The sequence below is a fragment of the Mastacembelus armatus genome, chromosome 14 (genome assembly GCF_900324485.2).
Source record: "Mastacembelus armatus chromosome 14, fMasArm1.2, whole genome shotgun sequence".
Taxonomy (NCBI): Eukaryota; Metazoa; Chordata; class Actinopteri; order Synbranchiformes; family Mastacembelidae; genus Mastacembelus; species Mastacembelus armatus.
Window position 1 is genome coordinate 22,019,573 of NC_046646.1, and position 72,089 is coordinate 22,091,661.

Genomic DNA, 72,089 nt, shown 5'->3' on the forward strand with positions numbered 1-72,089 from the left:
CTATGCTTCTGTTCAAAGAGATTTCTTCAGATACAGACCCCCTGTTGTTCACAGACACAGTCTCTGTGCCTACATGTCATGAAAGCCACAGGGGTCATATTTCATGTGAATAAATGGAATGGTTAAATGGGGCGATATTTGATTTACTGTAGATGAAGGTTTCTGCAGCACAGATAGCATTGTCTGCAGGCTTTCTCTTGCTCTCATTCATCATTACATGGATGTTTACAACAAAACATCTTCCAGGGGATGAAACAAGATGTGCATTTATGGATTAAGACAGTTCGCTATTATCTTGAAGACCCTTAGAAAATAAAAATATTCTGAAGGAATATTAATCTAAAGGAAATAAGACATCTGCATCCAGCAAATTATTTTATAACCATCATACCTCTAACAGTACACAAACTGCATTATATGATTACCCTAAAATGTGACACAGAGAGGAAAGTACTCATGTAGCTCATTAATTATCAACTATTTTTGTAGTTGATCATTATTGCATCATCTCCCCCTTGAATGTTCTATTGTTATCCATGCAACATAAGCTTTTCAATGCATGCATGTCACATAGGGTGCCATACTAATAAGTACCAGAGCTTCCATAAGTCCTTTCCTGTCGTCCCAACTGTGCAGCCTTATGTGTACAGGTTGGGAACGTGTGCATTTTTTTACTTTCACATAACAGTTGGTGCAAACAGATGAAACCAGCCCATCCCATGCGCGCGCACACACACACACACACACACACACACACACACACACACACACACACACACACACACACACACAAAACATTCAGTCCTGCTGCATACCAAGCTCACATTGTCGGACACGTATGGTGTGGGTGCAGGATGTTCACTTAGAGCCGCACATTTAAACAGATTTACACACACACAATATTTATATATTACAATGATACATAGTCAATCAATTGACTTTCTGCACCATGGGGATGCATAATGGTTCATTCTGAAATCAGTTCTTCATCCTTAATGTCCCACTCAAGGCCAAAGACGCCCCTGAGAGGTCATGTCTTCTCTATTTGTTCTGGGGCTTGTGAATTTTAACAACACATTATACATTTTTAGACTTAGCATTTTCTATCCCAATTATATTCCTGATAATGTGGAGAAGGTTCTAAAACAGCAGTTAAACTCTCATAAGGCAAAACATTAACACAGTTTCTGCTGTTTGAGGCAGCATTATTTAGCAGGGAAGTTTCATATGAAAAAATAGTTTTTAGTTAGCAACAAACTCAAGCACTGATGTTTGACTATCATACGTCCAGTATAGAAGAAGCAGAGATACAAATTACCATTATGTCCATTATGTTCTGCTCTTTATTTTTCTAACCTTCTGTGTGTTCAAGCTATTGCTTTTTACAATTCTTTGGTTATTGAGTTATGTATTTACGGTACATGTAAAAGTGAATGCAACAAGCCTAATCATGTTCCCTTGGGGCTGTTGAACATTGCTCTGCAAAGAGCAGCAAATTACGATGCAAATCAAAACTAGATGAGGCGATACAAGGCAAAGTATGTACCAATATCTCGCAGAGTAACAAAATAAATCCTAAAACCCACTGAGCTTCACAGATTGATGATATTATACTGAACCACAGGGCAGATTCTTTCCTTACAAGCCCACTCTCATATTTCAGAAACTGTGCCCTAAAGTATCAGAATCTAAAAGTGTAGCACTGATGCATAATACATGACACACAACATATGCATTTTCATCTTTGCATGGTAGAAGACCAAATCACATAAAAGAAGATGCTGATAATATAGAACAAGTGAAAGCCTCAGAGCACGTAAAGGACGGGCTGTGCCTCACATATAGTAAGTGCATCAGAGTCTGCAATGACGTGAATCTCTAAATCTGTTCGCTTCCTCCCTCGGTGTGTTTGCTGCTAAGAGACTCAGATACTATATAATGAAACACACAGGCACTAATGCATGTGAAAGCAAAACAGCACAGTAACGGACACAGGCAGGTTGATATAAGTCAAACACATGGAAGCACATTAAAATGCAAGTGCACACACGCACACAAAGGGAGAAGACAGAGATAGTTCTTCCCACACATACATCCACATTGCTGAAGCACTAACCGACTCAGTCTGTGTAACAGCCTGCCTGCTCCCCGCCAGAGCTCATCTCGCCTGAGCCGCTCACTCACCTCTAAATGAGCGCTGTCAAGCGGAGCCATAGTGACGCCTGCCACCGCTAATTGGCAGTGCATTAACAATCAAATCAGGCTAATTAGCCAGAGCTCGGTGACGAGGAATAATATTCTCCCTGTGTGTGACTGGGGCACATGGCTACTCTGTCGCCGCCGAACTGTTTTGCATTTTCTAATTTCCCAGCAACAATAGCAGAAAATTAGAAAGAGAAGTGAGAGCCTGAGCTAAGACTATTACAACCAAGGTTAGAGATTTGTTCAGTGTCAATTTTATAAATGTAGAAAAGACTATATGTGATATAAACAGAACAAATACAGCAAATACATTAGGATGGTTCTTCAGCTATTTAACTTTAATACAGTATTTAACTCCACCATCGGCTCATTGTAATCGAATGCAAACAAAACAACAAGGCTAATATTTGTATATTGTCTGTGCATGTTCTCCACAGTCGGCACTTTAGATACAGAACTTTATGAGTGAAAACAAAGCAATAAAGAAAATGAGCACCATCAAATGATGCCATAATCAAATGTAGAGATAAGGCAGTGAGCCACACATGCCAGCTTTACACCTGCACGCTTTGGTTTTAAAGGTGAGTGTCTATGGGCATGAGGATTAAAACATCTCCACACTGACAATTACTGATGTGGGTCCATGGCACCTGAGGAAGGCCGACCGGATAAGGGAAACTTTCAGAACAATGTTCAAGGTGCCTGTCCAAGCTAGGCTGCACTGCCATCACCTCCACAAACAGTATATCACCAACATAACCTAATGAGAAACTTAAGACTCTGCACACCCACACTGGTGTTTTCATTTAGTTCGGTTAATTAGGCCTCTGCTCATGCCATGCTCACCTGGGTTTAATTACCTGAAAGTCAGACTTTAGCTGATATGAGGCGTCTGTATTGGTTTCACCTTTTCAGGCACTTGTTTATTATGGGCCTTTTTCAGCCGGCATGTTGGCTTGTGTTAGCAGGAAAAGCACAGGTGTTAATAAATGTTAACAATGGCTCAGATCTCTTCGAGTGTTTCATTAATCAATGACAGTATGACAGTAAGACAGCACACACGATTCCAGGACTCTGTAACCAAAACATCTGCTCTTTTCTTACTGTGAAAATAAACACATTAGGTCCAATATATCAGGCACTGATGCAAAAGTCTTACAGTGTGTATGTTGTAACTTATATCATGTTTATGTTTGCAGGGTTAGTGTCTCTACTCTGCAGGAGTGTTGTTGTTGAATGAGTTCAGTGAATGGTACTTAAGGCAATGCATGTGTAATGTAAACGACACAGATGGGCTTTATTGCACAGAAAAGTGGTTAATGGCAAGAAATGAAGACGGTCAAGGCTGAATACTTAACACATAGAAAGTATATGCACTTCCCTTCTATTAACTTTAGTCAGGAAAGGGTGTTTCCCATCTGCACCATCAGTAGAAAGACAGGGGGGTTTGAAAGACCAGCCATGAGTCCTTCTCTATATGCAGCATGAATTACAACAGACGATACGTTACATAAAAAAACTTAACAACTCTCCAACAAAAAAGAATAATAACCACAACACGTCAGCCTGTTAAGCACCAATTCAGATATATTGAGGCTTTCAGAATAAACTGAGGTTAAGTGTAATTACAACCTGGTTGTTAATGTGAAAAGTATTTAAATGTAGCTGCCTCTTTTTTTGTCTATTCCCATGTTTACTTTAATAAAATATAATTTTAATATATGCTTATACAGCTAAACTTTTTGTCCAGCACTATTAAGAAAATAAAAAATCTCAAATTTCACAATTTGCTGTTTTGCAAAACCTGACAGCTGCTGTGATCACATAAAAAACTGTCATTTCTCATTATCTTTCAAAAATTGCTACACAGGCCATTGAATAAAGAGCTGGAGGCTTCTTTCTCCCACATCTCTGTTAATTCCACCCACACCCTGAACATCAGCCAGTTTGGGCTCTTGTATAACCTATTCCAATCACATTAAAGTAGCATTGATCGGCCACACTAGATAAAAAGTCCATCCTTAAACAGGCTCAGGGGAGCCATGGCATCAGGTTTGGAAAGAGGCAGAAACATGAAGACAGTCGAGCAGAATGAGTAATGAACACAGAATTGACTACAGTGTGTGTGTGTGTGTGTGTTAAAGCCATGATAGTGAGTGTGTGCGTGCAGAAAATTTAAATTTTAACCTTCTGTATTTGTGTTTGTTTTAAAACATGTGTTTTTGTACTTCTATTTTACCGATTATTGGATCTTAGTAGTGAAGACATTTCTAGCTGATCATCAATTTCTTTAACAGTTGTTTCAAAGGTAAAGGGCCAGTTCACCCAAAACAGATTTTGTTTATCACTTAGCTCTGGTACTATTTAGATCTGATTGGTTCTTTCTATGACAGCTAAACTGGCAGGACAAAGTCTATGATACTTTTTCCACAAAACACCAAAACCATCCATCCATCATCTATACCCCCTTAGTCCTAACCAGGGTCCCAGGGATCAGCTGGAGCCTATCCCAGCTCTCTTTGGGTGGAAGGCAGGGGTCCACCCTGGACAGGTCCCCAGTCCATCACAGGGCACCAACACCAACAAATAAAAATGTATCAGTCCATTATGCATACTTATCTTATATGGCTTAAACTTTAAATTTTTTATTCAGAACACATGCTGTCTGCATCTTCATATTGATTTTTGGTTGCTGCATGTCCAGAGTCTTCATTTCCCTCCTTGATTACATCACTTTGTTTCTTTCCATAACGTTTTGGACGTTTATTTTATTAGAAATCAATACATTTTATGCACGTCAGACCAGATAGCATGAGACCCTGCAATAGCTACGCTAAGTCTACTACACAAGTGTGCAGGATTAAGTGACCAATGGTCAGAGTGTTAAAGCAGAAATATCATTGTGGTGCAACAGATGCCAAACTGGCAACACTGGTTTATCATACAATATGATATGGTCCTCACTGCTGTACCAGTCAAAGCAAAGGTTTTGAGCTACATCAGTCTGTCACAGAAATGCATAACCCAATATAACTTTAATTAATGGTTCACATAATGAACACTTCACTGATAAAGAGTAGTTTCACTTATAAGTGTTAAAAACTGCTCACCAGGTAACATGGACAAGCAAAACCAAAAACTACCTGCGTGTTTAGATACTTCTACAGACATTGAAAACTAAATGAGCTGACCTTTTAAGACTTGACTTTATGGTTACAACAGTACCACGGTTTAACGAGTGCCATCACTTTAAGCAGTTCAATCAGATTTACCTGAGGAACCACAAAATGCTTAATACAACCTTTTTCACAACTCCACCTACTCCTTTTTTTATGCAGCAGTACTCTCCTAGTCCAGTAAACAGTCTTTGATGTGTGAAATTTGTGCAGTTCCCCTTTCACGACAGAATTCAGTCGAGGGTAAGGTTCGGGTTAGAGACAAAGGGATGCACTTTATTAATCTGAATAGAAAATGTGTGTGTGTGTGTTTGAGAGAGAGATGTGTGTGTTTTTACAGGGATAGTTACAGTGATGTAAATGATGATGTGGCTTTACATCCCCCCACATATTTACCCTGTGCCAGCACACATTAGTTATACTGAGTGATTCCCAAACACACACACACACATACACACACACCCTCTCACGCATGCACACACACAATGAGCTTGCTAAGGAATTTACAATGACACAGACAAATGAACACATCCTGCGTGCACGCACCAAATCCAGTACTTACTTGACGCACTCGTACACAGACACAACACACTCCTGCGGAAAAGCAGATCCATATTTGTTAATGTACAATATACTGCACACGCACACAGACACACACGTGCGAAAACACATTAGTTATATTGGACGTCTCACAGTGTCCAAGATGGATGTGCTGTTTGCACTTGTGGCTGGTGTTATGCAGGACATTTTCTGCCCTCCATTTTATTCGTGTTTGGCCTGTAAACTGTGAGAGGCTGAGCTTTCAAATAAGTAATTAGAGAGCTGTAATGCAGTGCTTTGTTTTATTTGTTTTCTCCTAAAGAGTCTAATAAAGAACCAAAAGAGGGTAAAAGAATAGGAGAGAGGAAGAGAGGGAGGCATAAGGGGCTAAAATGAATGAGATAGATTGGACAGATTAGATGGATGGATAGATAGATAGATAGATAGATAGATAGATAGATAGATAGATAGATAGATAGATAGATGATAGATAGATAGATAGATAGATAGATAGATAGATAGATAGATGATAGATAGATAGATAGATAGATAGATAGATAGATAGATAGATAGATAGATAGATAGATAGATAGATAGATAGATAGATAGATAGATAAAGCACTTAAGTAGTCCAGCTGCCTCACACTGTGAACACTCCTGTTTTACTCAATAAAGCACTTATTGCTTTTCTTTGTTTTTTATGCTCTCTAAACATCTTCTGTCTGGAATGACAGATTAGATTCCTTATAGTGTCTTGATGAAAAACAACAGCCCTGACATGCTCTTGACTCAAGTCATTATTGCTGACGTGTAGCATATACAGTACCAAGCATATATATATATTTACATGTCACTCAGATATGGAACAGATACAGCATTAATTTGGATGTGAGTGTGATTTTCCGACCAATTTAACCCCAGTATTCTGTTCTGGTTTTCCAAAACACTTGTATGGGAAAGGTAACGCTTTAGCGTCTTTCAGCTAAATGTTTAGCTGTCCAGCCTGCAGCGTTACTGTTTTAGACTCACTCACTGCTCTCATCAGTGCTGTTTTCAGCTCCATCAGACAACTAAAAAGCCATAAACACTCAACATAAGCTTAATATAGATATTAATGCTGCTCAAAGAGGATGCAGCTTAAACTTGACAATGCATTCTCTAGCACCTTATCCTAACCTCAACTATTACACTAACCCTAACTTGAACGTCAAAAAGCAGTCTGAATAAGTGAGGCCTGGCAAAATGTCCCTACAAAGTGTTCTCACTCTGAAGGAATAATGTTCAAAATGGTCCTCACAAAGATAGAAGTACAAGTACACACACGCTACAGTCTGGCTACTCTCTCGACGTAAGACTACATTCAATGATCTGCCTTTATGTCTCATATAACGTGTTCAGAGTTGACAACACTGTGTATGAGCCAATAGACTATAATTTGGCCAACTGGTGCCATAAGCTGAACACGTCATTTTGCACACTGTTCTCCAGACCAAGGCCTTCCTGCTTCAGATGAAACCATAGAAGATCATAATTATTGTTGTCACATTATGAAATTAGCATGACATTCTCAGAAATGACACCATAAATTAGGCTGTCAAAACAGTTTCATGACTGTCAGTGCAGCCATGCCTGCTGCCATATGCAGGACTGAATCCTGGGTGATATTCTATGTGATCATATATAGATATGAAACCACTATACTAGTGGAGAATGGGAAAGCAATTTCATGTTTGTGCTGTGACATAAACATACATTAAAGGTGCTAATACAAACAAATAAAAAACATTTTAAATCATTAAGTAAAAAGAAAAGAGTTACTGAGACTTAAAGCTTGATTTAAATCAGAAGGATTGCTGCAGGAGAGCAAACAGGTCTTAACCAATATTAAAAGCAATACCAGTTAAAACTAATTCAGACTACGAAAACTACTTTTACAGCATAATAGGCTCACTAGGACACAACAGGGTGATACAGCAGGTTTTATGCTGTTCACCCTTTTGTCCTGTCTGTGCCTGCATTATGGCCTGGGCGATAAAGACAGAAAGTTTTCAAGTTTCACACTGATTTAAATTAAAAACACTCTTCCAGAAATTCACAGTGATTCAAAGAAATAATCCAAGGTCCACTTTTAGCTCTGCAATGTGTAAAACGTGGAAGATTTAGCGACACCTAGTGGTGAGATTGCAGACTGTGAGGGAGTGTACAGTGGCCATCACTTTTAAAACAAAACACAAGTCACTGTCTAGAGCCAGTGTTTGGTTTGTCCATTCTGGGCTACTGTAGAAACGTGGCAGTGCAACATGGCTGCTTCTGTAAAAGGTGACCCGCTCCCTATGTAGCTTTAAAAGGCTCATTTCAAGATTAATTAAATGAACAGATGGTATTTCATGGTGATTACACACTAATGACAAGATATTTATGAATACTATATTGGATTTCTGCTAATGAAATGCTCTAAATATTACATATTAAACCTTTAAACTATGAACCAACATTCAGGAATCGCAGCTTTAAGAGATACATGCATGTTTCAAACCAACCCCTTATGTGTCATTTTCTAAAAATACTGTCAATTGCTACATATAGAAATATCTTTAAAACTTCAATATTAAATCAGCAACACTGCACAGTCTTTTGTCTTTACAGTATTATAAATTAAAGTGTGACTAGTTTTTATTTCAATACTAATTATTGCAACAAATCTATTAATCTACTGCTTATGCATGCACACAACTTTTTTTTTTTTTTTTTTTTATGTGCACACACTTTACTACGACATACAAACCGACTAATGTGTTCAGCGTCATAACCAGGGCTCGCCTGTGCCATGGTATTCTCATCAGCAGAATTAGCAACACGAGACTAATCACAGCTCTTTGCCTCAGCCAGCACAGCTGTGAGCGGATACAACACTGAACGCAATTAACAACACCTAAATCCAATTAGCAGACAATAAGTAACACAAACTGATGGTGCTAGTTAACCACAGAGGAGGGCACTGTTGATAAAATGTTAGAAGACAGAGGAGAGGTGCGATTGGGTAACAAGGTGGGAGTGAAGGGGAGAGATGGAGGAGCACAGAGGGCACAGAGGTTGTTTCAGAACAGAGGATGTTGTTTTCAACATTTTACGTGGGAATGTGTAAAAAAAAAAATACACATCTTATCAGCCTCAACCAAAAGGTGAGGCTGCAACAAAACAGGAGGATTGTGCCTTCCAGCTTGACTCAACTCAGATCTAATGGCTCAAATAAAATTCTGGTGCTGGGCCTAATTATTAGCATGAAATCCTGTCTGCACACAGGAAGAGATGGACTGAAATTTATGTGTCAATTCTAAGTTGGAAGTTAAAATTCCCGGCTGAGTTTCATTAGAGCAACACTCCTCATACAGAAACGCCGATTCTGCTATAAAAGTTATGTAAATTATATTTGGCAGCATTTGCATATAAAATGCATTTTGGATTTAAGTGCAAATTAATGTTTCATTTTACTTTTAACATGTCTGCCATCATCACACATTAAGAAGAAGTAGTCAGAGGAGAGTGCCGCTCATTGGCAGCCCATTATAAGATTTCAGGATAATAAAGTGGTCACCATTCAAACAAACTGTAAATCTCGTAGTGGCTGGGAGCCCTAGATAAATATATACGAGCTGAATTCTCAAATTTCACTCATTACTGTTTCAAAAGTTACAGTAATACAGTCATGATCTGAAAGTCAGGTCTGTGATTTAATCATTTTTGTTTGAAATGTGGTTAAAAAAACATACTGAAGCTTTATCCAGGGTGTTGTCACATGTTAAATTACAGATGATGATTTTAATTTGCATAAATTATCCGAGATTATTAAGGACCTTCTTTTGTTAAACCTGCTTCAGTGGAATGTGGCAATGTAATTAGTCGTGACCGCAGAAAATGTGTCAGGTTTGCTAACAAAACACAAAAACAGTATATCAGAAAGGTAGAAGCCGAACTTGTAACCTGGTTTCAGCATTTCAGCGTTGAGACACACACACAAATGGATATCAGATGAATGACTGTGGAGATAAGACAATTCAATTCCCATCTGTAGATTTCTGTGTGATACTGTCCCAGGAAAGGTGCTGTGGTAGCTAGATGGTGCTGCAGTTGGTCATATGACAGTGTGGAAACAGAGACAAAGAGCGGGGAAAGGTGACAAAGATCAGACAGCAGGAAGGGGATAACGAAGGACCGAGGAAAAGAATAGGAAGCGCTTTTGCAAGATCGGCAAGAATAAAAGAGCAAATAGAGAAGAGAGACTACGGGAGGATAAGAGCAGTATGGACCAAGGAAAGGTGGACAGGTAATTAGCCAGGAAGAGCAAAAACTCAGTGGTTCAATGGAAGAGGAGGAAAAGGGTAAAAAGGATTGTAGGGGTTTGAGCTAATGAGCTGCAGTCTGGAGGGCAGGTCTTTTATAATCACCGTCTATTGGAGAAAGAAGATTCTTTTGAATAATCAAATTTTATCACTTCAGAGGCTGAATTGTAGAGTAAAACAGCCGCTGTATATGGTGGTTAAAAGTCTTATTGCCATGAAATACAACTTTTTAGACAGAAAGGATTTTTGACTGTGTGCACAAATGCATATGTTTTCATTCTTTGTAGGGACATTAGTCTTGCATTAATTTCCTGGGGCCTTATTCATAAAGAAATCCTCTCAGAGAACCTCTAACTTAGCTCAAAAGCTTTTAGTTAGGAGTCTTAACTTAAGAGGCATTTAGGGCCAATCTCAGAGCAAACTCCGAACATGAAAACTCAAAAACTTTTACCTCAGTGAGGAGGCGAGGCTGACCCCGTTGGTATGACGCATCCTTTTGAAGACTGTGATTAGTTGTTAAGAGACAAAACACACCTCTACACACACACCAACAAAGGTGCAATATATATCATAATGTTTTCTTGCAGTGCAATAATTCGGATGTGTGATCCATCAGTTACTCAAACGACACTAGGAAAGACCATGTGTAACTTTTTATGAGCCTGTAGTGTGAATGTCCAACTTAATTCAAGCTAAAAGCTAAATTCTGGACACCAGGTTCAAGCATTGACATATTGACATTTACTCTTCACCAAGCCCTTAAGGAAATATCTGACTCTTTAGTTGCTAAATGCTTCACAATGTTTGGTAGGTAGCTTCTAACTTCAGCACAGTTGGTGCTGGCAGGTTTTTCTTGGCTTTTTAGCTGAAAACAGCTACTTGCTGCTGCTGCTGCTGAAAATGAGCCTGAAGAAAGCAGTGGGCCTGACACAAACAGTCAGCGTGCCATAAAGACCAATGACCCAAAGACGATAAAAAGCTCAATACAGCTGCAGAGTTGGGTCATAATTTTGTTTGTCATTACCAGCAAGCTCTTTCACGTACAGCCACTAAGACATTGTTTATATAAAGTGTTAATTGATAAAGCAGGAGCATGGGAGATCTCACACACAGTGACATACCTGGTCGTTTGCTGGGTGTTTGACTTGGTAACAGCTCAGCCCACATCCAGTGTCTTTCTGTAAAACAGAGCCTACTAATTGTTCAGATACACACCAGACTATTCTCTGGGATCTTAACAAGGACGAGTTATTAACTGCACAATAAAAAAAAAAAAAAACCTCACTGTTATGCTGGAATACCCAATGAGCCATGGAAATAATACAAACAGCAGGATTCCTCCCAGAGGGGGGAACCTGCTTCCCTGCAGCTTGTGTATTCATGGTGGTCAAACAGACCTGCAGGCCTGCACTTCACTGTGAATCACTGATACACTGATGGAGGTGTGGTATGGTACCTTCATTATTTTTTTTCCAATAATTTAAAAAAAAGCAAAATGCAAACTGCTACAAAACATATTAGGATCTTACAACACACAGGAATGTCCCCCTTAATTTCCATGTGAATCTGTGCATTTCGCAAATCCATTAATTATCATTTTAAGGTGTTAATAAGGTTGGAAACAGCAACGTGTGCCTCCTCACAGATCCCCTCCCTCTCAAACACACAGACACACAAATCATCTCACCCAACATGCAATGCCATGCTGGTTCTTCATCTTTCCTTCCTTTGACAGCACTGTTACGCTCCCCGCTGCGCATACACAGAGGGCCTAATCTAATCCCTTTTATAGATTGGATATGGTATATTTAGTGAGGTGTATCTGTATAGAGACGCACGCTGTGACCAGCGGAACGTCAACATGTAAAAACAGACCTGTTTCTCCACGCTCAGCCTCGGGCTCTGCTCTCTAATCACATTTCCAGAGAAAAAGGGGGCTGTAAGGAGAGGAGCATTTATCTGCAGCAGGTGTCTGATTAATACTCCAGTCTGTTACTTGTTGTTTTGAAGGGAAAGGATGTGTGTTTGTCACACGTGATGAAGCATGCACATTGCACAACATGCCAGACTGAGAAGTAGGCAGGAGGGTTTTTTTTATGGTTCTTTCTGAAATTAATCAAGCTATCAAGTATTGTTCCGTATTGAGGAGACAAGCTGCTGCAAGTAACTTCACACAATGTCTGCATGCCCAAAGAACCCAGAGTTAGCTGTGTCAGATATTGCAGATTTAACCAGTTTTTATGAGTAGTAACGCAGATGGGTTGATCTGGGCAGGTGCATTATGGATTTTTTTGCTGCTGAACGTGACCTGAACGTGACCTTGAAGAAAATGATCATCCTGATATCCAATAGCTATTCAGGTAATATAGTATAATACCTGACTGTAGATAGTATTTATACCAGGTCATGAACACAGGCCTGTATCATGCAGGAATAACCAAGATAAATTTGAGTAAAACATCACATCAGCCACGTCAAATGAAAGTCCAGCTGTTGAGACCATAGGAAGAGATGGGGGAACAACTGCAAAAACACATGTCACATGTCAGACCCCCCCTACAATGATACTCCAGTCTTATAATTGATCGTATATATAAGGTACACATTAGATCCCAAGACTCAGGATTAGGCAGGGTACATAGATTATAGGTTCAGATAAAGGGAAACAGAGTTCACTTCCCCCAGAACCTACTGTAAAAACTGATACAGTATTGGCATCTATGGAAAATGAATCACATTACTAATCATTTAAAACATAATAAATAATTAAGATTGAGTACACATATCCAAAACTAATGCCGTCTAATCCAGCAGCCCTTTAATCCTCCTCCATGAAGGTGATGGTGTTTCTTTAAACAGAGGCTGTGCTGCTTTGTTGAACAGTACTGCTTCTCTCATGAAGTCCACCCTCGGTGATAGAAATGGGGTGGACAAAATAACAGAAACACCTGTTAATATAATGCAGTGCAAATCAACAGCTCCGTTTGATTTGGATTAGACTGCATTCATTTTAGTTTTGGTGTACTTTCACATGAGTGTGTACTACAGTTCATAAAATAAAATATATGAAATGCAGATTAAATTGAGATTAGTTTAAAGTTTACACACAATTTTGTATGTGGATAGAAGTCACCATCACGCTTACAGAGGATATGGCCATAAAGCTGCAATAGCTGCATTCACACAAGGGAATACTGTAAAGACATAATTAGCATGATGCTAACTCAGTAATTGTTTCTGTACCATCAAGGCCATGAGACTAATTAACATAAAAGTGTGTGTGTGTGTGTGTGTGTGACTGTGTGAGAGAGAGGGGTGATGCAGGCAATTACAGTTAAACAAAAAATGTGGCAGAAAGCTTTTGCGATAACAAGGAACTGTATTATAATATTGGAGGAAGAAAGTGTGTGAAGAAACAAGGAGTGTGCAGAATATAGAACAGGGAGAAGGAAAATAGAGTCAGATAATTAAGGACAAAACTAAAATCAAAGGACTGAGGATATTTGGGGGATGAACCTGTCAAAATAGTGCGGGCATCTATGGCAGTGCAGGTTTGTTATGATATGATGGTATGGCCAGATATAGTGACATCAGGAGAGCTAGCAGACGCTGCCCAACATGCTAACAAGAGAATTATGACAAGAATAAGCAGGAAAAAAGAAACCACAGGAATACGAGAACTGGAGCAGAGTGAAGCAGGATGAGAGGGAGTCAAGTGGAGCATGGCCCTCTCCCTCTGTAATGCCAAGTAAAGCTTCAGCAGCACCAGGCTCTCAGACCTCTCAGCAGTCGCTCTTCAATCTGTTTTGGGGTCAGTCCAATTTCAAATCATTTAATGGAGCAGCCCTGCTACAAGAACTCGAATTGTCTTCTATGAATAGAAATTGTGCATCTTGGTTTAAGTGTTGAAATATAGAAATAACATTTGTAGCTGAAGACTCATAAACAAACTTATTGTAAAACTGTTTTCGTGAAATCATGAAAAGTGAGTACGGGTCATAGTCAGTATGAGTGTAGCTATGTGAGGACAAAAGAAACTTCAGCGGATGAATTTGGCTGCTGATGGGGGAGTGAAGTTCACTGACTGACTGTATTCAGGTCTGTTAAACTGACTGTACATATGGTTAATGACTCAACATCCCATTATTTACGTCAGCACGATGACATTATGATTGTTTCTGTGGCTGTCGCCATCTTTTAATCAGCTTTTAACAAGGAAGTAACGTCCTGTGACTCATGGCTGAGCTGACAATGCTGCGCTCAGTCACCAGAGAGTTTCAGAGCAGTTTGTTCAGCTTCAAGATTCGTACATGAGCTGAACACATTCGCATTGCACCCCTCAAGTGGTCTTTATGTGACCGCTGTTTAAAAATCACCATTTAGGGCAATGACACCTGAACCTGCTCCTCCACTTTGAACAGCACATCGATAATCCTGGTCTATATAGTTCAAATTGTCAAATTTTATTCCAGAATTTAAATGTAATAATCTTGAGCAGGATTACCTTTATCCATAATGTATGTATAAATGAATATTATTTATTATGCATGGGGTATAAGGACAAGTTATTGTTTATGTATATATCTATGTCCATGTCTTTGAGAATAAAACAAGATAAAAATCTTTCAGAAATCACTGCTGCCTTCCTTAAAGGAAAATAAGACCCTGCACAGTAAATCTAAATTACAAAGATTTCTCTATTACCAAACTAACCAGCAGATGTTTTGACACAGGTCAACCCCTGGCCCTTTATTAAAGGTGTAATATGACTGGGGATTCTAGTAAATATACGTTTTTAAATCAAAAAATTAGTCAAGTAAATGTATTTTTCTTTAGTTTTAAAAAGCAAAACATAAATGTGCATTTGTAATGTAATGGAGTGGCATCCAACTCATCTATTTTTTACCAGTGCATCAAATTTCTGCACTAAATCTATAATTTATATTGCAAACATGCCTGTGATGCCTTTATCTTCTGTTCCTTCTGCCTATCGCTCACTGTCTTTGAATTCATTTACTCTCTGCTATTGTCCTACAGCGGGAAGCACAAAAGAAGCACAAGGAACATTTTGTCTCTCTTTCTTGGTGGAAAAGCAGAATAGCACAGCAGAGCACTTTACTGCACGTTGGCCTGTAATATCCTTGATTATAAGTGTTTCTGCCACAGCATAAGCCATTTGATCTCTCCAAACTTTACTTAACACAAGCCTCCAGCTAAGATGGAAGTTTGCACATTTTACCTGTGAAAAATTGATTTTATTTCCCTTTGAGCTCTGGACCTGAACTGCACCCCTCACACAATTTCATGGTCAATGAGTAACCCTCATAAACAGCCCCATACCTGATTAATATTTAATACTTTCAATTTTTCAACTATACCCTGACCTTTTTAATTTGAACTTTCCTTCAGCAGCCAGAGACCCACCACTTGTCCTCACTGCAACTAAAGTACAATCATTTCTGACACTTAGAGCCAAACTACAGAAGCACGCTGGATGTAAGGTCGAGTTCAGCTCTGCTCTGGAAGTAGGACTGAAGAATAATGGGTGAGCTGTCTCCTACATTATTAAAGTAAATTTAAAAAACACCCAAGCTGCTGACTGCTTTACCTTTTTACTAAACAAGTATCCTACTTTGATACTAGAAAAAAATACGGTGACACGTGTTCCCCTCAATTTTCAACAGTCCTGTAGATTAACTGAGACTCTTATTTAGCAGAGAACTAAACAGGGGACAAAAAACTGGGTCACACTTTAGTCCAAGTGGAATAAAATAATGAATGATGTAGATACTGTCAGGCCCAGCAGGACATACACTGTGTGTGCACGTGTGTGTGGAGAGTCCGTGTTCAAAACCAGAGAAACGAAAATGATTATATCTCAGAAGGGTTTTCATTTGGACATTTCTAATCTTTTATTTTATGAGCAACATGATCTACATATTATATTCACAAGTAAATTGTATCTATGCAATTTTACTTTAGACTCTGATGTTTGAGTGGGCTGATAAAATTGTTGTTTTCAGCTGGTTACAAACAGGAAAACAACAATTAGCTACATTTTAATTTGCAGGCAGTGTAATTTGTTTTTAAGTTTAATGATTCTTCCCAAAGGTGATTCTAAAGGAAAATTGCATATAATTTTTAAGGGTTTGTCCAAAATTCTGGTCTTTGATAAAGACAGTCCAAAGCTGTTATGGTAAAGACCATTTGTTTAAAAAAGCTGCAAAGCTGACACAAAGAGACTGTATTAGAAATGCACAACTGAATATTCGTGCAGGGGTACATGTGATCTCATCTTTGAGCACATGGTGATGAATGATGCACATTAATACTAATAAGAAATTCCTGGACTGCATCTGAAGAGCTTAAATCGCTTATGTCCACGCTTCCCATTATCTGTCAGACAGTCCTGGGGCTGGACTGACCCAGATGATATGAGGCCCGAGCAGGACTCTGTAGAGGTGTGACATATCAAAGCGTTTAAGATTACAATCTCCCATCATCCTCCTGACTTAGAGCGAGGCAAGAGAAGTCACTCCCCTCTTGCTTTCTATTGCATATACATGTACATGAAAGCATTTGGTGGTTTATGGAAAAAAGTTTTTGTAAATTTTATTCAATCTGACTCATTTACATCCATTATGTCCCACTGCATAACGTGCAAAAACGATGCATAATGGAAGCACTTAATTCCCATCTTGTGAAGAACAAACATATTAGTCAGATCAAAGTGCTAATCAGTGGCAGAAATTATACTGATTTGCAGTCATCACCAAAGAAAGTCACATTTCACACGTCAACACATGCATTAGCCTAATAAAGGAAATTAAATCTTTTATTTAAAAGACTTAAAATTACACGTTTGATACCTCAAAATCAATGCTGCTCATCTAAATCGAGCCACACGTCCCAAAACCTTGTAGAAACGTAATATCTCTCTGTATGTTTCTTTGCTGTGACTGACAGATTGTTGCCTGCAGACTTACAGGAAATGTGGTGGAAATAGCAATTTATAGCAGCAATTATCTCAGATCAGAGCAAACTGTCCATGGTCATCTACGTAATTTGGAACAGATCTTGGCAACCCTTGATGGCAACAAAGTTTGATTAATGGCGCACAAGGATTTTTAATATTTCTGGTGAATTCTGGTTAAACCAGGTTATTCTTAGCTTGGCAGGGACAGAGTTTTATAAACAGACGCATCATAAATCACTGTGAATGTCAGATTTTGCTGTCAGCCCTTGTTAAATAGTGCGATGAGAAATTAACAAACAAATGTTTTCTTCAAATACAGTTTGCAGGCCTGCTGACTCTGCCCTAGCACCTACAGCTTCCTGTGACTTGGGTTTCAGCAGTGCAGGTGGTGCCTGACATGTTTTTCCTTCTGTACGAGCTTTGATTTGCTCACTGCTGGACTGTGTTCTGATTTACTGGGGCATTTGAATACTTCAGTGCATAATTCCTGCAGCTCATTCAGAGAAAGGCATCAATTTCATGACAACAGGTCAGAATGCACACAGTGTGTGATCACTCCACTCCTCTTTTGTGTAAGACAGTGTGGCAAACGTGACCCGCTCCAGCTGCAGGACAGTCAATCAGCATTTCTGACATGCCACAAATTCATGCAGTGACCATCAGGTCAGTTATTGCTCAGGCAATTAATCAGGCGTCATGAGCCTTTTCATGCTGCACATCAATACTATTATTCTGTGGTGTTGTCTGACTGTTCTCATCCTGTAGCACCGTCGACTCACGCTGACAAACTTCCTGTTTCAACCCGGAGCCTTTCTGTGTGGAGTTTGCATGTTCTCCCTGTGTCTACGTGGGTTTTGTCCTCCCACAGTCCAAACACATGCAGGTTGGTTGCCGGGAGGAGTGAGTGTGCACCTTTATCTGTCAGCACTGTGATAGGCTGCTGACTAGCTGCACTTTAATCTAGCTCCGCCTTGACCTACTCCAACCACAGGAAGCAAAAGTTATTTATTTCATTATTATTTGTGATTAAAAAGAGGACTAACATGAAGGAAGAAACAGAAACCAGCTACAGATGGCCCAGTAAACAAGACAGTCATCATAAACCACCCCTGTATGACCTCTGTCTCACAGCATAACAGGGTTTCTCCTCAGTCATAACGTATATGAGGACACAAAGTCTCTCCAGCTCTCTGAAGACGCATGGGCCGACTAATAAAAACTGATATTTAAAAATGAAAGTTCATTTCTGTGATGAGGATTAATGGCCGTCTCCGTGGTGGTCACTTAAGACTACATGACAAGTCAACACTGTGGTTGTTCTTATAGTCCAACAAATTCTGCTCTTTTGCTTTTTCTTACGTGGCGTGAAACAGTCCTTTAAAATAGTCTTGTCTGTTATCTGACTTGGAATCTGATTTTCCCTAATGAGACGCATAGAAGTGAGGATGCATTTGCCTTTAGTACACGTCCTCTGATAAGTGTGTTTTCAGTTTGGAAAGCTAATCTGCAGACATCAGGAAGAGACGGATTACTTGTGGAAGTCAGTACACCTCACCTGGTTTTTATCTACACACATCCAGTTAATTCTACAGAAAGTGAGCTTGGCTGAAGCCCAGATCATTATCTAACTATCCATTCAGCTGTGTCACAGTCTTATTTAAATAAATGGCCCTAACTGAGCCTTTGGCTTTGCTCCAGTTAACTTGTCAAGAGTCAAACTGTGGGAGGAGAAAGCAGTTCAGCAGATTTGTTTAGGGCTGCAGTCACACTACAAATCTATTTGACAAATATGCTTTAACAAAGTCTGAGGCTGCAAGGAGCTCAGTAGAGCAGAATGTGTCGGTCTTCCAAATAACGCTGTGCAGTCATTATTTGGAAGCACCCTGTTTATATTTCTTAAAAACAGAAGTATAGTACAACGCATCTGTGACTGAAAAAAGCAAAGGCACATACAAACCTACTCTTTCTGTATCTGCCATTCACACACACACACACACACACACACACTGTGTGTGGCCAACTTCACTGTGTTGTGGCCCCGAGTGGTGGTGGGAGGTAAGTGGGTTTTTGAAAGATTTCATTACAGAATATTGTGAAATAAATTTTCTTTCTATCAGTGGGAATGTTGATTCTTATCGTCACATTCTGCAGCAGACTAACACTTAACACTGAACTCCAGCTCTAGGAGCATAAATCCCATATCCCAGATGTTCATTTCATACACTAGTTGAACATTTGATTGCACTAGTTGAAGACGAACCCTTGCTAGTCACACTTTCTCAGCACTAACTAGCGAGTATTTTGGCTTTCACTAGTTTAACCAGTGAACATTTTGAAACTTACTAGTTAACTAGTTACATCAAAATGTCTGTCACTAGTACAGCTAGTGTGGTTTTAACCTCACTAGTTAACTACTAAGGCCTCGAGGTCTTAACTAGTTAACTAGTGAGAGCATGTTGGCCCTCACTAATTAACTAGTGAGGATTTAGGCTCTCACTAATTTACTAGCACAGACAATTGCTGGTCACTAGTTCACTAGTGAGCCAAACTCATGCTTGACTAGTAAACATGTCACAGTTCTTTCAGCACACTAGTTAACTAGTAAGACTTTTAGCCTTACTAGTGTTGTCCAGAGGGCCACTAGTATGTCAAAAAGCTGACTAGTTGGCACTTTGGTCCTACTAGTGCAGTGACTGGCATTGCTAGTAACACTTTAGTTGGAACTAGCTGGACAGAAATGCCACTAGTTGCTGAGAAAGTGTGACTAGTAAGGGTTTGTGTTCAACTAGTGCAATCGCATGTCCAACTAGTTCTGACAAAGACTAAACTAGTGTATGAAATGAACATCTGATATCAAGGATATGGGATTTATGCTCAAACAGCTCGTCATGCAGCTCTGCTTTGACTGAAAGTAGACCTTTCCATTTATGGTGAGTTCAAAACCAGAGACAACCAGAGCTGGTATTTTTATACTTTATACGTTTTTTTGTTTTTTGTTTTTTGCTATTGTAGGGAACATTCATCCTGCTGGTGAGTGCAGGCGTTTTAATCTTTTTTGTGTTGTGTTAGTGTTAGTTTAGTTGTGTGTCCCAGGGTCATGAAGGTGTAAAGTGATGTGAACATAAGTGGCAGGAATAGAAAATCCAGACCATGGAATACATAACATTACAGAGTATCTCACTTATTTTACATTTTCTGGCCTCATTTGAATTTAGTCCTGTCTAAATAAATTCATTTTAAAAAAATCTATTATGAACGTAACAAGTTCTGTTACTCACTAATGCATGCCACTGTTCTTATGAGTGCTTCTTGCATAAGAGCCATTATCTTTAGTATGAAAACTGCTTTGGCAAAACAGCCCTACAAGTAAAACTCTCCTGACCTTGTAGCTACTTTAGCTACTCTGATAGTTTAGGGACAGTAAATAAAAACTACAACATCAGAGCACTCTCTTCAATTTCCTCCTAATATGTGCTAAATCATAAAATGTACATCTGTACATTGTGTTTAAGCAGCATAAATGTTCACAGCACACACACCAAACCCTGGCTCACCTAAAAAGTGACTCATTAGCTCGGTATTGATTGGGCCCTGCAGGGATGACTGTAGGCCATGTTCTGCTGTCAGAAATCAGCAAGATAAGACAGAGAAATGGAGAGACAGAAAGAGACACAACCACAGCAAAAGAGGGAGAGGAAATTGAAGTGATACAGTGAATGAGAGAGATTAAAAGTGGAAATGACAAGTATTTTAGAAAAGCAAGGAGCACTTGATGCATACCTCTGTACACATGTAGTCCTGGTAGTGCTGTGTGTGTGTGTGTGTGTGTGTGTGTGTGTGTGTGTGTGTGTGTGTGTGTGTGTGTGTGTGTGTGTGTATATACACTCCACAAAAACTGCTGCATATATGGGTTAATTAGAGTAACAAAGATGATTACAGCTGTGAATGTGATGGAAATTTAAATTACAGAAAAACATACACATACATTTTAAGTGTGGTTTTACTAAAAACTTTGCATCGCTCAGTAAACATCAGACAATGTGCAGAAGACTATCAGATGCTTCCTTCTTCATAAAGAAGCTCATTTTTACATTCAGAAAAATATCTTTTCTCTCATTTGATCACTTTGGCAGATGTACCTGATGGTGGAGCTACAAGAATTTAACATAGAGTTCAAATACACATTTTGGACATTGCAACTGATTGGAAGTGAAAAAGGCAGAAAATAAATCATGTTTTTATTTGTTCTCTAGTGCCGGCCTGTGTGTTTGATCATGCACTGTGTTTTTGACTCCAGCCTCAAGTTTGTTTGTGTTTCACAAACGCAAACAAGAGCCTGGTCAGATTCTCAGTAGCTCAGGACGTCACTGCTGTACACACACCAGCAAGAAACGGTAGCCACAGGAATTACGCTCGTATCGGATGATTCTGCACCTGCAGGTTTACGTTCACTGTTCATGCATGTAGTAGTTCTCATCCACCACAGATGTGCAATTAATGTAGCCATGTTGAATCTTTTCCCCACAGTTTACAGATGAACAATTGTTGTAGAATTACTGTAAAGCAGAAAGAAGGAAATTTACAAATCTATAATCAATCTCTGACTCAAAAATGCACTTACAAACTCCAAAGATGCATCCCATTCCTCAATAGTCTGTTTGTGCACAAATAGGCACTTGTCCATGCTCTCCATCACACATTCCTCATAAAAGGAAACACAAACTCATCTGTTTGTTTGTTCTCCACGCACTTCATTATTGCAGCCTTTTGCTAAAGTGGCTGTGAAGACACTCTGGATTGGCTCCAGTCCTAAACCTCACTGGCCCAATCTCCGCTGCATGATTGAATAGGCTAAGCCTTATCTCTCCCCGGTCAATATCATATACCTGCAGGTGCTAAGTGATTGCCTTTCTCCTCATGTAGATGTTTGTCAAATTGAACAAGGGCCCTTCTTTATTGATTGGGTGATAACAGAGGTGGCAATTGAGGGATTGTGCATGTGTGTGTGTGTGCGTGTGTTTTGTGTGCATGCAAGGACAAGTCCTCATCCTATAAGTCCATGTATACAATGCATCATGGGTGTTTTTCTCCAAGTTCATATTTCTTCCCATTTTCATAGTTTATTCAATGGCTGACGCCCTGTGAGAGTTGATTACCACTATTTATTCCCTTATCTAAACTACTACACTGCAGCAAAACATTAGGCAGTGATAGTTTTTCACTGCATAGGCCCTTCCAGCTCTGTGAAAGTTAGGGAGGCCAACGCCATCTTTGAATAACCTGAACCGCATCAGCCACACGAAGCCGTTTACACTAAGTCCTCAAAGGGTAAATCCACTTCATTACAACCTGGATTCTGATTTGTGGCGTCATTACTCTTGGATATAATGTTGTGTTATGACTTTTGATTAGGCAAAAAGAGCTGCCCACACAATCGGATAAAGGTTGTAAACAAACCAGATTAAATAAGATAAAACCCAGAAAGAAAAATAAATACTAAAAAATATCAGTTTTGCAGTTGTGATATCACTTTGAAGGGCAGATCAAAAAGACATGATAAAAATTTCACATCAAAAAGAAGTGAGCATACCATCTCTCTATGCTTCAACAGCTCTTAACATTACCATAAAAACAGATGAGATGATACTTGTATTCCATAATCCTGCTTTTTTTTTAACCCCTAACTGATCTGTCAGTGCCTCATTAGTTGGCTGACCTGTCACTCAAACACAGGCAGAAAGAGCCTTTTCAAAGCCAAAGCTCTATGATGAAGTGACATCAACAAAAACATGTTAAAAAAGTTTTAAAGGGGGCTGTTTGATCTGTTCACCTCCACAGAGAAAGTGTTGTCTAAACCAAATGAAGCACAGGTCCTGGAAGAGTTTGCTGGTATTTTATATGAGAGTCTTTCATTGTGTGATTGCAAAGAGCTTTTACGGCAATAAAATGCATTAAACACCTAAATCAAATAAAGGGAGAGGGTGGAGTGATTATGCTATTCCAGCAACAGACGAGAAGTGAGAATGAGGAGGTCAGAATGTGCTTGATGACTTTCCAGTTTCATTAAAAAATCCCCTCCCACACATCCATCATATTCAAAGAGCAATCTATCATATTTGAATTAACAGTCGCAAAATAATTAACTTGCTGTCAGCAGTTTCATTGAATGAGAAATGCCTTTGAATACAACATATTAGGGTATTCTGTGGTTTTCATATGGGACATGATACATATGGTAATTGCACGTTTCTGTACATTGTCAGAGTTATTCATTCTCTTATCTGAACTACTACGCTGCAGCAAAACATTAGGCACTCATAGTTTTCCAACACAAAACCCCTTCTAGCTCTGTGAAAGTTAAAGAGGCCAACACCCCCACTTCACCATCTGCAGCAGGACTGATTATACGCTTCAGGTCCTAAAAACAGGCAGGCGTAGAACCGGCCACTGTTACCCTGTTAACGTCTCTCCACTTGGCCAACATGACCTGCCACAGGTGGTCCCCAATTGTCGGTGCTGGACAGCACCCAAAGGAAAGAGTCAAACTAAAGGGTGAAACAGTCCTTAACTAAACAGCTTAGAAGGTGTTAGACGGTGGAGGTTGAATTTTTATGAGGCTTAGTAAATCTTGGAGTCCAAAACGTAAAATTAAGACCTAAAGGCTATGAAAAGTACGGCTCATATCAGAGCAAATGGCTGAAGGGAACAGAAACTTTGAGGTTGTGTGTTTTGAACTCTGAATCCCAAAGGATGGACACAAAGGGTGCAGGAAACAGCTCAAATGTTCCTGATCAAACGGCTCAGTCAGAGGAGTCGCCTTGAGAGCAAGGGCTCGCTCATTTTCACTTAATACCTTAAATAAAGACCTTAAATAACACTTAAAATTTCATAGTTCAGTTAGGAATATGGTGGGAGACTGAGTCCTTGTGGAGACATGTGAGACCGGCAGCAATAATTCAGCAGCATTCACTGGATATGAATGTGTGTAAGAAATGCTGCTGGTAAATGACTGTACTGATAATTACCATTTTTACATCCAGCCCTCCTGACACTCACTGTCAACTCTGAGTCTGTGTTTTCTCCTCCAAAACATCCTGCGGCTGGACCCACCAAAGACATCACCAAGCTAGAATAACGTAATGGCCTGCTATAAAACAGAGCACACCAACTGAAAAACAGATGTTGACGTTTTCATTAGATCCAATCATATTACAGACTCTGCAGGACACACGGGCAGAGAGTAAACTGTAAATTAAGGGATGTCTGAGACCCTTTCTAGTGTTCTCCCCCACCATAAACCCCTGTCATACAATTTCAGTCAATGAAGTATTGTACTGTGGGGACATTTTGTGTGTGCAGGACACAAATGGAAGATAAAAGCCTCCTTTTTCACTTACAGTATACCTACCACTGCGACTAAAAACCTTCAGTGGGTGGCCCTTTGAGCATCCTATTGTTCCAGAAATGCAGAAATGCGAACATTCTGGTTAAAAAATTAATAAAGGTTAAAGTGAGAAAGCAGGAAACACTGGTAGTTCACTCCTCATTACGGTAAATTCATACTTGTTTACCCGCTCAGTGTGCTCTTATTGTTGCAGGTCCTGGATCCTGTGATAAAAGTCCCCTCAAAGCCTGGAAGGCCTCAGCATGACACTTATCTGATGAAGAAGGTTTAATGACCAGGCAGGAAGCATTAAGGTGCTGCTGCAGAGAGATGCTAGAGACCAACTATCGAGCAGTGTGGGTATTGCACTAAAATAACAGGCTGTCTGAGTGAGAGTCTTTCAAATATTAAATTACACAGCAGCAACACCAGTTTCTCTTATGCAGACACTTTATGTGGAGCATAAACACAAATATGACCTTATATTTTGCATCTGTCTCATTTAGGCATCAGCTTCAGATTCCAGAGTTATTCAGATCATATCTCAATATTTAACCAAAGACCACACCAGAAAATCATCACGTGTCAACTGTCTCTCCTTCTAAGTCTCACCCCAACCTTTACTTGCCTCTGGGGCACCCTTGAGCAAGGCACTTGGTGCTGAATAATTCTGGTAGAGCTGCTCCTTTGCCAGCACTACAAGTCTGATGAATGTCCCAGGTGGGAAAAATTGAATGTAAAACAGGACCGTGCTGAAAAAGGATGCATGATCAGCAAAATCCTCTTCAGGATAAATTAAGGTTAAAGAAATAGTGCAGAGGGCAGCCAAACAGCTGAACTGGGCTAGTGCCCAACGTCTTCAGCATCTAATCCTGTTCCCTGCAGGAGGCGAGAAACATAAATGATTCAGGGTTTTCACTTCCTGAGACTAAACATATAGATTATTTGGCATCAATACAGTCAGTACTGGGAGCATGATCGACTGAAAATTAGGGCATTTGTGACCGATGAACTCACATGACACACAGGAGCAGATTGTGTGGTTATAATTACCAGTCTTTAATTCTGTCTTTGTGCAAACATGTCAAAATAATAAGAGCAGAGCAAACAATTTAGTTGCTGCTTATATCCATTACTGTACTTTGACAGACAGAGATTCAAACAATCTAATAATGTCTCTGCCATTACAGAGTCAAAATACTGGAGAAGATTAACAGCCTGTCAAGAAGTGATAATTTCAGCATCACAGGATCTGTGCACATTGTCCTTTTATCACTATTATAAAAAAGAAAATAATTCTCCTCCTCTGCTGCCCTATTATTCCTCCATGCAAGTCGCTCTAAATCAAAACCTACTACCTGTGTTCCTCGGCGGAGACAGAGGCAGATTTGTTTAAAATGTTCTGAAATACTGTCCAAAACAATCATTTTATTTTGTTCAGTAATAAGAATATCATGTTTTCATTTAATACTCGTACTCAAAGATGAAAATGATTAATATTTTGTCCTCTTTACCTTTCTCTCTCTACTCTCTTTATATTACATTCAAGACATGAAAGTATAATTCTGTCTTTTTCTTTTTCCCTCTGTCCTTCTTTGATTTTCTACCTATTTTTCTTCTGTGCCTCATAAATCTTTTGTCCTCTTTTTGTTTCCATAGAGCTCAAACATTATCTGAAAGCACAAGTGATGTAAAGAAGGGATGAAACTGAGAAGGAAATAGCCTAAAGAGATGTTTAGTAGGGGAGAGGGAGACATAAAGAGCAAAAAAGAAAATGCAAGAGAAAGAGAAATGGGTGGCATGAAAGAAAAGGAGGGAGGACGAGAAGACTCATCCCCAGGTTAATATGAAGGCTCCAGTGTAAATGAGTGCACAACGAGGGAGCAGCAAAAGAGGACAACAGGAAACAGGGAAGGAAAAGTAAAATAGAGGTGAATCAATGTAACAAACAGGGTGAAGCAAGGACCCATAAACTATTAATGAGAACCCATTTTGTCTGATGGGGGAAAGACAGGATGGAAAGGTCAGTGAATTTCCAGGCGTGGGGTGGTTTGAGGCAGAAATACCCCAGAACAGCGATGAGCATTGTATGAGAGGGAACATTGACCAGACTAGCCTGCAGCCATATCCCAGGCAGCACTGTGCAGAAATTATGGCTTAGAGAGGCGAGAGAGAGATAGGTGGGGAGGGACGGGCGCGAGCAAGGACGTACGGGTCAATGCAGCAGTGGACAGCAGACGTTTCCTGCCATATTCGCCCCTTTTATCGGGCGCAGTGATTGTCAGGTGAAGGTGCAGGGATGCTGAAAAACGCTGAGGGGGAAGGATTCTCCATCTTAAAGTTGTCAGCAGCTGCAATCGCCATTTTGATAAAAAAAAAAAAAAAAAAGAGTGTATGAAGTGACAATGTTTATGGAAGAATTATCTCCCTAATCTGCAGTTTGCCTTGGTTTTAGTGACTCGGGTGTTTTATGTTGTTTTGCCCTGTCATGGTTCTGATTGTGTAGTTTTCAAGCACGTTTTCAGTTAAATGTTCTTTAAAACCCTCTGTGCATTTATTGCCCAGCACCACACATTAGACTGACAGCAATAACAGTAACCGCTGAACATAGCAGAGCATTTAGCAGCTAAACAGCCAGAAATTCCCATCAGGAAGTGGCAAAGACCAAAAGCCTGTGGACTTGGACAGAATCATTCTTCTCAGTGTTACCTCAGAAAGAAAATTGTAGTTCATGGTGCCACGCAATTAAAATCAGAGATGGAGAAGCTGGAGGGGTTCTACTTTTAAAGTGAGGTATGTTTTGGATTGAGGTATCCTCTGGCCATTTCCTTATTCATTCAAAGCCTGATTTTAATCTTGTCAATTAAACCCGTTTAGAGAGCCCAAAAAGCTGAATGTTCCCCCCCTTGGTCTGGTTCTTCTGCTCAGAAGAGGCAGTTTAAAAGGGAGCAAATACCCTTGGTGTAAAGCCTCACATTTGAATAGATCCTCGAGATAAGATCAGACAAGGATTGACAGGATTATACGTTATCCAACCCTATTTTTATCGACGCTAACAGAATAGAGCAAAGTGGCTAAAAGAGGACACCTGTTCCTTGTCAGCGGAGGGAAGAAAGGAGTGGCAGAATAACACCTCGGGTCTTTCTGAAAAATGAAATAATGTCATTGTCTCGTTGGCGGGACTTAAAGGACTTAACACAGACTGGAGAATCCTGTTACTGGGCCAAGTGAAAAGGAAAGCTTTTAAAAACATATTATGCCTAACAATGGATGCACCCAGGGCGACGTGTGATACATGAGGAGGATTTCACTGACTTGAAAGATATCACAGCCTTTTCTCTATGCAGATGAAATGTAAAGGAACCACGCTGCACTTCTTTCCTCCTGCTCCTCTCATATTCAATAAACCCACTTTTGGCGAATGAGATGTGAAATTGCCTGCTATCAATGTAAGGCCCCTCGGTAAAAGGCATTTTCAGATCTCCCTGAATTGGATTGTTCCACCATTCATTTCTGGTGCCCGAGTTAATGACCATTATGAATGCAGAGCTAGTCAGGCAGTGACCATGACTCCAGAGGTGCTTAATAGGCCTGCAGGGAGAGCCAGGTTGGTAATCCAGAACTGGCCATGTGAAAGAAAGGACATCGTTTGATCATTTAGAAAGAGTTTCACAAAGAGGGAGGAGATCAGGGGAGGAGTGAGGGAAAGACGGAGCGTTTCCATAAAAGAAGTTCAACATTTGGAAAGAAACTTTTCAAGGAAACTTTCTAAAGATTTTCTCCTATATAACATCAAGGAAAATAACCGAAACAATCTCAGTGTTTATCTCATGGCAGATGCTTCCTACAATGACCTTATCATCGTTACATCCCAGCTACTGTGGGTGTAGAAGTAAAAGCAATAACACGATGTGGTTAAAAGGATCTAAAAGAAAAGGTTTCAGATTTTAATCGAAAATTTTTGACAGAAAAAATAAAAACAATTGGTACATCAACCCAGACTAGTAGCCGACACTTTTAACCATAACTAACCCATATTACACATACCTATATACACAGGCTTTTAGTCACACAGAACTATCTAATAATCACAGCCTGAGGAAATAACACAGAAGACAAACGCTAATTAGACTGATGCAAAAAAGCTACTATTACTTCACACACTGAATCACAGCACCAACAAGTCACCGGTACACAGAGTGAGCATCATACAGCAGTTTGGACCACATGCTTTGTTTATTTTAGGCTCAGTCTAACCTATACTGAAATAATTAGCTAATCAAGACAGTTTCAGGAGGGTCCTGATGACTGAGTGGTTAAGACACAGACAATATAACCACAATGTCCCCTGGTTCAGTTACGGCTCTTATGTTATAGCCCTCTCTCCCTGCATTTCCTGTTGGTTTCTCTCTTGGCTCAGAAACACACAACTAAAACACAAGCAAAACTCAGGGACACTGAGAAACAGTTCAAACAAGTCGCTGTTATTAAAAGGTAACGGCCAACAGAAGGAAAGGGCTCGGACAGGGGGTGAATGCAGCTGCAGGCAGAGGGTGGTGGGTAACAGGCAGGAACAGCAGCCGCACAGGGAGCAGGCAAAAGGCAAAGCCCAGAAACGTACAGGACGTCAAACACTGGCAGATAAACAGTAACTACAAAAATGTTGTAAAGCTGCAACACAATAGACAATAGTGGAGTGGAGGTGGATTCAGGTCTTTATACTGTGGAGCTAATGATGAACAGCAGGTGAACATGGAGGAATAAGGTGATAGGTGGCAAAGGCTGGGGTTGCTTCAGGGCAGAGACAAAACAGTTTATGATTTATGAATATTGTGCAACAGGTCTCTGTCCTATCACCTCCAGTATCTTGGAAAAATGATTGTTTTTCAATTGCACTGGTTTCAGATTCTCAAATGTTTCCCAGCTTTATGTTACTGTAAATGTAATATCTGTGTTTGGGACTGCTGGTGTGGCAAAACAAACAATCTGCCATTGTATTTAATGAATCAGTTAATAAAAACAAACATGTATTGACAAAAGAAATAAAGGCAGCTGAAACCAATGAAGATTTCCTGACTCACATTCAATATTTAACCCAAAAACTCTCTCTCTCTCTTTCTATTATCATCTCATTAAAATCCTGATACACAACATCAGAGTTGATCATTAAAATAAAATCACTTTTACTGTGTACACACATGCATTCAGGGCAGTGGATCTCCTTGTGACTACTAATAATCACATTTATTATAAATATTTCTATCTTCTTGCATTTGCTTAAAATGTAATTGAATAATTGAAATGATGGAAATAATCCGCTCACTTGGCTGCATAATGCTTTCTTCATCCTTGTTGGAAAACCATATCATCTGTTGATATATGACTACAAAGTAAATATCACAGTCCTTAATAATTTAAAGCACACAAACTTCCATCCTAAGAGAAGATGTGCCCATGAGTGTAGTCACTGCAAACGAATTGTGCAAAAGCCTGAAATCAGCAACCCCCGCGAGGATGGTGGAAACAGATAATGAATAAATTAAATTCTTAAACAACTGCAGAAAAGAAAAAAAAAAAAACATCAGGCATGATAAGAAAAAGTGCATTTATAAGATGAAATTAATTAAATGTTTATGTGTGCTGGGCTTAATATGGCCAGAGAGCGATAATAATTCATCCTGTCGCCTTGGGCTCGCTGCTGCATAAACAAGACAATAAAAAAAGGAGGATATGAAAATGAAATTAGCCTCTTTTTCTTTGTTGACCATGAGCTTGAGATGAAAGCAGGTGGTTAGCCCAGTTTATATGTGCTTAAGAAACACACTTGAATATGCACAACTTCCTTATTTAATTAAAATGACTGGGAAAAGTCAATATTACAATATTTATAAATATGATGCATATGAAATAGAAATGAACAGCTCTTTTAATTTCATTTAATTTTAGCAAACCAATAATATACTGTTGATCTCCTTCACAATTTAGTTACATCTTAATTATGCTGTGATGTGTTCATTATGTTGGTTTATGTAAGTGGATGCATCTGTTTATAGTGCCAAAGTGCTTTCTATGCATCGGTGTGTCATTCAAGATGTAAATCTGGATCTCTCCAAAGCAGCTGGCATGAGGAGGGAGGCTGGATCACTTTGGCCCCTCTTAGCCAAGACCACAACAACATTCAGCATCAACCTCTAAGAAATAAGCCCTATCCTTTGTGTCTGTGAGTGACTTAGGAAGGGATCTATCAATGGGTCAAACTCCCTCCTTCAGGAGTTTGGGGTGTGACAACCAAATATAAAAATCGATCATAATAAACAATATAAAATAATGAAAATATGGCCCAGCATGATTACAAAAGGCAACAACAACAAGACCACTGCTGACCCTGTTGATCCTGGAGCCCCATGATGATGCCTCAATCTCACTTCACTCCACTGCACCAATCTTTTTTTATTATTGTTATTATTGTTCTACTTAGTATTTCTGGTGGGAGTAGTACTGGCACACAAACGAACACACATACACCACAGCCTCAGACAACCTACAGTATATCCTTTTGTTTTTCGTATTGCTTTGTTTCCCTTGTCCTGCTAATGTTCTGTCATTTGTCTTGCAATTGAAAAAGTCAGAGCTGCAGAGGCACATGGGAAACTGCAGTTGTTCACGAGCCTTATTTGACTTTGAGTGAGTTAAATTCCTGCTGGAAGGTAATAGCATTTTTCTCTGCTAGCGTGACCACACATCTTACTCTAGTATTCCACGCAGTCCGACTGATTGATTCACCTCAGTCGTGCTCTGCTTTGGCAGATTGTGAAAAAGCATTGATTGGAACAAACAAATCTATTTTTATTCATTCCTCAAAAGTTGATTCAGGTGCATCATTTAAATTCAGCAGAGGGAAACTGGCATCTGGTCTTATCTGACAAGTTGTATCATCACTTTTTCCTCAGGTTTTCAGTCATTTTAAGTTCTAGCGCTGCTGACATTTAAGGAAAAAATAAATAAATAAAACCAAAGCATGCTGTGTTTTAGAGCTGCATGGTGAATGTCTTTATGACCTTAGTAAGGACATTAGGTTTGGTGCTAATGCAACTTACGTAACCTGCTGTTTTAATGCGCTTTACTTGAGATGCTGCCTAAAGTAGCATCATGAACTCAAGTTACACCAAGGAGGAAGAGGAGAGTGTCTACAAAATGATGCGCTGTCAGTAAAGCAGACATACAATCCCAAGGGTGGGTAAGAAAATACTGGAATCAATACAACAAAACTTCATGTTTTCACCAAAAAATACAGCCAAGTGATGCCACAGTCTTCAGCGCACATGGCAGTTTAGTAAAAACAGATACGTCTCACTAACGTGTCCCTGAGGGGACAACACACAGTTTGCTACTAAGGGTTGTCCTGTGAATGCATGAAACCTGCAAACATGAGCTTTTTTCTCATCTCTCCCCTCATCGCATGTCATGTGATCACAGCATAATTCTGCACTTTTGTAAAACCAGCAGAAAGGGAAGAACAAACCTCTTGTTCTGCCTGTGAAGAGTTCAAGCATTAGTTCAAGACCCTTGGTATCACATCACGATACTTCTGTAGGTCCTTTCACCAGGTGGGACTGATGCAGGATAAGGTGAGTGTGAAACCACCGCAGGTTAGTACTTTGTCCATTGCATTTAACCTTTGCCTTTTTGATTATTCACATTCTTAGTATGAAGCATCTGTGCTTGCCTTAGAAACACCTACAGTAAAACAAATCAAAAAACCAGAGTTGACACTGTGGCTGTGCTGACTCTAAATCTTCAGGTCCGGGGTTTGGTAATGAAGAAACATGTTTCCCAGTGCAGCCGTGTGTGTTGCTGATATGTTTAAAGGTCTACAAAACAGTTAATGTCTGTCTGTCTCCAGCCTGGATTAACTGTGATTAGAGACAATTCATTGCTGTTGTTAGTCTCTGAGTGTTGGAAATACTGTACATTAAAAAATTAACAGCCTTATCCTTTAAGACACGCAAAATGTACCAGATGCCAGTGGGACAGAGACTGGTTCATGACTCCAGCTTATGTAGTGTAGCAGCCCGACAGACCAGGTGTGCACACTTCTTCCTGATGAGCCTCAGCTCCACCTCCCGGGCTCGTACATGAGAGAGCGCTGAAGTAGATCACCTGCAAACTACAGCTCTATTTGGAATAAGGATCACTATTAAATCAAATCTCTTTTCTATTAAAATTACTGCTGCTTTATTGTTGAGTTGCATGTTTCTGTATTCCCAGTCTTTCATGTTGTGCCTTGCCCCTCTGTTTCCATTCACGAAAACAATTACAGGGAATTAAGCGGCTGAAAGAGATAAAGGAGGATCGAGTCAAGATTAATGGACACAAGGGGAAGGGAGGATGAAGAACAGAACAAGACGTTGTTGAGGGAAAACTGACTGAAAGAAACACTGATGGATGTGAAAAAAAAAGGCAAAACACAGCAAAGTTAAAAAAAGAGAGGAGACGATAAAAGGAAGAGCAGATGCAGAACAGCCAGAGAAGATTGAGGGAGGGAGGTGAAGGGGAGGGAAGAGGAGACAGACACGGAAAGAGAGATGGGGACTGAGAAAAGAACCAAACAAGGAATGACAGCAGGGAAGAGAAGTACTATGGAGATAGAGGAAAAAAAAGTGTGACGGTCTGACAGTAAAATGAGCAAATTGAAAGCAAATACGTGTTAGAGAGAGAGGAGGGAGATGTGCTGGGGTCACCATCCCTCCCAGTTTGAGAGAACCATTAGCGGCGTCTAGCTCAGATTTCTGCCCAGTCCTATTAACATCACAGCTGGATGCATCCAAGTGTGAGTCCTGGCTCGCTCTGAGCAGGCGCTCTCTTCCTCTCCTACTGTACTCACACACAGTCGTCTTTCCCCTAAACTTTGTCCCCACAACACTACAAAGATATGTACAGACATCCATCTATCATCTACTACTCAGCCTGGTCCATCTGGGGTTGCGCTGAGCTGAAGCTAATCCCAGCATGCAATGGGTGAGAGGTGGGGTCTACCCTGGACAGATCAGTGGCCCAACGCAGGGCTGACACATAGAGACAAACACTCACACACCTATGGGCAATTTAGAGTCACCAATCAACCTAACCAAAAAGGCTCCAGGGTCAAATGGGATTCAAACCCAGAACCTTCTTGCTGTGAAGCAACATTGCTGACCAGCACACTACCATGCACCCATGTACATGCACATACATAAAAATAAACACATGCACAGAGAACCTAAAACACACTGTATTAGCCCCAGCAAGCTTTACCTCCCAGTTGGGTTCAAACACAGGTTGTCAGCCGAGCGTTACAACTTATCAGGTGACAAGATAGAAAAGAAAAGAAGAAGTTAAGGGCAGCGTGCACACTCAAAGGAGTGCAGCGTGCACTGCAGCGTGCACACTCAAAGGAGTGCAGCGTGAACACTCGGGTGTGTTTCACGTAAACCACAGCCTTAGCTTGTGAGTGTGTAATTATTGACGAGGCGTCAGAGATCTGATGAGGTGCTCAGGGCTGGTGGGCTGGGTGGCTTCCAGCAGCCAGGCGGTAACTGTTGCACGTGTGATTCCAGTGAACGCTCAAAGTTTCCCCCTGGCGTGGCTGATGCATGATGAGATCACAGCTGGTAATAGGATGTGATGAAAGCGTTAGCACCAGTGTGTGTGTGAACCACATACTCCAGGGTCGAGAATATAGCTCCAGGCAAAGGGATTGTATCACTCTACTAAATGTGATTAATTAAAGAAGTTCTTTGCATATGATTAGCATCAGAATGTGTGTGTTTGCACAGAGATCATTATAACCACGCTGAGCCTCAACTGTTCTACATAAAAATGTCTAATTGCTTTACATCATTACCTGTGGGTTTAAAATCTGTGCCCCAAATAACTGGAAAGTGTAAATTCTATTCATAAATAAAATAAGATGCCTCTGTTCAATACCTTCGCGGGCTTTTACTATATTTACGGACTTTGATGTTTCCACTACCATTCTGAAGGCCCTTTATTAGATCAACATCTGTAACAAGAGCTCCAGCTGTTTACCCTCAGCTGTTTAAAGAGGTTTGAATGGCGGGGCTGAGAAACACAGAGGGGAAGATGAGTGGAGACGAAAAGGAAAAACAAAAGTGAAACCCAGTAAAAATAAATCATTTTTAGTTGCCAAGTGCACAATAAATGAGGAAACTGCACAAGTGGAATGAGAAGAGTGAAAAGTAGCAGAGGGCTGCAATGGGAGAAAGGAGAAGGGGACATGTTGAAAGAGGCAGAGGGAGGGGGGGCAAGAAAAGCAACAAACACTGCATCTCCTTTCTTCCCTTCACCCTCGACCTCGACTTCAACTGTTTCGTGCTTGACTGCATATGCAACAAAGAGATGTCCCCATTTAAAAACTGAGTGTGTGAAGTGACTGCTGGACTATTCAAAGCACTTTGCAAATGCTTTAGCTCAAAAAACGATGAAAAGATGAAAAATAACAGTCATGCAGCTTTAAACTGGTTTTTACATAACAGAAGAATAAAAAAAAGGCCCCTGGCAATGTTCCTATTTTATACTACAGACATACATATATACATATATAAACGTAGCTAACATAATCACCGGCTGGATCGGTGCTTTGAATTTTGCCATCTGCCCACGCCCACAAGGTGGACAAGAACCCCTGTGCACATCTGCTCTCCATTTTAGACTATACCTGCCCCTACATGAAACAGCTGGATTAGATACAACACTTGTCAAAATATGATCAGTGGTATCTGAGACAGGCATTGCATGTGAAATCTCAATGAACAAAGATGCACAGGACCTTCTGGAGTAAGATGCACGTCCATGGTGCTGAGATGTCACATGTCTATGAACCCCCATCAGCAAACTGAGATACATTATACACACAGCTGGAGGAAGGTGTGCAAGCTGATCCACTCTCCGTTGATCTGATGAACGGCTGGAGTTAGAAAAACAGAGACAGGGACACTGACATGTGAGGGGAACGTCAAGACAGAGACAGCAATGGAAATGGACTTTTCAATTTGACAACGGATTCTGGTAAGACAGAAAAAGAAAAACAGAAAGAAAGTGACAGGAGTAAGATGGTTGTTTCAGTTGTCTCGATGAGGACCTGGTCAGGCCAGAGCTGCTATGCTAGATTAGCTGGTGCTGCTGGAGATTTCACCCCAGAAGGCCTGCAGAGAGCCAGGTAAAACACAGACTGGAGCCTGGAGCCCTGCTCCTGACAAATAAACCTCATAATGGAGCTCTATCGGGCTCCAAGTGGGCGCATTCATTTTCATTACCACAGGTTTATCTTTCCCCACATGCTTTAAGGCCGCAGTGCAGAGGTGGGCCCAGGTAGTGGATCACAGGGGGATGAAGAAAAAGGATAAAATAAGAGGGAGAGGAGGCGGACAAGTAGAAGGACAGGTGAGGGGTGCTGGCTCATCTCTCAACAAGCATTTTCTACTGTTAAAGATGTTTTCTACTGCACATATGATATTCATCTTAATCACAGGGAAAGCGTATTTCTTTTTGTTTTTTGGGTCAGGCAGATGGTGCCTTTGTTGAGGAGATTAATTGCTATGCTGCACAACATTAATAAAGGCAAATATTTGAAGGCGAAATGCAATTTGCCCAGAGTGCAAGGCTAGTGTAAATAGGTGAATCAGGGTCGGAGAAGGCAGATAGCCCGTGGGTGGATCATAATTTATTCTCTCTGTAGCGCTTGTTGAGCCTGAAGCTGGCAGAGCAGAGCAGAGAGGGAGACTAATGGGCATTCAACCACCTGGCAGCAAAGTGGGGATCACAGTACACACTAAGCCAAGACAGGCTGCAGACTGCTTCTCTTTCAGGTGTATAAGTTCATTCATTTATCTTTTATTAGCTTCAGCGATACTTTCTGAAGTTTTGACGTCAATGCCTAGAATATGTATTACAACACTGCAGAGTTATGTTTCAATTAAATTAAAACAATAATCTGCAGTTCGTGCGCAACATAAGGAGGATTGCTGATTGATGTGAGGCACTACAAACAGTTTTTTGGGTTTTTTTTTTTTTTTGGTGTGTGAAGCCAACAGTTCTTTGTGCAAAAAGGTTTGTAAAAAGTCTGCACATCAAAAAGCTTTAAAGGTCTTTTCTACTTCTACTTGTGTAGCCCAGGGAGTAGATAGTGAGCATAAAATTAAAAATAGCAAAAGACTTTTGAAGCATTTTACTGTTTTTGGTGTGCAGATCTATTTAAGGCACACTGCAAATACACTGCACATTGCAGCAGATGGAAGATCAATGGCGCAGCTCTGTATTAGGCCAACAATTAAAAATGAATAGCATGATACCGCATCACAAAGTCAGCCTTACCGCTGTCCTCGATCCAAAGAATTAAGCCCAAAACACAGGCAACATCAGGAAGCAGTCATGTCAAGCAAATTGCTGTCAGTTGGATGGGTGGTAATTTTCCTGAAATCTGGAACCTATCAGGGAAATGAAAGGAGAAGAGCGGCACCTGAGCAGCACCCTGGAGACACAGAGGGACTATCACGTCAAAGATGAGTGCTTTTAGGAAGATTTCCCATTTCCATCCCACCATATGGATAGACAGAAGACAGAGCAAAACAATCTGCACCTTTATTACCATGTGGTTGCAAAAAGAGATATAAAGGCCAAAAAGTGAACACAGAATGGAATCAGAAGAGCTTTCATTGCAGCAATATAAAAGCACATTATGAGTGTGTCTGTCTCTGGCTGTGCCTGCACATCAGTGCAGTGGTGTAGGGACTCTTCTATCTCCCGCTACCACAGAGTAGAAACGCTGCTACAAGTAAAAGCCATGCTTTCAATTAAGTTGTGGTTAAGTCACATTAACAATGACACAGTCTGAAAGAGGTAAGAAATAAAAGCTGATCGATAAATGCTGAACCACACACATTAAACCAAAGAAGAAGAGAGAGTAGTGAGCTGTAATCATTGTCGGCTTCCTCACCACCTGTGTCGGCTTTACAGATGCTGTTTACCTCATTTCAAGGCTGACAGCTCATCAAGAAGAGTCAGAAGGTGCACCGCCTACCTCCACACAAACATCTGAGATCTAAGAGTGTAAAACACTGTCTATTTATTACAGTTTCTCCGTATCAGAAACACAACTGAATACTTCGCATTTTAGCGTTCAAGGATAATCAGCCTTAAAACATACAGACATTTCCATTTTTCATTTTACAGTTGACGTGTTTACCATCATTTCTGTGTATTTTCCAGCATTTTCTTCAGACTAATGGTGGATAATGAGAACGTTTAATAAAGTCTTAAAAAGTCTTTTCCCAGCCAGTCCCAAAATAAACAACAGACATGATTCTCCTGCACAGGGTATTGACAACAGAGATTTTATCACAGTGGCTAAAAGTTCCTATTAAGTACAATACAGAACAAAACAATATGTCAATAGTTATTTTTACATTGATTTGCTAAACACTAACTTGAGCAAATGCAGCACCACAATCTTTCAAAGTTCATCTTAGCCCTGTGAACAACAGCTTCTGATGTGCCCACGCATCAGAAACATTTCAGAGCGATCCTGATGGATTAAAGCAAAATGTGAAAATTTTCACTAATGTTGTTGAAAGTCCTGCAGAAGTGACACTGCTGTGTCAGCCGTCAGCCGGCTTATATTCCTTCTGCATCCCTGCTGGCAGTGTGAATGTGAATATAAAAAAAGGCCCTTGGGGCTTTTATTTCTTTGGTCCGCAGTGGGGCAGTTCCTAGAACTGATTCCCTAGAACTGTTTGGTCCAAAAGAGCCTCACGTTGAGTCCAGGGAGGCCCGAGATCTGCGTGACAAGGTAGGCAGCAAGACATTTTATTTCCCTAATAGGAGGATTAATCACCAATCAGCATTTGGCGTACACAGCAAACAAAACTGCTGAAACAGATGTGCAAACAAGCAGCAGGTACACATGAGGTGATTTAAGTGGACACTCTCTGACAGCACCCTCCAACGTTTCCTGGTCTAAATTGTTCGATATAATGACTGATGATTGCAGTTGTTGCAGGGAGAGGAAGATGAAAGCAGAATGTGATTAAATGAGTTTCAAAGAGTGAGTTTCAGTTCACCTGTTGAATTGGTCTGGGTTTGACATTGATTGCTTCAAAGAATACACCCCAGATTGAAACTGCAGTTCAATTTAAGGTGATTTAATGCTGCTTATGTAGAGGGTGTTATTCCAGTGGTGGGTCCCTGTTGCCTCTGCGATCATCAAAAGACAGAAACTGCAACTACAGTGATCGAACTGCATTTTTCCCCATAGTGTTCTTCAAGCATGAGTACCATAGAGAACCTGTTAACCCAACATTTTCACACTTTACGTACAGTGTTCTTCATGTGCGTCTTGTTTTATAAGGTATTTAAATACCAAATCACTAATGTGTAACAAAGGGTCACTTTTGTCCTGACTGACCAGAAGAACAGATGGAAAAATGGTTTGTGGTTCAGATCATTTAGGAAATAACAGAGAGAAAACAGAAACCTGTTCACACTGTGATACCAGAGTTAAATGTGTATATGACAAGTACTGTAAATAAGCTACAGGCCAGAAAATCAAGAAAGGAAGTGAGAATTGAGATAAGAAATAAATAAATACTGTAACTCAACTAGCTTGTACACAACCTGCATATACTGTATGGTCAAAATAACACAGGGGGAATCAAACACTTTACTGCCAACTGGAAAGAGCAAGGTGGAAACAGAAATAAGAATCTAACTGAAACATCTCCAACAGCTGGAATTAGCTCATCAGCTTTTAGACAGATGTGCTGTCAAATTTTGAATTTGATCAGATTTGAAATGAACCCAGCATTCACCTCATAGAGCCTGATTTAAGCCTTGTTTATTAAACAAACAGAGAGCTATATATACTGTATATATTTACTGTAATTGTGGCATGTTAATTTAAAAATTATACCATGTTGCATAAAGCTAAGAGACAAAACATAAAGCTAAGAGACAAAACTATTTAATAAAGAAAACGTTGGACTTCTGTGGTGGCTCTGAAGAAAATGGACCATTAGACACCATTATTAGAAAATATAATGGCTAAAATTCAAAAGGAGAAAGTGATAAGACAGCTCTTGGAGTGGACTGGTTAAGATGGAAACATGAAGACTTGAGACATGACTTCATCACCAGAGAAGAAGCAGTGATGTAATAGCAGCCAGCTTTAAAGTTTGTTTGGAGTGCTGAACAAAAAAATGCTGGAAATGCAACTCAAAATCCTCTTAACACTTTAATTTGACACACTTGAGCCCGGAGTGTGTGCTGTGGTTTCTTCTTCTCCCCATGTCTTTCAGCAGACAGCGTTCTCTCATCCTCATCGATTAACTCGTCAGACTGGCCAGCTGTGTTTCGCCAGAGATAATGTTTTAATTAACAGACTTCAATATCTAATTAAGATTAGATGTAGATGCTTTATAGAGGTCATTTAAATGAAGGCAGACAGGGCGGCAGGGGAAGGGCTGGGCTGATGATGGGATCAATATGCTGCCGTTGGGGACTACCTGCCTGTGGTCCTGAGGTGCTTCAAAGGAAACAGTTCACTGCCATGTTTTAGTAAGGCCTCTAAGTGTGGGTGAGCGAACACAACAGGCAGCTCCTTTAAGAAAAAAGAAAATAAATGAATGTCTCCTCTGTTCAGCAGCTATAAAGACGGACTAGAGTATCTGATGGCGCACAAGTCATTATAAAGTCTCATTAGCATGTGGGAAAAACAAGAATATTACCTTTGTTTTACATTATTTGAATGAAATGGACCTGAAAATGCACCAGAAGATGGACCATAAATGAATATATTGAAATTCAGAGGGGCTTTATTACACTGGCAGCACAAATTGACCTAATACCAGACACAATCGGTCACTGGAAACTGCAAGTATACTTACTGTTGGTCCATTTCACTTAAAGGATGACTTTCTACTATTATGGCCATTTTCTACAAATCTCACACACAGACTAAAACCAACAATAAGTTTGATGTACTCACTGTAATGTCTGTGGATCCAGACCCTGGTTTAACTTAATCTGTAAAAATCTGCCACTGCCCAGAAAGACGCCAGTGAGTGTCTCCACTGTGCGTTTGTGTGATGTCAAATTATATCACAAGATTTACCACAGTACTTTTACCTATTCTAAATGCTAAAAACACTTTAAAGCACCTCCACAGTTAAAGTTTGTTCAAATTCAGGGAAGGGTCATGGTCATGTTAGAAGAAATTAATGCTCAACGGTGACAGGAGACTGGACGAAACTGACACCAAACATTCATCCTGAGTAAGTTGCTAAGAGGTTTTGCAGCGGGGTAACAACATCACGCTACGTTTGGCTTTGCTTCCAGAGCACAGTCATTACCTCCACAACGGCAAAAGGTCATTTGTTGGGAAAATGACCGATGTTGTCATTTTTCTTGTAAGGACAGTCCTGATATATAATCACACATTTTTCCCCCTTCTCACAATTACAGCTGAAGGTTTTCACGGAACTTAAAAGACGGTGTTGAACGACCTGGTTCATTAATTTCTGGGCCGCCGGGAAAAATGTGTCCTGGGGGTTAGAGGTCAAAGGGCAGCGAGTGCTGTTCCTTCAGCCTAATGAGTGGTCAGACCTCCACAAGGTAACTTTGATCCAATACCACAGTACTTCCTTTCACCTTTTTTCCTCTTTAACTTTGCTCCCTGTGCCGTCACGCCCTCCACACCCTCCACACCCTCCGGGGACTGACCAGCTGCAGTCACACCTAAACACTTGAGGCATTGAAAGGAACAGCTCTAATTAAAGCCAATGTTTAAATACCTTCACTAATCCATAGACCATTGTAGTGTATTAAGACTCTCGTCATTGATTAAACAGGCTGGTTCAAGGCGCCAGGAAAGGCAAACTCATTAGAGGAGATTTGAAAGATGTCCTCTGTTGATTGCTCGAAGGAAAACTTCACCCTGTTTGTTTACATGACTGGAAATATAATTTTCTTAATGGCTGATAAATTAAGGTAGCTTTACACACAGGACACGGTCAGATTAGTGTCACTAACTCTGAGAAATAACAGTTTTCAAATAAAGTAATTGATGTTCTTTCAGGAACAGTAAAAAAGAAAATAAAAATTAACAGGTAAGATGTGAAGAAGTGCGAGTTCTTAAAAAGCTGGTAGTCACAAAGCTGCTGTACATCACATGACAAACAGGCAGAAATTCATTTTCAAAATAAGGGATCCAGTCCGAACATGAACTGAACCCAAGTATATTTTCAGTGGCATATCTCCCTCGGCTCACAGTGATCTATCAAGCCCTTAATTCCCTTTGCTCTCCTCCCGAACTATAATGGACGTAATATTGGGATGCACTGGGAGCAATGCATCCTGGATGTTGTAGGATTTTTTTTTCGCCTTGGGAGCTTTTGGGAATAAGATTTCCCTTTCTTTCTTCAGTCATGGGACAATTAAGACAATTCATTTTTACTGTCTAACCACATAAAGGGCTGAGAGGAAATAAATGGCCATCTTTAGAGCAGGGACTTATTAGTGCTAAGGTAGTCCACCTCTTTCTCTTCAGCCAATCCTCGCCAAGCGACATCTGAGCAGTTTCTAAACTGTTTCAAGGTTGATGACTAACGTTTTGGTTTGACAAGTGTATGTCTGGTTAACTTCCCCACCTCCAATGCAGAGCATTAATTCTTTTTTAGACCTAGTGTTTTAGCTTTGCACTCAAAGCTAAAACACCCACCGAATGAAACCGGTGACTCTTTTACACTAAAATGGAAAATAGTCACACATCAGTCACACATCAATTAAGTAAATCCAAGGTTGTTTTGCCATATTGGACCATATTGTCTGTTACTTGCTTTATTCCCATGGAAAAGAAAAAACAAAACACAACTATCAGTTCATGTAGAGAAAGAGACGAAAAACACATCCCAGTCTGCCTTTTCCCCTGTGTGGTCATTGATCTGCAGGTTCTGATTCAAGCTCCATTTTAAATCACCCTGGGGTCCAGAGCCAGCCTGTTCTCCCCACCCCTTTGTCCACACTAGCACCAAAGATAATAGGAAGCATTCTGCTCTGAGGGCCACGGGTCTCCAATCTCGCCTCTAGCTTTTTTTTTTTTTTTTTAATATGCCTTCTTTCCTCTGACTTTTTCTACACCCTTTTCTACACCTCTGTCTGTTACTTCTGGCCACTTTTTCTTGCTTCCTCTTTAAATTTCTCTCTCCTTCCCTGAGCCCATTGTAAAGGTGTCTTTTGTGCAGCCTTGATGAAATGGCCACTTTTAAACAAAGACTTCTCACACAGTGGAACAGGGACAACAAATAGGATCTTTTGTGAGCAGTGTGAAGGTGCTCTTTCATCACCGACAGACACACACAGAGAAGAAAAATAAAGACAGAAAAGAGTTTAACATCAAGATTCATATAAGGCAGGTCCATTACAATCAGACTACAGGCCATTAATACTAGACAGCACAGAGTTTTAGCCCGATAATTAGATGTAACTGCCATTTTGTTTCACTTCTTTCATTCAGTCTGACAATTTGATGTTGTTAGCCGATTAGCTGAAGCAGCGGGTGGCAAGTGACAACCCGAGCATTTTCATTTTCAGGTGACATGAAGCTGCATCAGGCTCATCCATGCTTGTTGCTGCTTTTCTGTTATTATTTTTCGTTAACCCTGTGAACTCTGCTGGACCACATCAGGGTTCGATGTTTACAAAGTAACGTCAGCAAACCATCACGACTCTCATTAAAATGTTTAGTCGAGAGCATAAAGTTTTCAGAGATGCCAAAGATGAGAAACACGCAGGTATTTTAAAAAAAAACAAGTTCTAATGGGAAATGGCATTGCTGAATGATGAACGTTAGTTGGTCCATCAGACTTTAGCAGACAGGATTAAGAAGGCTAACTAGCTACCAATCTATATTAAAGTTGCACACAATTTAGAAAGAAACAGAACATGAGAAAAAAGCCTTGAGACAAAAGCAACAAAAGCAGCAATAAGCCCTGTAACATTTCCATGTTCACCTCTCTGCTGTTAGTAAATACGACATTACAGTGGATGTTTCATGGCTGAACTAATGAACATTTGTGCCTGTGTTTTATTTATTCATCACAACTGTACCATTTATTTTAAATCTGGTAAAACAGCATCACAACTGCAGCTCCAACTATTAAAGGTAAAAACCCAACAGAGCTGCTGCTCCACCATCAGCACCAGTCACCACAAAGACACTGTTTTTATTGGCTGAAAGGGCAGGTCAGGTGTTAAGACTTGGTTTTAGAGTTAGGTTCAGACTGGCCACATACTGTGTTTGTGTGTCTAAGTCTTTGTATGTGTTACTATAAGTGCACGAAGTCCAAAAGTTTCAACCTGTACTCCTAACAAAAAGCAGCGTGCCATAAATCTTCTCGACAGGTTTGTTGCTGATAATTTCAGCTTTTCTTAAATCTGTCTCTGGGTGTGTAAACCTGCAGCCAACCAGCAGCTCCCAGCGGGTCCAGGCCCTGGTCCGCTTGGGAAATTTCCCCTAAAAACTTCCACAACAGTTCAGTGGTATATGATTGACTGCAGGCAACAACACTTTCACACGTCTAACTGAGCAAAGAGAAGATATTAATAATATTTTTTATGCATTTCATAAATACCAAACAAAATTATTGAGTCTGTGTCCACTTTTTCCAATCGCTTGCCTTAAATTGCATTGCACTTCCCAGCTGTCTCTTGTCGATTAAATACTGTCAGTTTATTCCCGACACCCTGCTGTTGTATATAATAAACTGCTGAAGGAAAAATGTAATAAACACTGCTCCCTGTGCTGCAGAACATTGTTCCTAAAAGAAGACACATTCAATATCACTCCTGCTGTCTGTTATTCTCTGGTGACAGAAAAACAGTAAAATGAACATTTGTTCATCTTAACTAATAATTTTAGTTGTTAACTGTACTGTTCCACCACTCTTAAAACAGAATATAAAGCTGAAAGAAGCATCAGCTGTCAGGGCGGAATATTGTATTTAATTGTTTTTTGGGTAAGTAAGGCCATCACTCTGCACCTGTCTTTTTACAACATCTGGTTATAACCAGCTGTGGTTGTACTCATGCAGCCCTGTGTGACAGTTAACCTGCAGAAGCCCACAGGTGCAATTTTGATTACTTTCACTATGAAAACTTCATCCTTCAGATAAATCAGATTGTTCGTTGTCACATTAATTTTTTTTTTTTTTTTTTTTTTTTGCATTTGATCATTTACACTGATCTTTCAGCTCCTTCTCGTGACAAGTCTCAAACTAAGAAGTTATAGAGTTTGAGAGTTCAGTCCTGGCTGAACACAGATGGGTCTCAGGATGTGAACCCTGGGTAACTTCAGTGCAGTTTTAGCACTATGGACATCATACATATGTACAGCAACATGACTGGACTGTATACTAAACCTGTATTATTCAAACAGACAATCTCCTGTCCCTTATTATAATTACACATTACATAAAGTAGTTACCACTTTATATTCTCTAACCCTGTTTAAGTTAAATATCAATACTGGGCAACAGAAATAGAACAAGTCACACTAGCGCGTATAAAATCTTTGTTGGGATCATATCACGGTTTAGTGTTTTCATGTGTCTTATGATTATGTTTGTCTGCTTCCACTGCCCGCTGTGCTGAAAACCAACAGGTATTTTTCAAGAACCCCAGAGACGGCAGGAGCTGCCCTCGCTTGTAGCACCAAATCACCACATCGGACAAGGAGCGGGTGAGTGAGAATCAGGTGTTTGTGCATGTGTGTGTGTGTGTTTGTGTGTGTGTCAGGACAGTGGAGCCTTGTGTTGTCAATCCATGGTCTGAAAATGGTGAACAACTGTGTGTTCTGACCTGCTGAAAAAGGATCCCGACGGCAGCGGCCGTAAATTTCCCTCCATCATAGGAAGGCCAGACCAGCTGGTGTCTTGTGTGTCGCTCTTTTCGAGGCTGGGAGCTCATGACACTGTGGGGCAGAGATAAGGACACAGTTATTATCAACCTTGACCCCGTACACAAACCACTTTTGCCTCTTGGTTAATCCATCTTTCTGCGTCTCTCAGTCTGAGTTTCTCTTTCACCTTGCAGCACTTTCACACAAACCAATGCACAGCTGCAACATGAGCAGGTGAACTGTTCCTTCAACCAAACATATGGACAGATGCTGTCTAGATACACAGGTAATGTTCAGGCTATACTGTATGCATGCACAGGAGGATATAAATACTGAGGGAGTCTAACAGATAAAGGCTGACTGAAAGAAGCAGACTACACAGTCGGCAACATGTGGATTTGCTGTTTGACTTATTGATTGATGGCTGATATTTGTTCTTGTAAATGTGCCACGACTCAAATAACACACTCGAGCAGATGAATATCTTCATGTCACTATCACTGTGATTTATATGCACACACAGGTTATAAGAAAACAGTCCATAAGATGCTATCGCATCAAAAATGTCTCTGCAGTTCAAGCCACACAAAAGAAAACCACAGCTGCATTTCCTTCTGATTATTAAGACATGATGCTGCTTTAAAACAAAGAAACTTAAAGTTGGAAACACAAGCTGCACAAGTCAAGCATATTGGTTTGATGAAGTCACCCTGTACTGTTCATAAACTATGAAGGATGTCCAAACTTTGAAGTCATAAAAATGTATTAAAAATAAATCCAACAATATTAAAGAGCCTGGAGTAAAGTGAATATTTGTCTTGTATTAGAGTATTAGAGAGTAATTGAGGTGAATAACCACAGACTGCACAACAATCCAAACAGCTAATGCACTGAATGCATAAGCATTAGCCCTTAACTAGGCTCAGTGTACCATGCTGCTAAGTTCAGTCTTGGATTTTAAGTCAGTCTCACTAAATCCTGATCAAATACAGGCCTATAGAAACAGTGTTTATTGCCTCGTGATGCTTCTGTGGCTTTCAAGGCCTTTCAGTATGTTTTTAAGCAGGAGGTAATTTACTATACGTCACCCTGTAAACTCAATGAAGTCACTGGTGAGGGGAGCTCCAATGCTAAAAGCTACCAGTTTGGCCAGTAACACTGATGATTTAGCAAACTCAGCTCAGCTCGAGAGCCTGGTGTTGAAGATCTGTTCCTCCGTGTGCCAAACATCTGTAATTCTGCTGGTCTGTCTGCAGCTGAAGCTGAAGCCTCGGCTCTGATTTTGCAGCATGGGTGATAATGATCATCCCACACCCCCTGTCTTGAGTCTCCTGCCTCACAGCTGCTGCGAGTCTGCTAGTGAGGAGTTAAATTGGCCCCATAGAGAAAGAGAAAGGAGGAGAGGTTGGATTGACAGCTTCGGCTTTTTATTATTGAGAGGTCTGTTGAGATGAAAAGTTGTTAAGATGACCACCACAGCTGAGCGTCACTCACACTGGGGCGACAGCCAGGGATTGAAACAGGGCAAAAAATAAAAAAAAAAAACTGAGGGAGAAGTGGAATAATGGCAGGGGAGAGTATGAGAGACTAGAGGGAGTGAAGTGTCTGTGGCTGAGCAGAGAGGTAGAGATGAGTACAACAGAGAGACAAAGTGAGACAACAAAAATGAGACAAGTCTGAGCATGTGTGAGAGAGAAAATGAGAGTGAGACAAAGTGATAAAACCAGAGAATTAATGAGTGAGCAAAGCAGAGTGAATGTGTGAGGAGGAGAAAGAGGAAGAGAGAGAGAGGTGGGAAGCAGGGAAAGGAAAAGGTCAGTGAGTGGAATGTGTCCTCTGAATAATTTATGAGCGTTGTTAAGACTCATCTGTAGCATCATACAGGGTCCAATGGCTGTGTAGGTTAAAGGAATGCTGTGTCTGAACCAAGCTGAGCTGACAAAATCTATTTTCTCCTCCCCGCCTCCTCCTCCTCCTCCTCCATGCATCATATCCGCCCCACTTTAAGGTATTTCCAATACAACACGTGCTTGTACTGTATGTAATGAGACAGCTGTCAGTGTGAGGCCTTCGCTGTAACGCTAAAAACAATCCAACCACCTTGCACTTTATGTATTTGCTCTAAAACAAGATGCTGCTTTGCAGTAACAGTGTTGAGCTTTCATGTCTATACTAGATCATTCATGAACTGTATAATTACAAATGTTTTCAGTCTGTTTATTTTCCTCTATTTGTCCCAGATTTTTCAGCTCTGCTGTAAAAGATTAAAGCTGCTGCCTGTTTTGAACGTCAGACGTCTCCCCTGCAGAGGGACAGAGGAAGTGCTGCGTCAGGTCGGTCGAATGAATCAGTACATTGTTTTAATTACAAATGAGACCAAGGTTGATGTTGATGGAAATGACAACCTCTATCTCACATTTTGTCCAGATGTTGCGACATTTGCGTTGCAATGAAAACACCACACATAAAAGGTGTTATTGAGGAAATCAATCTTCTTGACCATGATCCGTAATTATACTCAGATATCACAATGTATGTAGTAAAACATGATTGGGGCTCAATGGCAGTAAACAAAGTAAGAAAAAAAAAAACGATATATTCTGCAGCTGCACTGTGCTTCCTGCCTGCCTCCCTGTGTGCATCTAACCAAACAAACTGGCACAAAAGCAGGATAAAGGCCTGCAAATGGTCCAAATATAACACTTGAACATTACCTACCTACCTACCTACCCCCAATATGCTGTAACTCTATGTTCTGGCCACACCTGCAATCTCACAGCTGCATCAATCATCAGGTAATTTAATTAGATGAATCAATAGATCAGTACTGTACGGTAACATCTACTGCAAACTACTACAAAGTCAGAGAGGACATTGTTGTTGTGGAACTAGAAACAATCAGCTTGTCCATCCAGTGAAATCAACCATGGAATTGCACAGAAAATGAATTGCAGGCAAACAGACTCTTTACTGTTGTCTCCAAGTAAACAACCTTTTTGTATTCTGCAGTTAAACAAGGCACTATGTCTTATATTCTGCAGCAGAACTGTGCCCTCACGGACACATAACATATGGAAGGAGATCCCAGAGCAGGTGGGCATGATTAAATCTTCCCAGAGAACCGTGTGTAAAAGCTAAAAGAGAACAGTTTGATATAAAAGTGTCAACGGAAAGCTTGTTGCACTCAAGCAAAGGAACATCAAGGCTGCTGCTGGAGTCTCCCAAAGCAATTAACACGTTCTGCCATTACCGGAGCTGTGTCTGTGCCTGGCTCTGATCCAGACGGGAACACCAACAACATGTCCAGGACCGAAAAGGGCAGCAGGTCCAGAGGATCTCACTGTATCACACTGATTTTCCTAAACTGTCTTGAAACAAACAGATTATTATTACACCATATTTCATTTCAATATAATTATTTAAGTACATGCCTGTGCATTTCACATTCATTCTCACAGCAAACGTGAGATTTCACACAAAGATGAAGTATTGAAGTATATATTTTACACGTACTTTACACCTGCAGTGGTTCAGACACTATATGGGGGTAACTGGAGATACTAACGAATACGTAGGTTGCATTTCCTTAACAGAACATTTTACACAAACTCCAGTAACTTCCTTTCACTGCTTTGCTGTGGACTGTGTTTTTAGGTGTGTGGATCAGCTGATATTTCACCTGCTGTGGAACAAAATAATAATTCCCACTTAAATAAAGTCATTACTTAAAGAAAACCAGTTTATTCTTGTCTCAGAACTTGACATTTCTTTAAATGGCAGGATGGATTGGTTGTTTCTGCAAATATTTTTCAAGATGTTTTTTTAAAAATATATTTTCCTGAGGATTTATTGGCACAGCGATTCCTCCTTTAAACTCCCAAGAAAGTGTTCAATCAGCTTATTGATCCGGTAAGATTACCAAAAACTTTGGATAAGTTTTTAAAGGTCTAATGTTTTTTTGTTTTTTTTTTATTCTAACCAAAACAAGTAAGGGGGGTTCATATAAAATTTAAGATTAAAGACTGAGCCATGGGTTAAGATTAAATCAAGTCTCTTGTTTTCAAACAAAGAAGTGGATACTCAAGTGTTTAATCTTTATTTATTGATGATTTATCAGTTTGCATATTAAAAGACTCTTTTTCTGCTGTAAGATATTATCTGCAATATTTTAGGTAAATGAAAGTAAATACATTTAGATCAAATGGTTGTTTGTTCGTCTGTCAGTCGTGTTTTGTTTTTTTTGTTTTTTTTTTGCTTTCCAGATATTAGTAATTAAACTTTTACTACTGATAGAAAAAACAATGAAAACAGCAAAAAAATATATCCAGGACATTTTTTTTTCCTTCAACTAAAAAGAAGCAATCAGTTCCAACATTTTCTCCCACATTCAGAGGACACTGCAGTTTGAAATACAGATTATGCTTTCAAGTAAAAAGCCAATATTTCATGAAAGGTTAGAGATGTCTATATTCACTGACAGTTTCCCAGTAAACACATTGATAGGACTGATGTCACTACTTTTTAGACAGTAAGTACCTTATTTTGAAAAGGTGAATGCTCTTCTCATTGTGATTGACAGGCAGCTTCCTTCCCTGCACTGCACACATGATGGGAAGGTGTTTTCACAAACACACAACTGAGATACACCTTCATAATGAACCACAGAGGCTTTTTGTCTCACACAGACACATACAGGTTTACAGGCAAACATACTTTAGGATGAAATGTGTGTCAGACTCATGACCACTGGGTTATGGGCATTTTATCCTGCTGTGACTCTGCCTGCAGGTGAGACCTCACATGAACTGATATGAATCCTGTCACTTTTTTCTTGTAAGCAAATGTTTTGTTTAAGTTCTCAGTGGATTTTAGATGAATTTAGATCAACAAGAGAAATTTTGGGCTGTAGACAAAACGTATGTTTATGAGGAGCTACAGGTTACGATCGAACAGATGCTGCAGACTCTTGGATTACGATGGTAAGATGATAATAAAACATAAAATTTTACCACAGTTCTTGTTTTCTGAGGTTTCTTAGTTTTAGTCTTTTTTTTTTTTTTTTTGGCATGAAAAAAAGTATTTATTGAACAGTTTTTATTGAAGACTGATGCAGCATTTGTTCAAAGTGAAACCCATAATGACCAGAGTGTGTGTGGTCACATTTCAGAGTGTAACCTACAATAGAAAGCCACAGGTTTTCAACAGATCCTGGGGAAAAATTTATTTGGTTCTCAAGGCTCAACATACAAACTCTATTTTGCAATAGGCCAACTGGTGGCACTGTCCAAATTAAAAAATTTCACATGTTATTTAGCACATGGCTGAATAAGTCAACAAAAACAATCACCTAGATGTATTGAAACATGTGACGTAGGCTCCGAGATACACACAAACTAACAGACAAACAAGCAAACGGGACTGGAAGTAAAATCCCTGGCAGCTGTACCAAACAATTATTGCTCTATGTGTTTCTCTTCTACTCATGCACACATGTACACTCACATACACACACACACACACACACACACACACACACACACACACCATATCAGTCAAGCTATTCCAGGAAGCCAGAGCAGAGAAAGGAGATAGGCAGTCCTGTCTGCCAAAGAAAAGCTGTTGGCTGCTGCCAAGGTTGAGCGAGCATATTGCCTCGTAATGGAAAAAGAATGGAGAAGCAGACACTGCACATTGTCTGAAACTCTATCAAATGATTCCTCCGTCTCTCCTGCACAGCAACTGTGTCGCAGTGTCTGATAATGGTGGCCATGTGTGCACCTGTGTATGTGTCAGAGTTGTGTTTGTCATCAAAAGTGTGACAAAACTGATGTGTTCAGTCATTTGGCATGCCTGTGTGTTTCTGCATGTCTGTGTGTGTGTGTGTGTGTGTGTGTGTGTGTGTGTGTGTGTGTGTGTGATCTGACACCAAATAGTTGTCAGAGCAGCTGCTGATCAGCGATAAAGACACGTTTCACTTTGCTAAACACAAAGACAGCATAAGACGATGCCAGTGTAGCATCCATCTTCAAGCAGCTGCACTCACACCTCTTCCCCAAGATGGAAATCAACATTCATCCATCAGCGAGGTTGAAATGGACCATATATTGCAACATTTCACACAAAATTACTCTCTCATCATCACAAATAATCTGTCAGAGCAGGTTTATGTCCAAATATCCATTCCAGTGACACTTTGTGGATGAAAAAGGAGCTGCAGAGTTGTACATGTTGTGATTGATAGAGCTCACTGCGCATCACCGGGAATTTAGAAACATCTGAAATGGGAAAATGGCACTGTATAAGTTTATTTATTAGGTTACCCACCAGGAAGATGTTTAATCAGTTCCCTGGTACAGACATTCACAGACTGTACAGTAAAATGGTTTTCAAGTATATTTATAGACGCCCCCTGACTGCGAAAGGGCAGCCTGCGTAGTTGGGCTGGAAAAATGAGGCTTCACTGACATTACAAACATTAATTCAAAATTCCAGTGATTTGTCGAATCCAGTCGTTTGTAAGTGAATGTAGTGTGAAAGCTGTTGAGCTCACACTGGTTTTCAAGCTTGCCTCGTAGCTTTAAAAATGCATCTGTATTTATAAATGATTTATTTAAATATTTCCTCATTTTTAATTCCCCAGCAACATAAATCTGTATTTCTCCGTTATATGTAAAGAGCTTTGCAGCTGCTTTAGTGTATGAAGAGCATCACGTGGCTTCATTGTGTGTGTACCTGGGTAATTTCATACCTGTCATTAACGTCATCTCCTTTGAAAGTGCAACTCTTGTTCTTCTCTTTAGCAGCAGCATTAGCGTGGAAACAGACTGGGGAAAGAGAGGGTAGTTTTATATGTTTTAATGTGAGCTCGAGCTCATGATAAACACAGGGGATTCTGCTTATGTTCAGATTTACATACCATCTAACTGCTGCTTATCTTTGTCGCTGACATTTGGTAACCTACAGAGCCATTTTATCAGCCGCTGACAGGTGCTACACTATTAGTATCCTCTCATCTCATTCACACTCTCATCACCGTCAGTGTGTGTGTGTGCGTGTGTGCGTGTGTGTGTGTGTGTGTGCGTGTGCCTATCAGTGTCAAAAAAACTTTGAGACGTGGGTGTTAGTGTCATTGTGATGGTGTGAGTGTGTGTATGTTTGGAGACGGCCTCAAATGTGTGCGTGTGTGTGTGTGTGTGTGTGTGCTTGACAGAGACAAGGAGAGAAAAACGCATTAAGGTGATGCTGTCATCTCCCTTCTCGACTTTCTTCCTCTGCCAACAAACAACACCGACCTGTGCCAGTCGCCATCACTCGTGTGTCCCTTCGTCTCAGCACAGACACAATAAGAAAAGGGGAGAACTCTGTTTACCCTGTAAAGCGCTGCATACACAGGCGAGGCTCAAACGTGCCATAACATTTCATTAAGGAAATATTTTAATTCTTTGTCAGTGTCAACACTGCTGCTCCTGTCTGGTTTTTTCCTACATTTATTCTATCACTCCTGTTTTGTCCAAATCAATTAAACAGGAAAAATTTCCTTGTTGCTCGGTGGAGAGAAGAGTTTTGACACTTAATCCTTATTCATTTCTTGTTGCAAGGAACAACTCCAGCGACTCCCCCGCAGACCAGCACACCGTAACATGCTTCTACATGTACAAGGTCTGGAAGCAAACAGAAGCGCCATAGTTTGAGCTTTGGTGACGCTAACAGAAGATTGACCGTGTTAACACAGAGATACCAGGACAAGGCCGTGACCCCTCAATGATAAAACAGATTTTATTTTAGATTTTCTGTTTCATACATAACCTCAATCCATGAGATAGAATCAAACAGCGGTGCCAGGGACTCCACTAAAGTCACCAGGATTCATCAATAATGACCGATTAACGCCAATATCTGCATTAAACGTCATGGCAATCCATCCATTAGGTGCTGAGATATTCCAGTCTAGACCAAAATGATGGACAGCCAGACACAGCCAAATGCAATAATTTCAAGTCAACCACAAAGGCCAGATTCAGATCGATGATTTACAATAACTAGTAAATCCTTTTCAGAGAATGTGGCAGAGGAAAGTGGCAGCGGTGTGATTGGTCCAAGTAGATTTCCATGGCTGTGAAGTCTAAATCAGTTTTCTTTCACCTCTGGGACTATATACAAGAAAGAGATGTAGGATGGTGAATCCCCAGTTTATGTCCATATGGACCCTGACATCTTCATTTCAACAAGCGCAGTAACGTCCAAATCCTCAGCCTTTGGGTTAGTTCATGCATTTGATTTGTTGCTGCAATTGACATTGAGTGTAGCGTCAACATCCTTCTTCTGAGGTCTTATAATCTATTATACCTCTAACGTGCCAATATAGAGAAACAGTCTTCTACCACAGTTTCAAGGTGTGTCATCATATAACTTTGATTTGAAACGGCTTTAATGTGCAGATGTTTTTAACAAGACTGGAGGTGTGTGTGCACTGGGCCCCACGACGAAGATTAACAAACTATGGCAGAAAAAAAATGAAAAATCGAGAAAGATGAGTCTCGATCTCCACTAAGACTCATATTAAATCTCATCACTGTGAATAAAAGTGAAATTAGGCCACAAATAAATAGTTAAATCAAATTAAGTGTGCAACTACCCAAATAATTCTACCACAGATCTTAGTGAGATTAAAAATGCATCACATTAGAGAAACTTTTTTTTTTTTTTTCTGCCATTGCATAAACAAAGAGAAGAGAAGATTGTCTGCTCATTACTTGTGTTGTTTATCCTTCATGGTTTCTTCAACTAATCCACAATAACCCTGTCAGATATTATTACTGTAGACTTCTTTACAGCTTTATAGCTTTCCTGCTCAGTCTATAAAATAACTCTTATTAGGGGGAAAATATTAGAGCATTTCTGTTCAATATTCACCGTGATCATTCAGGCTGCAGGGTATTGTTTTCCTATATTTTCTGTACTTCAAATCTACTGTTGCTTATTTGATGTTTAGTGTCTTGTTTATGTCTGTCTGACTTATGTTTTTCAATAACTCTGAAGGACACTCTCCAACTTCACTCACTGCTCTCTAGTTCCTGTTCACCGTCCACTTTGGTGCCAGCCTTTTCTCGATGAGAAGCTTCGGCTATGCCAGCCTTTTCCCCCAGGGGCAGGCCTGAATGGTGGTGCAGGTGAGAGACTGAGGGGAGAAGAAAGGTTAATTGGTTTTGTTGGCCATCTGTCTCCGAAGGAGGTGGCGGTTAGAGATGGCACACTTCAGGTTGAATAGTGAGGACCAGGATTTACAGGCACTGATTGGCAGTGACCAGCGTGGCCACCTGTCCTATTAATAGAGCAAGTTCATTCCTCAGATTAATTCATTCCTCCCTTTTATTGCCGCCGTCCTTTCTTTGTATGCCCTTCTGCTTTGATGTGCTGGCTGTGCTTTTCATCTATCTACTTCTTCAGCTCTTTGTGTACCTCGTACAGACCGGCTGGCTGACAATGTATTTCCGTCTCGCTCTCCATCCAACTCTCTCCTTGCCCTACACTCTCAACAAGGTGAATGAGCCATAGATATCCAGCTGAGAGATAAGGAGAAGCAGCTGAGCGATGCCTTCAGACAGTCTGAAGACATAGTTGGGCCGATTCCCTCCGGGGGCCAACTGTACCTGTGAAACCTGGGAATCTCTGTCTGCGCCGCTGAGCTAAAAGTGGGTATTTCCATCAAAGAAGACTGCCCACTCACACAGACAGAGGAACAGACAGCTATCACCTAATGTAACACACCATGACTCTTTGCAAGCTGGGACATGAACAAGTCACATCAATTTGATAAACCATTTCTGTCAACCAGGGTGATATAACACCCCTTAAGGGCAACAGACTAAACATCATAAATAGAATGTGAATTTACAGAGCAAGGCGCTGCAGCTTTTAGTTATTGATGGTCGGGAATCAACACCAGATGGTGGCAGTCCTGATAAAACTGGATTACCTCGCTCCTTACAGCTGCTTGCAGTGACCTGAATGGTTAAAGGATGTAATGTAGTGCCTGTTGTTTACCTGTGGGTGTAAAGCAGGTGTTTGAAAAGCAAGACAAAGCAGGTGTGCTTCGGCAGATCGAGCCCAAAGGCACGCCGTTTGTCAAAAAAACTGAAACTCGCCCTCGACTTTCTGTTGTGTCTTTTAATGCTGTTCCCATCCCCTGAGGTCAGTGGTGTGCAGCAACATTTTCCCAGTGCTGGGCCATAATCCCTGATGGCAGCACATAAAATGGGCTCTGAATCACAGATCAAATTAGCTGTAAATTTACATTTTTATCACTCATACGCACCTGTGCACCACACCCTGCCATAATGTTATATTAATGAATTAATAACGTGACACAACCTGTTTAAACATCTTTCATGAAGTAAGTACAAACTTTTCCTGCTACACTAAAAATGACCACCCCACAGAAACACTAGAGGGAAAACTCTCCTTAATGGGAGCTCAGGTAGTTTCCACAGCACTACAGGAAGTATTTATCTCACCACAGGAAGCAGAGCTGCTAGACATCCATCTACAAGCCTTATCTCATGCATTTATGTTTCCAGCTTCACGATGCAACCTGAGTTTAGAAAAAAAGTGGAAATGGACTTCACTGAGTTTGACATGTCCTGCAAAGATTTCTCATTGGGAGCTGAAGGAGCCACAACAGTAATAAATATTGCTGGATGTATAACAAATAACACATCGGCAATAACAGTTTTAAAGGTGAGCTTGTTCTAAATGGTCAAGGAAGTAAATTATTACTAAGCGAGTGTTTTTATAATCACAGAGAATGTGACACGGGGAAAGATGGCCTGTGTGTCCGTTAAGTGTCTAACCTGTAATTTATTATCTGACGTGCTCTGAGCCTGTGCGCTGCTGCTGCAGCAACCCAGTAATCAGCCAAACAGTCAAACGCTGCTGCATGGTCAGTGTTAAATGTTAAGTAAATAACCTGCAGCAGAAGAGCCAATGGTTTTTAAAGTGTTTGCAAAAATCACAACTGCAATTTAAAATAGTACATTTTACAGAAAACCATTTGTTTCTCTTTGTGGAACAGATGTACAAATAGATTTTACATAAGTTTTAATGGTAATTTAACACCTTTGCTAATTCTGTTGTTTGACTGTGTTTGGAGAAATCCTGTTATCGAGCATTTGGATGTGAAGAACCAACAAAAAAAAAAAAAATCCTTTAGTATAAGAATTTATTTCTGTACTGTTTGTTGAAAGCGCTAATCAATAAAGGATTTCAGACACTTCCCACTTCACAACAAGCCTCAATGAGGATTAGGCTGTTAAAAACTATAAAAGGAGACATACGTGTTTAATATTTCCCATTTTCTGAATTATACAATGCTAATGGACAAAATTATGCAAAAACTGCAGAGCTCATAAGTCCTTGCCTCTGTCACAGTGGGAATACATTCAGCAGGTACAGTTTTGCATAATTAACACAGTTTGAATAAAGATTTGTTATTCTTATTTCTGAATGTGTGAAAACTTGAAGAGTGCTAATTTAGATTATTTAATACATTAAGGGGAATATAAACTTAAGCACAGACTGTGGTGGATAACTAAGCGGCTGAATAATCATCAAATATGACGAATTATAAAATGTCAAATGGGATATTTTTAAAAAGTAAAGGCAAACAGGCTAGTATGTATGAATAAAATCTAAAAGGTGTAGGTTGAAAAGCCTTTTAATGCAGTTACATTTATTCATTCCTATTTATTTTTTACATTTCTAAATATTAATAAGTGTGGAAAACTGTTACACAAATGTCTTTTTAATCCTAAGTACATCATAATCATTTTTTGGCACTTGTTAAGGTAATTAGAAAGTGTCAAAGGAGTCAGACCTAAACAATCATAAGAATTATGACTTTTTACTGCAGAGACTCAGCCTGATCCTGGTTACTGTGTTTTTATAATCCTTCTTATTTTACTTCCTGAATGTTTTTTTTTTTTTTTTTTTTATGACCATGGTTTAATTATCTTGTAGAGATAACAGAAAAGATATTATCATGATCACAGGGCAATAAAATCATAGCATGATCAAATGAACCACTGGTGGTGATGAGACATGATCTAGTTTACAAATCACTACATGATCTTTAATTAAAGCAGCAGCAATGGGGGGGGGGGGGGGGGGGGGTTGGGGGGGGTGATCTCAGCAAAACAATTCAATTTTTAGTTTTTATCTGTTTTAAGAAAACAGAAGTAAAATAAATATAAGTAGCAACGTGATAGGACATGATACTGAAGCATGACAACAACAATTGTTACTGACTCAAATCAAGGCGTCAGCTCAAGACAGTTAAAAAAGAAATTCATCTGCCTCGGAAGATATTTTTCATCCAAACACTGAGGAAGATTTATGAGGAAATATGAAAAACCTTTACAAATGCCCATCTCCATCTCTAACCAACCCTGTACCATCAGCATAACTGCATCTGCATGGAAAATAAATCTCACTGATCACTGGACTTTCATTTAAAGACAAATAGGCAAAGAAAGGGCAAAGAAAACAATCTCCTTAAACTCAAATATATAAATACAGACCACTTCATATAAATAATAAAATAATTATATAATAAAATAATCATAGCTTTGATAATAGATGATGGCACTCTCTCAATCACAGGCCCTCTTATATTTAAGCTGGACCACTAATTGCAATCATTCTCCCGCACATTAGAAATGCAATCAAGTAATCAACATAAAAATAATTATAGATGAGAAAAAAATAAATCTGTCAGGCTGAAATAAAGTCCACAAAGGAGGCTGAGCAGTATTTGTCACTGGAGCCTCTGTTGCTTTAACATGACTAATGTTGGTTTATTTGAATCATCAGGAGGAACGAGGCCAAGCTGACCTGGATTCATTCCCATTTCCCGGAGACATGATGAAAAATCCCGATCTAAAGTTTCAGTCATCTGAGACGTCTTACACAAAACTGCTGCATCCAAAACAACGACTCTGTGTCTGTATCATCTCAGCGGGACACAACCCCACTGTCATTGTCATGACTCTGACCTCCTCCCCAACATGTGGCGTCAGATTTGACACCTTTCTTTGCAGCACATCACTAAAGTGCTTCTGTTGCTTAAACTTCACTGCACGCAGGACTCAAAACACAAACATCAGCCTCTGGAACCAAAGAACTGCATGTTTTGTATGCAGCAAAGAAATCGTACTTCCTACATTCAACAAACAGCTGGCACTCAATATAATCCAGGAAACAGTGACATTCAAAGCATATTTTACTAAATGAATTAGTTCTTTGTAGTTTATAAGACAATCATTTGTCATGTAGCAACAGTTTTCTATGTTTCTATGTTTTGTTTATCAGATTTCAGAATAAAAATTACTCTCAGGCACCAGAAATAGCACATACTTTAAATATTATACATGTGTCTGAAATATAAGAAACTATGCATGCACATTTCCAACATAAAGTCTGTGACATAATTCTATTAAAAGAGATATGAGAAAAATCACTTAGCAATTACAGACCAGAGAGCTGTCAAACCTGAAACACTTGCACCCCCAATTTACACATTTTTTTTTTCCCTCATGACCACTGGCAAGAAATGTCTTCTTATGTATGATTTTTTTTTTTTTTTGCGATCAGATGAAAAGGAACTCTTGGCAGCACCCTGATTAAATTTTAATAATCCTAATTGAGTAGCAGATAGAGCAGTGAGCATTTGATTTAAATGCCACACCCAACACCAGCCACTGACTCTGGGGACTTAAACACTCCTTATCAAATATAAATAATAGTATGTGCTGCCATTAGGCCACATGTAGGATTTAGATGGATGTGCCTATTAAACAGGAGCTTAATGAAGTGCCTTTTTCTATTCTCCAAAAGGTTCAGCAATAAAATAAAATGAAGAGCCATTTCTTTTCGTTTATTACTGTACTATTAATTATTCATTCAAATTCTTTCGTTTTCAGGACTCAAATGAGTTTTCAGTGGATAATTAAGTCAACGAGAAGAGCCTGGGTCAGATTCACCTCCAGACTGTTTTTCATTTCAATTTTTGTTGACTTGTTTGCATCTGTGATGACTCATTAGTGTTGCTGCAGCTGTCAATAAGACGTTTCATCCCACAGTCAATATAACCATCTGTTCTCTTATTTCTGCCATTTAATGCGTTTTGTTTGTTCTTCTGTGTTTTCGTTCTGCTGCAGCGTCGATTTGACTCCCACAGGCCTTAAAATACAAATAAACCTATATGATTGTGCAAAAAAAAACCCAACTCTGACCTCATCTGTGGATAAAGTTGGGCTAACATGGTTAAAAAAAATAAAATAAAATCACATTCATTGTTTAAAAATAAAGGCAAGACCGACTTTAGGTAAGACACAGCCTGTAAATCATGATCAGTCAATCTGCAGGCACATTTTATTCATTTAACTTTGCCAAAAACATAAGGTTAATGAGCTTAATTTACACCAGAAACTGTGCAAATGTAGCTGATATGGTTGTTTGCTGGGGTGGAGGTCTTGCTGTTACTACCATGGTTTGTTACTGACTAATGACTAATGCTGCCATTTTAATGGTTTTGTCTATGCGGGTCTGTAAACCCGCTGTGAATGCGCGCCTCCCCCTCTGACAGCATCTTTAACTTCATCAGCATCAGCAGTTTAATGGAGTCGCATAAAAAAAGAGACATGAAACAGGTTGAGACGCTGCAACATGGGGAGCTCATTTCAGAGCAGTGGATATGGGCATGGATTAAGACTAATCCTCGACCAGAGCAACTCTTTAATCAGAGATCTCCACTGGGAGGAAGTAGGTTTCATCAATATGTGATACTAAATACTAAAATACTGAGTCACACTCTTCTCCCTCTCTATAGGTCAGGACCATATTATAGAAGACAAAGACTGGACAACAAGATTTCTATCTCCTTGTGGAAGCGGGGGTACTCCAGCTTCATCAAAACCAGAATCAGGACTTCTTTAGGTCTCTGCAGGGATCTGTTTACCTGCACAAAACTCTAAATCTCCCAAAACCTAATCAAAAACTCAGTACTAACCAAGATTAAAATCAGTTTCTGTTCAAGAAGAGAGCACCAAAATATTATGACAATAGCAGAACAAAACGATACACTGCACAGCACAGAGAACCACAAAGACCACACTGTAATAGGAAACTCAGCTCATCGACTCAGCGGGCGCTGCCAGAGTTTTCACAGAAGAAAACGAGCACTTTGCTCCTTGATAGCACGGTGGTTAACTATGTCTGTCAGAAACATAAGACTGAGGGGAAGTTGAGAGCTTCATGTCAGTCTAACATGGAAGCAGAGGAATGTATTGCAGCTGATGAAAGGGAATGCTTTAATACCTGATGGTGCTAACTCTCTGTAATTGACCCCTTATGGCAGCCCTCCATGCCAGGATGATCTCCAGTGAAATGTAAGCACCAACTTTCCAGGAACGATATGTGGGATGGCTCTGAACTCAACTTGAGGAAACAGAGAGAGAGAGAGTGTGTCTGTGAGAAAGTCAGAGTTTAAAAGTTTGTGGCTAAAAAATCATCAGCTGCAGTTTACAGACAATTCTGACCTTCATTAGCACAGATGCAGCTACATTCTTCTGAGTCTGTATAACTGTCACTTCAAGATTTATTGAAGTAAAACATGAAAAGCTTATGAACATAAACGTGTGTGGATATTTCAGATATTTTTCTGGCACTAACATTACATCTTACTGGATGCTCGTATGCTCGGCTGTTTCTATTTGCCATTGGTGTCTGTATTATTGCAGCAATCTGCAGAAACGTATGTTAATTTCCGCCAGTCATCAAATCAGATGGTGAAGAGCTGCAGAGATTCTGGCTGGTGTTAAAGTTCAGCAAGATAAAACTACCAAATGTTCCACTTCTAGTGTGATGCTTTTCCTGACATTAGCAGGTTCTGACTAATTTCAAATGAGTCCAGGTGATATGTTAGTAACCATACCAGATATAAGCCACTGGTATTGCAGTCCCATATTATGTTGTATTTAATAATATTGCAGAATTATAATAGCAGGCACAATAAACTGCTGGCCCAATTTGTTTTGGTAATAAAAAAATTTAAATTTAATTTAATTTATTTTGTAAATACCAGTAAAAATCTGCTTTTGTAATTTTCCAAATTTCTAAAGGGGACTTGCAATCAAGGGCCAACGTAAAGCCATCACAGCTCACACTGGAACTGTCTCTTGAACACATACAATCCTAAAAGTTTTCCTGATTCAAACATGGACATTTAATTATGACATTTAATTATGATACATTTCAAGATTTTGCTTTGACAAATATTCAGAAAATAATCCTGAGGTGCTGCACTGCAATGACCAAAAGGCACAACGATGATGATGCATGCAACATATTAGTGAGGTAGGTTAATACTGCAATGTCTAGTTAATACTAGTATTTTATAATAGTTGGAAAAATCTTCTGGCTTTTTTAAAAACTTCATTACAACTTCATCTTCTAGTCAAACCTCATCAGTGAACTGTGTGAAGTCACTGCTGACGCCGGTGATGCAGTGGCCCCACACTAATCTGTGCTCGGGCCTGCAGAGGCAGAGCCGACTATGAACTCTAACACTCAGACACCTGCAGGTGCCCTCTTGGCTATAATGTAAGTAATTTCACCACAGGCTTTAAGACTTAATTGCAACATGATTTAAGGCATGACCAGCAGGAGGCCTGCCCCATCTCCCACGTTGACCACTGTTGCCGTGTGTGTGTGCAACGACACAGCGCACTGAAAAAACTAGTAAAAAAAAAGCAAATGAAATCACTTCTAGTCTCAATATCCTGCGACACTGATTGAAATTGATAGCCTCTTTAAGAAATGCCACATAAGCTCTTATAGACCTATGAAGCTGCAGATGCAAATGTCAACTCGATCCCTCCTTGTTACCACTCCAAGCTGAGTTGAAAACGAGGTGAGAGGTCTCTCAGCAGGTTATCAAAAGATGGCGGAGAGGATAAAAATAGGACAACTGTAAATTAGTTATCTCATTAAAGCATGGCAGAGGAAAGAAAAAAAAAAACTTCATAATTTCAACCCCACCAAGCAACATGTTTGTTCTTAATCAACGAGGGTCTCTGTCGGTTCGTAGTTGTCGGGGGAATTCTGTGTTGGTTATGTGCAATTACTTATTTGGCATTCAATAAGGCAGTGAAGCAATAAACTGACTTTGTGCTAATCCAAGATTAATTCTCGTGAGTATCAGATCAAGGGGAGGATTTCATATTGGGGAGATATAAAATACTCAATTGAGATTCATCGCTAAGTATATAAAACTCATGAGGCTGTGTGTGTGTTTCTTTGTTGCATGGATGCTCAGGATGGCTTTATTACTGGTGCACTAGTCCATCATACATATTGTTTTTTTTATTTCAGTTAGCAGAGAAAACCATAATATTCATGCTCTTGAATTGTTGACAGCCACATAAATAAAAAGATTCAGATAGAAATGGAGAGAAAGAGAAATCGACAGGAAAACGATATAAAACTGACTGCACAGCACAGTCTCTGCAACACCCACAGCCCCTGTGCAAGATCTTCATGACATAATTAGTTTTAAATCAAGAAGGAGAGCCCACATCCCAAAGGAGGGGGGGGGGTTGGGGAAAACTGGGATCAGTCGTGGGAATCAATGTCAAATACTCAGATAATCGCATTTCTCTGCCAGGAGGGGGGTCATGAGGATCCGACCCCCATGATCTGGGACAGTGAAGGGACCCCTGCTGTCACATGTGTGATTTACTGGAGATATTTATTGTGTTTCCAGTTACAATTAAATCCTACAGTGTATATAAGCAGAAGGAAAGTGTGTTATGGCAGAATGTAAGAGACTGATGTTATAGCCTGTAAAACAAGTCAGGTTTCATTCAACATCTGTGACAGTGGTAGCCATTACAGCTTCCACCAATGCGAAGGAAAACGCAGAAGATGCTGTTCAGCACATGCAGAAAAATTTGGCTGATGAGCAACAGAACTACTGCATCCTGGAGCCATCGCCAAAGAAAGGAGGTTTTAATGAAACCGAGGGGAGAAGTTAAAAAAACTTAAAGCTAAACAACATCAAAAAATGAAAAGTCTGTTGATAAGCTGCCACCTGCCCTCCTGCAAACGGCCCAGGGCTGGCATCTTATCTTTTTTAACCTGAACTAAACTGGAGCCTCTCCACACGCACAGATAAGAACTGTGTGAGCTTAACAGGTCCAAGCATTTAAACAATACCTACAACCGAACAATCAAACACACTGCATTTAAAATGTGGCTATGATCATACACCAGCACACACACACACACACACACACACACACACACACATACTGTTCTTAACTATAATCACGTAACAGAAAAAACAGCGTGAATGTTTGGATAATTAATGTGAGAGTTGGTGTTTTTGGTGGAGCTCCTGTAGTTTCTGCTTCCCCACCTTACTCCCAACTATTTCCTCTCATGCCTGTTTTTTTTTTTTTCACTTGATGAAATCCAGTCAGACCGTGCAATCACATAATTCAAACTACAGCGTGCGCAGCCAGAAAATATGAAATCTGTGTGGGTATATTTGGCCTTTACATGCTTCAATGGTCCTGCAAGATGCAGGTATTTTCATTAAGTTTTAAAATAAAATTATTGGATGGGATTCTTAAATTTCATGGATCAATATTACCTTTAATGTTCTGAGACGACCATTACATGAATAATAATTTGTCATAAGTCCACTTCAATATTAACAAAAAACCTTTTTCTCATTTTTCTCCTTATGTAGTTGTGAAACAAAGGTATTATGTGTTTACAGGGAACAATAACAACACAGGTTTCCAACTACAAACTGATCACTGTATCTGGTAGAAGTACTGGTAGAAGTACTACAAACCAGTTCAGTTCAGCCAAGTTTTACCCTGAACTTTCTCCATGGTGAGTTTTTTTTTTAAAAAAAAGAGCAGCCCCCCCCCTCAACAAAACAGAGCAGGGAAAGAGCAAGTAACCATCCACGATGGCCAGTTGTGACATGAGGTGACATTAATTTTGTCCTTTAAATGGGTCAAAAAGCAACTTTAGGTCTTAGATCACCAAAGCACACAGAAAAAAGAAAAAAAAAATCCCTGTGAAGCATCCAGGTGTATAATTTCATCCGTCCTTGTTCTGTCAGTGGTCCCAGCTGACGCTGCTACTGGTCAGCATGTCCTGTCCTAATTACTCAGCTAGCAGGGAGGACCACAGGCCCAGATGCACAGGGACTCTCCAAGCGCTGGAGAAAAGGTCCCAGGCTGCACAGACGCACACAAACACCAACACAGATGCAGTACACACTCAAACTGCTGAGCAGAAGTGTGGACACATTATGAAGTGCATTCATAGGCGCACAAATATATATTTGCACACAGCCATACACAGACTCAGAGGCAGTCGGGCCCATATGTAGTGGGACAGTGGATCCTTCCAGGTCATTAGCCCCTGACTGTCAGGGTGAGCCGAGGAAGCGAAGGTGACATGTCGTCTGTGGCTCTGCCAGATGTGCTGCTGACACTGCAGACAGAAACACTTCTAAACCCAAAGTTTGTAAGGAAGGTTTCTGAGGGCTGGGATGAAATGAACTTTGTTTTTGAAGCGGATGTCGAGGTTAGGAGGTTAAAGCTTTTGGCAGAGAAGGGGTTAACACGACATGAAAGACATTTTTGGCTAATTTAAGAAATGGGAAAACACTTTATCTAATTCCTGTTTGTGTGGTCTCTTCTTCAGCTCCATTTTTGTCTGTTTAGCTAAATCATGTGTTAATTTAGCACTGAAAGCATAAAAGTCAACACTGTGTCAGTGTTTATGTACATTTGCACCCTTCTAAGGTTTTGATAGTTTTCAGCAGCTGAACTTTAGAGCCATTTCAGCTCCACGAGAGGACAAACAACACTCCAATCCACACTTGTCAGCTCCAAATACTTGCTACAGAAAAATACTGTTAATGAAAAATCAACACCTTTGTTATAACACTGGGTAAATTCTTGTATTGTGTTAATGTCACCACATATTGAAAATAAGTCATGACGCTAAATTGTGGCTGTAAGGACTCTAATAAATCATTTACACAGCAATTGAAATGTTAATTTTTTTCCAGATGTATAAATGTCTGAACGCTGGCTAAGCCTCTTTTCAAAACAAATCCATCATCTGAGACTGAATAAGCAGCCTGACTATTCATCATGAAACATTTTTGTCTTATTTTAAGCAAACACCAAGCGCAGTTTTCATATTTTCCGTGAACATAGCATGTAATATGCAGACTGCAGCTCCACTAGCTTTACACTGGACTAATTTACAAAAGAAATACATGAACAGACACTGTGACAATGACAGAGTCCAAATTAGAAATGAAACTAAATACGTAAATCCTCCAAACACCTAATACAGAAGGGCATATATATGAACATTTTAAGCATGTAGTTCACGGTGCCGTCGGTGAATGACAAGTAAGGCAAGGTTAAACAGACCCGCAACATATCTGAAACCATAACGATCCTGCAGCACATTAAGGAAAAGATGGAAATGTGTGTCCAAAAAGTTGGCACGGTCCTGGTGCTGGACAGGGGAGGAAATGAGACGAGGCTGCATGGGGGAAACAGAGCTACTGGTGGAGGAGATTTTGGCAAAGTTGCACTCTGGGCCTCATGCTGCTGCCTCTTCTCTGGAGCTAAGTTGGCTGGTGTGAAAGGAAGGACAGCCAAGTCCCCTAACCCACAACAAATATGTCCAGCCCTAAACTGCAAAAAGTGTCCATGTCAACAAGAATTTCTACCTGAATTCAGGCTCATAGCTGAAGGGAAACTTTAATAACTGCCTCACAGCATTAAAGTGGGCAGGGTAAGAATCCTCTAAAGCATTAGAAATACTTCTTTAATTAAAGTCCTACTGAAAATGCCAAACTGAAAAAACAAATCTGCCCTGTGCTTTTTTCACAGCTACAACACGTTAATGAAATTTAGATTTGTGTTTTCAAGTCATGATCTTATTAAACCGGTAAAGCTGGCGAAAAGCTGCTTCGAACCATTGCGTTGCATTAACTCTGCTGCTATTTTAAGATGCTGCCATTAAAACATGTCAGATTTCATGCATGGCTTTTTACATGTGCCCTGTTTGAACTGAGCAGATGGTGCAGCTGATCGGCAGAGTAGAAGTTACTGTCGTGATACGAGGCTCTTCTCTAACGTCACCTTCGCTTTTACACCTTTTGGGGTTCATCGCATAGCTCCTGAGGGAAAGCAACACATTTGCCATTTCATATGTGATAAATTTATTTATTCTCAACTAGAGTTAACTGAAGTTTCACGTACATGTGCTTTAATTCCCTTAGAGTGTTGTAGTTTTACTTTTTTTTTTTTTTTTTTTTTTAAAACAAAGTTTTAAAAAATTGTTGAAGAGATTGAGCACGTTTACAATTAACTAAACATTCGTTCACACAAAAGCCAACAGGTAATTTTAGACACATTACAGCTTCACACCCACTGTCAAGTTTCATGTTTCCTTCCTAGCTGTGAACGGTGCCGACTGTGAAATATTATCACAAGTGCGCTGGTGTTCCTTCAATCCTGAAGCTACAATTAGAAAACTCCTGAAAAACACACGCAGAAGCATGAGACTGAGGGTGTAAAAGAGCAACACCTTCAAAATTTGTGGTATAACACACCCCTGAAACAAACACACACACACACACACACATAAAGCAGAGAGACTGCACTCTGAGCTGTGTTCACAGAAATCATAAGCACATCCAAAAATGGGCTGCAGAGATCTTCATAAGAAACTGAGCAGCAGATGTACACACGTACACACACACACACACACACACAGACACAGACACAGACACACACACAGACACAGACACACACACAGACACACACACAGACACACACACAGACACAGACACAGACACAGACACAGACACACACACAGACACACACACAGACACACACACAGACACACACACAGACAGACAGATGCACAAACACTCAAATATTGAGAGACACTGACTTTATCCCTAACTACACCTTCCCGGTTTGACACACACCTGTGCCGCCGCACACAAGCCGGTGAGGTGTGTGTGTGTGTGTCTTTCTCCCTGGCATTCGTCAGGTCTAATTAAAGAGTGAGCTGTTCACCAGAGGGGGTGATGACACATAAGGGTGTTTAATTAATATTGGAAAGCAGTTCCACACCGTGGTAGCGTCACAGGACCGGACAGGCTGCTGGGGAACCAGGACTGGGACCAAGAAAGAAGAGCGAAAAAGACAGAAGGGTAATGGAAGGAGAAGGAGTTTTTGAGGACAAAGAGAACGAGAGATTTGTCCTGCATTTGATTCAAAAGATAGAAGTTCAAGTCAAATTCAACATCCACGTTGTCCAGAATTAAAAATCTGATAAGAAACATGGACGAGCTTCTCTCTCCGCAGGTCGTCGGTGATACTTCGCTGCCTCGCTGCTGAACAAACTCATAGAAAAAAAAAAAATCAGCAGCTTCACAGATTAAATGCAGATGTTTAAATGCGACATCTGTCATATCGTACACTGATATAGTGAATGTGTTAGCACAACACGTCAGCATTTATTCAGAGTCACGTTTCTGCCCAACGCCTTTCACTTCACGTGGACTCATTTTATTTGTGGACTGATTATAAGGTGCAGCATAGACTGTGTCAGAACACTTGGCACTGGATACAACAAACAACCTTCTGAATTTCCTACTCTGACTTTTGGCTCAGGGCAAAGTCTGCTCCATTACACTTTCTTCCTGCAGGGAATTTCCAGCTTCACTGAATGCAGTAGATGTGGAATAAATATATTAGTGAGGAAAAGAGAAAGGATGCAGGTTGGAAGCAAAGGGAGATATGAGGTAGGAAAAACAGAAGCAGAAGAGAAATGAGATGAAATGAAAAAGAAGGAAAGAAAGACAGGTGTGCGAGAGCAAAGAAAGTATGAAATCACAGATGACAAGAGCCATTTATACGAATCCTTTTTCAAAACAATGTAAACATTTTTCACCCAGTACAGCTCACTGTTTGTTTGGCCAACAACGGAGCTCTATGGCACAGAAAAACCCGGTTCAGGATTCACACACATTACAGAGGAGACATGGAATTTGTTGTTGCGTTTAGTCTCTTTAGAGGATTTATGGAAAATAACCGAAAAATATAAAATCACCAGCCGTAACGTTTAAATTTTTCCCATATTTTACAACCAAATGCCTATAAAACTAATGGCATTCGCACCGACAAACTGTGTCTAACAGGCTAACACACTAGACTAACTTGATTCATAGAGTTAACAGGGTTGTAAATTCTTAGATTGAGACTCCAAAAGCATCCAGCCACACTACAAGGACAAGCAGAGAAGGGCCCAACTTGCGAATGTGCTCTGATGCAATGCGAAGAACAAGACGAGGGACAATTGTGCTCAATTTGAAATGGAAGCAAACTGTTGTTTACTACACAGAATTGCTTCCAGGGCAGATTCAGAAGTGCACTGACAATCAGTGTTGCCAGCACCAGCGTGAATATTGTAATAAATATTTTCAACAGCATGCAAGGTAGAAGGGCAGCAAACAAACCGGTTCCGTTCTTAAGAAACAAGCTGTGCCAAAGGAAATAAAGTGCTTGCTGTGCCACAGCAGCTAGCATGTAAATTAACCTGCTGACGGCAACACACACCCAAAGACCTCCAGATTAACGAGAAACCAGAGACCACCTACTACTTTGTTAATTAACTGGCCATAAAATGTGATCTGTTCTTCTCAGTCACAAGTAGAGACAGACACGATGTACTGAAGCTAATAACACACCAACTATTATCATATTTCACCTCTTTATTGAACGCACCCATTAAACATTCACAGTGTTGGTGGAAAACTAGGTCAAACCTTGGATTTAATAACTGTTGACCCTCCTTTGGCAGCGATTAAACAAGCACTTCCAGGAGCTGTGGCTCAGACCTGCACCACATTCAGGAGGAATTTAGACCATTTGCTGAACTGACCCCACTGGGACATATTCCCTCAACCACAGTTCACCTTTAGGATGTTTTCACGTTGGTGTTGCAGTGCCCTTTGATGACCCTTTGTTAGTACTGCATGTTCTTCCCAACATGAATGAATATTAGTGAATATTTGTCTCCAATATTGACAAAAACAAGGATTTTTGTGTTATTTCAACCAGTTTTTCAATGATATCTATTTATATATGCACACATACACACATACATACATATATATATACACATATACATATCCAGGTAGTTGCAAAAGGTCTGATGGGAACGTATAAGCAGAGGACAAGTGTTTACTGCAGCAGTATGATGTTCCTACTTAGCCTCGCCTCTGCCCTCAGGCTTTTAACTCTAATCAGTTCAGAATGCAGTTCTGATAATTAAATGCTAAAAGGATCCCTGATCCATTTCGATTTTCAATGGCTGTTCCCGTCTGTGTCTTTTGTCTCTGTCTTGCCAGTTCAAATGTAAACAGGTACAGAAACAGCTGTGTGGAGCTCGATAAATACTGTGCACCTACAAGCATCTCCCCTGCTGTTTTGCTGAATCAAAGCATCATGGGACATTAATGATGAAAAAATAAAGTTCAACTATCTTTTAGGAGGACACCATATTTTTCCACTTGGACAGCTTTTATGAAACAAACAATGTTATACTTGGTAAATGCTACAAATAAAAACTCATCCAATAATGTTTATGATGCTTATATTGCACTAAAAACATGCATCCTACACAGACTACACATATAGACACGTGCACACTAACATGCTTCAAAGTTTCTCTTGTGACAAGTGTCTTGAGCGCACACAAACACACTTTCGGCAGCTGTGCCAGGAGGCTTCGAGTCGCTCCATCCCCCTGTATAGCTTTATTTGTTTTGTCATGAAAGCAAATTTTTGAAAATTGACACTTGCCGTAACGAGCATCTGTTTTCACCATCTGTGAGCTATGCAAATTAAGCCAATGAATATTCAGACAGGACTCAGTTTAGAGGCACAAGGCCTCAGGCTTGCTTACAGTTGGTGGAGAGAATCATGTGGACCGGTGGGACGAGGGGCGGAAAGGATCTCTCCGCCTCCCCCTCCTCTCTTTTTCAGTTTAAGTTTGGCATATGCTAAATGAAAGCTCTACTAATTTGGAACAATTTATGAGCTGACAGACATGTCTCCCTTATCCATCCACTCCAGGAACATCTGATCTACCTGTCTCCCAACCATCTCCTGACCCTTCGCTCTACTTCTAGACTCTCAGTTGACCCCGTTTAGATTTTGTCCTTTTCTTCAACTCTCTGACGTTTCACCTGTTTCTTGATCACTGTTGTTTTTAATCACCTGTAATTCTCTCTCTCTCTCATCCTCCCAGTTCAACGCCACGTTTCCACCGCTCCTCGTCCGTTCACTTTTCCCCTACAGCAAGGGCATTTCATGAATAATTCACAGCATCGCAGGATGATAATGGCAAATTAGGGGTGAGACTTTGCGTAGCTTGTTTGTGTCTAAGAGAAGCCGATTCATTCCAGCCAGGAGCAAAACCGTAAGAGGCTTTTTATCCATATAAACGATGTCAATAAAGTGACACTTCTGTTTAAAGCAATGAAGTGAAGATGAGTGACAGTCGATTTAGTTGTGTCACCATGATGGAGTAATGATTACAGTGCAGCTGTTATGTCAACATTATTGCTGACTGCCATTAGGGCCAGCACTCAAACACGGTTTCTGCAGCAAAAAAAAGAGAAAGTGGAAGGTTCTTTTGTTTTTGTTTCACAATATCATACAGTCCTTTTATAATTATGGTTCTATACATAACAAAAGATGCTCAACCTAATTACTACCTGATGGTGGTATGGTCTTCACTTGATGCATGTTGAAACTGGTCAGGTTACTATCCAAGGAGGCAAAAACACTGAAGGTCAAAGAAAACAGGAATATCCATTTTAAACTCATTTCACTTTCTCAGTTCAGCCCAGAGTTTTTTAGGAATACAAACCAAACTCCACTTATTGATGTAGTTGTTCACAGTTTGTACCAACTCTGACCTATGGCCAAGTTCAGAAGCTTCTTCTATTGTTTACCCTACAGCATTTCATCTTTTGAAAATCAATAATGCAGGGAATTTGTAGTCAAACTATAACTTTTAAGCCTTTGATGTTAAATGAATGTAAGTTCATACGTAAGTACGTGGAGCGACTGCACCTCTGCTGAACTGCTGCTGGCAGAGAAGATAATCCAGCCAGGACCTTCTGCTGGTCCAGAGCTTCTGGTTTTCTGCTACAAGACAACATGTCCTTTGCAGTTTGTAGTTAAAAAATAGAAGCAGGAGGGAGAAAATGCTATAATGTTGCTGACTTAACACCACATTTATTACATTTATGAATTTTCATTATAATTTTTGTTCTTGTATGGTGCTCCACTCAGCGTCTGGGACACAACTGAAGCAAAGAGTCTGAAATATTTGG